The sequence below is a fragment of the Sinohyriopsis cumingii genome, chromosome 5 (genome assembly GCF_028554795.1).
Source record: "Sinohyriopsis cumingii isolate HCF-2022 chromosome 5, ASM2855479v2, whole genome shotgun sequence".
NCBI classification, from domain to species: domain Eukaryota; kingdom Metazoa; phylum Mollusca; class Bivalvia; order Unionida; family Unionidae; genus Sinohyriopsis; species Sinohyriopsis cumingii.
In genome coordinates, this window is record NC_142965.1 from 4,031,357 (window position 1) to 4,103,445 (window position 72,089).

Consider the following 72,089-nt stretch of genomic DNA (forward strand, 5'->3'; position numbering starts at 1 on the left):
AGTACTGGTTGAAGTGGTGATTGCATCTGTACATCATTAACTGTATATGGGTTCTCTGACATCTCAACAGGGACTGGCTTCATTGTGGTTCTCTAACTACCGCATCTGGAATATGACGAGGCATTATTTAAAACAGAGTGGTACAACTTCAGGCCCGAGAGCCAAATATGGCGCCGGTATTTTATAATATATCATGTACAGCTCGGGAACTTTACATTTTTGGTCTATGTGACACACGGTGTTGAAGATGTTGGACCACCCAGAAGAAAACACTGAGAAAACGATTATTAATGTATTTAACTATTTAATGAAAGCAGAAATAAATCAAAGACATATAAAGAAATAGTAAACCTTTCATTTTATAAAATATTTAGCTTATTCTAGTTTAAGTTACAAGGAACATCATTATTTATAAGCTGAAATAAGTTACATATAATTTGCTTCTGGCAGTGGGGTGCTAGACAGATATTTCGTACTTCTGGCCGAGTGAGGGCCTTACACAGTTTGCTTTGTTTTGTTTGCTTAAATTCCAGCCAAACATGGAGGAAACAGTCTGGTTTAACAAACTGATTGATAACTTTACTTATAAATTAGTCTCAGTAATTTAAGTCAGTAACAAAATGTATTTTGACACGATATATTGACAAAACAACATAGATACTAGGGGCGTCAGGCGGCATAGTGACTTAAGCGTTTTTCTCTATTGCGTACTGTCATCTAACCTCTGTCCGCACGGGTTCTAGTGAGAAAGCTTGCAAGAAGACTGGATCATACGACACGGAGAGCAGTCACACTTTGTGTGCGTTCTACACCAAATGGCTGGTAAAAAATGCAAGAAAGTCCACCGGAATGAAGATTTTATAACTGAATGAAAGAGTAACATAATGGAAATGATACTGTAAAAATGTGACATTATTCTACAATTGCAAGGAATATACATTCAAGGAAGAATATTATTAAAACACCTGAAAAGTACTCAGCGGCACGCAGTGCACGAGCAAGATGGCGTTACACAGACAACTCTCTGAACTTGAACAATACTTCCATAACAAGCGAATTAAGACAGAGGATGGCGATTATTTAGAAGATAAATACAAAGCGGGAGCTCAGGATAGTGAAGTCTCCAAAATACCATTAGAGAATAGACGAATCCTAACAGCATTACAACTTTTAACAATGATTTAATAGGACTAATAGACTCACTAAAGGGATAATATGGATGTCACGAAATTGTGTACGAGTTATATCAATATGTATATGTTGTCATAAATGTACTCGGATTTCGTTGCCGCGTACAGTGTCACCCGAGGGTGGTATATTTTTTCGGCTCTAGTTATTTCGATATCCTGAGCGAAACTCGGACCCTTGCACGTGCAAATTGCCGGCAGCGGGAAACCTAAGTACCTAGCTGCGCATATCTGTCACAGCTAGTGTACATATAGAGCAGATTCTCTGTAACTAAATTACATTACGCCGAGTCTTGTCAGGAAGCTTACCACTTTACGGAAGCAAATCTCCAGCTGTAGAGCTGCCTTATGCCATGCCTTTTATATGGTTTGATGTGGAGTCACCAGCTGTAGAGCTGCTTTATATATGCCTGTCATGCCTTATACATGGTTTGATGTGGAGTCACACAACTATGTGGGGTTTCGTGTGACGTATACGCTGTGTTTTGGTGACGTTGCATCGGAAGAGTGGACTGGTTTTCTCGCTGCGAGGGACCAAGGCTTCGCGACCAACGGGTCTGTGATGTGAGGGCTCTCAAGGGATCCTTAAACAGACTGAGAGGAGCGGACCATGCGTGGGTGCTTCTCTGGCCATTGACTAGAGCACGTGGATCCGGAGTTAACATCTTGGTTGTCAAATGGGCGCCACGATAGCTATAGTGTTCCATGTTACTTCCACAATTGCATTTCATACTTTCATTCATTCCTATTGTTATATCGTTATGTGAACGATCGATAGCTTCGTAATTTCATTAATTCTTATTGCTATATCGTTATGTGAACGATCGATAGGTTCGTAATTTCATTCATTCCTATCTTTATATGAACGATCGATAGGTTCATAATTTCATTCATTCCTATTGTTATATCGTTATGTGAACGATCGATAGGTTCGTAATTTCATTTATTCCTATCGCTATATCGTTATATGAACGATCGATAGGTTCATAATTTCATTCATTCCTATCTTTATATGAACGATCGATAGGTTCGTAATTTCATTCATTCCTATTGCTATATCGTTATGTGAACGATCGATAGGTTTGTAATTTCATTCCTTCCTATTGCTATATCGTTATGTGAACGATCGATAGGTTCGTAATTTCATTTATTCCTATCGCTATATCGTTATATGAACGATCGATAGGTTCATAATTTCATTCATTCCTATCTTTATATGAACGATCGATAGGTTCGTAATTTCATTCATTCCTATCGTTATATGAACGAACGATAGGTTCGTAATTTCATTCATTCCTATTGCTATATCGTTATGTGAACGATCGATAGGTTTGTAATTTCATTCCTTCCTATTGCTATATCGTTATGGGAACGATCGATAGGTTCGTAGTTTCATTTATTCCTATCGCTATATCGTTATATGAACGATCGATAGGTTCATAACTTCATTCATTCCTATCGTTATATGAACGATCGATAGGTTCGCAATTTCATTTATTCCTATCGTTATATGACAGATCGATAGGTTCGTAATTTCATTCATTCCTATTGCTACATCGTTATGTGAACGATCGAGAGGTTTGTAATTTACACTGCTTTTCAATATCGTTTTATGAACGATACGTTCAAATTTACCTGCTTTTCTAAATCGTTATTTGAACGATGCATTCAAGACTTTCTTTATATTGGTGTGTAGATCAATTTTTTGTTGATCGGTGATAGGAATTCACGTTTATTTTGAAACTCCATTTGTTAAGTTCATGGTTAGAGTTTTTTCTCGTTGAGTTAATTGTTGTTGATAGTTCCATGTTAGGAACTTTATAATTTTCCTTATCTTTTTGTCTATAGTGGTGTCAAATTTGTTAATATTTAAATTGCGTTTATAAATAAACATCTTGTAAACGCAGTTGTTTTTGGTGTCTTCCCTAATCCAACCCCAACCCGGCTTCATCCTGTGACAATGGATAGTTAGTTAAACCAAAGAGAAAAAAGCCAATTCTTCCCTATGGAGAAATGGAAATCGCAGGAAAAACTGTAATGATAAAAGTACCTGAGCCAATACGAAGGAAAATCAAGAAGAGAACAATAGAGATTCATATATCCGATATTCCAATGGAGATTCCCGTAGAGGCGACAGTCAAGAGGTTTGAGGAAAATCTGAAAATAAAAGTAATACATGCAAAAATGGACATTATTCCCACACGCCCCTAAACAATGGAACGAGGCTTCTAGAAATAGAACAAAATGAAGTAACCAAGATAAAACCATTTTTTATTTCTTCATGGATATCTGGTCAAGTCATGGTATAAAGGGTGTATATACCATCGTAAATGCGAAGGATGTGGAAACACGGGGCATACACCTCACAAACGCCCGAACAAAAATGAAGGAGATACTGAGAAGAACAAGATACAACACCTAAATACACAATAAAATCAACAACCGCAAAGGAAAGTCCAGAAAGAAACAATAATCACAATGATAACTCATGAACGTAGACCAGAAGAAGAGGACGTACAGCCAAACATAGCATTACAATGTTCAACAACAATAGCAACGGAATTACCGGAAGCTACTAAAACAACAACTACGGAATTAAGCGTAATCCCAATATTATCAACTTCACCCACAGCGACACCCACTTGCGAAAGAAGAGTATCCTATACAATACCAGTATTTGAGATGATAGAAAAACCAATTCCAACACCAAGAAGGGAAAGGAAAACCAACAAAGAAGAATTGAAACCACTATAAATGACTATCCAAGCAACAAAAACAAGTACATCAACACAATCTGAAAGAGGGAAAAAGAAAAAACAATGAGCGAAAAAGGGAAAGGAAAAGAAGACAAGATAAGATAAAAACGCCCAAAAGGAGAGAAAAAGGACGCAAGAAGCAGAACTATCTTCTTGAAGATGATGAATACTTAGAATAAATAATTATTAAAACAATATCTTTAAATAAAAATAACACAAAATTATAATAAATAAACAAATACTACTATATTATCAACAGTATGCATATAGCAACACATACAACAACAGCAAAACATGACATTAAGCTTTGACAGCCATACAAGTATGACAAAGGAGACTCCAGACTGGTCTGAGAAGATCAGAAATGGGAGAACTCCCCCCCACACACACACACACACAAAAGCAAGTAGTTTCCCGTGAGTCAGTGGGTCTTTCCAGTGTTTTCCCGGGTTCTTCCTCCGTCAGTCATACTATCAACCATGTATGCTGAAAAATGTCATTATACCCAAAGGGCCTCGTATTGTTGCTTACATTTTATCTGTCATACATGTACTATATAATAACTTAGTACATGTTTAACAGGTAAATTGTAAGCAACTTTATGCTCACATGAACAACAACAAAAAAGATGCGTTGTTGCTATATGTAATCAACAGTTTTTCTTAAAAAGGTCTCATCTGAAGTTGAGCATAACGATTATACGATACTGCGATGCATAATATCGAAAAGTAACAGGTTATCTAAGTCCAGTCACTGACTATTTGCATTCTTTAAATGGAAAACTAATTGTAAAAAAAGTCAATACTTCAAGCCTGCCTTTTGTGGTTGGGGTTCACTTTCAGTCATTTCTGATTGCACCTTCTCGTTGATTACATAAATACGTACTTGATATTCAAGTCTTGACACATTTTATATCTTTTATTTCTGAGAGAGAAAGAGAGAGAGAGAGAGGAGGGGGTAGGGAGGGAGGGAGAGAGGGAGAAGAAGAAGAAGAAGAAGAAGAAATGAGATAAGCCTAAATGTGGAAATACAGGTCTGAATAATGTGCACAAGGGCATTTATTGCTTCCTAGAAGGAAGTAGAAAGTGGTTTGAAATGTGACATCGTGACAGCCACCATAAAAAACTATATTGCCATTGAAGCGATAACGTTTCTCGTACGCTGATTTCTTTCAATATCTCATTATACAATATATAAAAAATAAGTGTTTTGTTCCGATTCGACGGAATGATTAAACGAGTTTGAAACGGAGCCAGAATATGTAGAGTCCGTCAATTTGTGATATCAAACGAGTGCTTTCTCCTTGTCGGAAAAAGCTCTTAAGCGGATTTTTGCATGCATTACAACTCATATTTTGACTCGCACATTCTTTAAATTTTTTGTATTGTATCGTTTGTTTTCAATAAATTGAATTCCGGCCATTAGAAAGTTTATGAGGTCCCATGAAACGTACGTAACTGGGTTAGGTTTAGCTCTATACATTGCAGATATATGATGTTTAGATTTAGATTTTAAACATATATTGTCTGAAATATATGAATTGTTTAAATTCGTTTTTATTATTTCTCAAAATGTAACATACATTTTGGACCAGGAAGTGAACACTTTTTGACACCATACAAACTGAATACACACTCTAAACGTCAAATGGAATTTCGAGAACAGTTTAATTTACTGACAATAAGTAAATACATTCCCCTATTCAGAAAAGGTACTCACTGGCAATACTATCACATTTTATATTTTTTATTTTGTCATTTCGAAGAAATTATGGATGTATTTGATTTAAATATTTCAGGATTTGTTTGAAACTTATGGGTTGAATTTAGTAATAATCATTCGGATGCTATTGTTTTAAAAAAAGCAATACACGATATTGTTATGTGCCACGGGCCTCATACGGTACTATTTCTACCACTGGATAAGGTAGACAATTAAATTTGAATTCGCTCAAAGCCACCAGTTAGCAATGACGACGGTCTAGGTGTAAAACAAAAAACTCAAGGTGAAACGTATAACAATTTAATGAAATATATCAAAAGTATTCAACATTTTCATCGACAAATTTCTCAATCACAATTTCATTCGAACAAATACTATTCACCGTTGTCAACTACTATCATCATATGAAATGAAACTCTTCCTTCCAACACTTCCGGTACTCTCTTCCACGTGTTCTTTCCGGCACTGCGCCTCCCCACAAACTGATTACTTTACAATATACCTCCCATGTGCTCTCCACGTATCTTCCCTCTCTCCTATCCTCTGGTGTCGCGCAATGTGTTAAAGCAGCTGGTATGTGGCAGACCACGAAACATCTGCTTTAGTTCATTCAGAAACAAATTTAATCAACCAAAACGTAAAAGGTCTACTACGTGAATGTATATGACGTGCTTACACTGAGCGTAATATGAAGTGCGTGTGAGTGCAATATCGTAAAATACTGCACGATTCTGACAATGTCATGTTAATGGGGAAAACAAATGAGCATATTCTAAATTCATATACTAAGAAAGCATGTATGAGTTCTAACAGAATCCCCTAATAAATTCAGTTATGCATTACGACGCAAGAAAGTACATTACATTATCTAACAACCTACATGCGTTAATCTTGCATGATAATAATTCGCTATACGCTACGTTATGATATGTTGATAATTTAGCTATACATGGAAGATTACATTTCTCTTAAATTAAAGGTACATAATAACGTATCAATCTTAAAACAGCTACTTATGGAAGTGTGACAAACTCGCGCGAAGATAAGTGAACTCAATAAGCCTTTGTTCGCAATCCAAACTTAGAATTTCACTTGAATTACTTTTTTCTTCTTTTTTTTTTGGTGCACCAGACAGATGCCCACCCCCCCCCCCCACCCCACTTATCCAAAAAACATAAAATGTGTTTTATGTGAAATTGTTACCCCAACAGATATGTTGTTTGTTTTATTGTGAGATCGAATTTAGATCAACAATTTATTTAGATTAAAGTTTTTGACGGGGTATTTGTTTTTAAATCCCTAGTGTTATCTGTAGCGTTGTTCTTCCGAGTGGGTTTCTATCACCTAACTCGAAATGACTTCCCTAGCCCCCAAGTAGACCTTGGCTAAAGGTCGCCTATATCCCGTGTGTGCTATATGAGTATATGCTATATTGTATGTGTGCTATATATATATATATATATATATATATATATATATATATATATATATATATATATATATATATATATATATAGTTTTCGTGTAGGGATAGCAAGTTATTGTCAAATCGTCTGCAGTTGTCTTGCGATCCAGATGATAATTTGATCAAAACTTTACTTTTACATTAATTCATTTTAATTTTGAATTTCGGCGAAGTAACGTTGTAATACTGGTTTGACTGAAGAAAGAAACAAATTTCCCTATTGTTTTATGTGAGTGTTAATCTGTGTCGTTCTTCGCATAATTGATTTATTGATTGAAGTCGGCTGTACTCGAGTTGGGGTCCACACATTCTTTCTCTATTTATTTGTATTTCTCTCAACTCGAGTTAAGCCACCTCTAATCATTTATTGGATTATTGTCAAAGTTCCATGAGGGTTTAATTTTCCCACACAAAGGGGATTAACTTACAGTACGGGAGCTGTACAGTTGAAGGAAAGAAATAGAAGAGAAAAATACACGAGTCTTTGTTTTTATGTTATGCATGTAAGTTTTCCTACCTGGGGTAGTTTTGCAAAACTCTTTCATAGGCCTCTTCACTTCGCGTGGCGCCATGTGACATAGCCCCATGACGTCCTTATCTTTTACTTTCCCCATTAAAGATCCCTGTCCCTCCCTGTTTATATCTTTTAGAGTATTTAAAACTTTCCCTGCAATAACAAGATAGTTTATAAGGTACACACAGTGTATATGTTTCAATTAAATTTTTAATTTAGTTTTAGAATTATTACACGTATTATAATCTTAAACCATATCTAGAGATTCATGTTGCCTCACGGCCCAGAGAGCCTCAGAGTCAGGGAACGAGATCGGGATCTCCGGTCCGTTTCAAGGGGATATCCATAAGGGGTGCCCGCCGAAGCGCCCCCTCCCGTCCCTTCTCCTCACCCAGTCTCTAGGCCGCAAAAATCTTTAAACGAACCTGAATTTAGTTATTATAATTTATTATTTTGTAATTGTTATGACTTGGATTTCCATGAGCTTGGAAATCATGAGATTTCAGCGGCATAGTACTTGGTTTCTCCCTCCCTGTCATATGTGTTGTCACTTTGCACACTGCCTTCAGCTGATAATTCATCGTCAAACGTTCTGTCCAAAATGTTGTTGTTAACCTCAACTAAAATTTCTTAAGGTGGGTAGTGTAAAAACACCTATCAATTCGCTCCTTCCGGTACTCTCCATTACGAGTGCCAGAGTCGACGTTCAACATATACATTGTAGCCCCCCCCCCCCAATGACTGTATATGTAGACACTTTTCTAAATTAGACACAGTAATAAATGATTCACAATATAGGCGAATTATCTTCTGACTATTAATTTAAGTGGTTAAGCAGGTCGAGGCTGGATGTACTTGTATTATGCAGAATTACTAGATATGCGATCCAGAACCAGACTGAATGTTAGTATCCATCAGCGGATATGCCATATAAGCGGATATCTAAAACATAAATTCTGTCTCAGCTTAAAGACAGCATTATCATGTATAATAATGACTCTAATTTAGGTCAATGATTACCTGAAGATCATGCATTTACATGTCGAATTAAATGAATAGTGATAACAAGAGACTGGCGAGAATAACTGCATAATACCAATTGTTGTTTCAGTTTAATTTCTTTAAAAAAAAATTAAATCCACTAACGGATATTTAAACTTTCTATTTTTCAATGCCTAGTTTCCTATTAGTGGAGTTTCCGTCTATGTCATGATTAGTTCTAGACCACGACGCTTTCCCGAAATTTTCAAACTCCTATTTAAGGTGCTTAAAGGAGCTTCAATCGGTAATACAGTTGTTGTAATCATTAGCATGTTGAACCATGTTTATTTCATCTTTCCAGTTCGGTATATGTATTCCTTCTATATTCTTGTTGTCGCTTATCTTGGAGCATAATATTTTAGATACTATTACGAATAACATTATTGAAAATTTGACATCCCTGTCATACCGATCTTTCGATATAAAATGTTTGAGTTAACGCTCTGTGGACCTGTACTCTGGATAATTAATGATCCGTTTACCTGTACTCTGGATAATTAATGATCCGTTTACATGTACTCTGGATAAGATTTTAGTGTACATTATTTGAGTCCACTTTCGTAGTTCTTTTCCGAAGCCAAATTTCTATACAACCTGTCTATATAGTTATGTTCCAATGGGACAAATGCTTTCTCCGAATCAAATAAAACTTATGCTCCTTTGTATATTACATTTAAGTAGTCAGTTGTTATATAAATGGTTAAATTATAATTTAGTATGTCTCGTCCTCCTTCTCCCGCTCCACCCCCATCTTTGATGTTTAGTTATAATTATATTCATCCCTCCTTTAGTATTTTGTGCTAACAGTCGAGTTTGTATCTTGTAGTCTACACTGAGGAGAGATATTGGCCTCCACTTTGCAAGGTCTGATTGCTATAATCCCTTCTCTCATGGACAATGACACGTCTCCTTGCAGGAAATTGCTTTTGTAGAGTGACTCAAGTATTGGCAATAATTTTAAAATAAAAAATCTACGACAGATTGTTTTATTAATTCTGTATGCTCTAATGAAAAATAATAGATTGGATATATTGTTGTAAAATCTAAATGATATTTGTAAACCAGTATCTATATTTTGATCACTTCCCAGAAATGTCATTAAACGATTATATGCAAGCACAAGTCTTACAAGTACAACTGTATCTTTCGCTCAAAATAGAACTTTTCTGACATTTCTACAAAATCCCAAAATATGTTATAACTGAATTGCACATGAAAACATACGATCGCCTTTTAACATTGATTTACGTATAGCAAATCCTAGGTTATAATTTTGGTTGCTTCCAAGAATCACGGGCCTCACAACAGCATTAGCTGTGTCGTCATGTTTCTTGGCAGTCTTATATTATGCAGTGCAGAATCAGGAAAATTGGTGTGATCTTTAGCAACCATCATTGATTGACCAGCTGATGTTGTATAATCATCTGAATATCTAGCCAAATTTAATATCGTTGTGGCAACATCAACGTTGTTTTGCATTATTTAACTTAGTCTTCTATCAATCATGAATGTAGCACTATCAAATAGTGCCATAATTCAATTGTTAACAAAACAAACTATGGCATTAACATCATCAGGTGTATTAGGAAGAACGTCTGGTACAAGTTCTCCTTCTTCTGCGATAAATGCTTCTGCAGGTAAGAAATGTCTACTTGTAACTTGGACTTTTATTTCGATTCGTGCACGCTGATTTGGTATACGTGTTTCATAAGAATAATATTGATAATCGCGAACAGATTCGTCTTTAAGAACTGTTGCGTCCATGCCAAATGCTGGATCTGATATAAATTTAAACATTTTATTATAACTATCTTCATCTAACAAGAAGTCCACTTCTTGAAATAAAACTTGTATTTGCCGGCATAATTTCATTAGTCGATTTTGTAGGAACAACTTCATTAACAGTCAGCTCTGCTAGTTTTTGATTGGCAGCTTGGTTTATTAATTTACTGATATTTGCAAGCATAATTTCAGTGCCGTGTAATATTATTGGCTGTGGTTTTCTTCTTACTAATCGAGCTCATGTTTATTTGATTGTTTAAAATGCTTTACCGGCAAAGTTACTAACAGCTTCAATAGCTGTCATTCCTGATAATTTTGCAATCGCTTTTGCTTTTGGAGCTGTTCTCATAAATATACATTGAACAAGATCACCGAGTCTATCTCCGTAAATCACTTTATACGTTGGTAGTCTAGAATGTACTATTCTGGTCATTTCAGGCGCGTTTAGCATTGTGTGTTATCATTTTTTAAATTACAAGTTGATTAAGTAATTGTTTTTAGTCGCTGTAATAATCATCGACAATGTCATTAATGAAAGAATGATAAACATTACGATCCATAACACTGGCATAAGACTAATAATCTTCGACAAATATCATATATTTCATTAATACTTTATGGAGAATTATTTCCTGCGTGTTTTCCTCCGATCAAAACTTCTAAGCGATCATCATCGGCATCCATACTGTCAGAACAAGTTCGTTGAGTACAAAACCACCTCCATTAGCACCAGGATTTGTGGCAGGTTTTCTTTGTCTTACATCCTTTTTAATTGTTTAAAATTCAGCAATTTTTTTAGTATATATGGAATATATATCTTCAACACAATTATCATTTGTTTTCCAATATTAAATATATTTAGGTTTTGCATATTTTTCTATTTGATTGTATCCCTTAACGGCAATATCTACTGCGTCTGTGTATTCTGACTTTGTGATATTGTTTAAACCACTAGTCTTTTTATTTTTTATTCTTAATATCAGTGGTTGATGTTGTTTTTGAACTTTTTATGTTTTAAATGTTTTTGGCTCAGGTTAGAAATTTTTATCTCAGGCATTTTTAGTTTAGTGGTTTAGGTTGAGATTGTTGTTTTTTGCCTCCGAATAAAACTTATTTATTTCTTCAATTTATTCACTATATTTTGGATCATGATTTCTAGCCTATTTTGTGTTGTAATATATATATATATATATATATATATATATATATATATATATATATATATATATATATATATATATATATATAACATATCCATTTAAGAAATTATCAAGGCTTACATCAGCATATTTAGGTTTTAAAATTTCAGACTTTTTAAGAAAACCTGCAGCTTCAGCTAAATCTTTGTCTTTAACTTCTTCTTTAACTTCTTTAAGTTCACCAATAACACCATTTGTAAGTAAATTAATTAATGCAATATTTTCTTTTCTTACTTCCGATTTTGGTGCATGATCTTATTTGTTATTTCACCAATACGTTCAAGTGTTTCTTCCTCTCAGAGAGGAGGTTATCATTAGCTACTTCAGTGCGAAGATCTCTTAAAACCTTTCTTGTTTGTTTGGTTCTTCGTGCTATATTTTCAGTTTGCTCAGCGCTTTATTTTAACTTTGAGAGACGACCTTAATTAGCTTCTGAAACTCTTTCGGTAACCTTTTAAACAGGTTTAAATACATTTTGGGTATCTTCTCCTACATAGTTAACGTGTGTTTCTTGTCTTTCCTGAAGTTGTTTAAGAACATCAATTGTTTCTAATCTGTCTCTACCTGATACACTAATGTACGATTCCATCATTGATATAATAATAATTTTATTATAGCAGCAGAGAGGGTGCAACCACATATATGTGTCACGTCATGTAAACACAAATTTTGAAAAAATACAAACGACAAAAATAAAGTAACCCAATTAGAAAAACTCTCAGTAAGTTAGAGGCTTTTTCATAAATAGAATTTACAGCATGTGGTCTGTTCACAATCTCTGATGCTTCATGTATAATCAGTCAGTCGATCGTCAACTAAACAATTGAGTTAAACACACTGCAAACCATGCCAAAAAGCGGGAACTCTCTCTCTCTCTCTTGTTATTCAATACCTCCAAAATACCAAACAATTTAACTATTATATATTCTGAGTTGGAATTTGCTTTATTAAAATTGGCCATTATCATCATATAATAAGTAAACGGGGAAAAACGCCTTGGTCATGCATATAATAATGATTAAATTAAAAATGATAACTATAATAACAATGGTTGTGTTTGTGATTTGGATTTTTAACGTAGCTTTAACAGTTTGATTCATATCGCTACGATATATGTACTGTGACATTTTGTAGTGACGTCTTGCACTGGGATATCATGTGGCATCATATCCCATCCAGTCAAATTATCCTGACACCAGGCCGACCAGTCCTAATACTAACCTTTTAATGCTAAGCGCCAAGCGAGGCAGCCAGGCCCGTCCCTAGGGCAAGACGAACGAGGCAACCTATTTGGGCCCCGCGCTTCTCCGCAATGTAGTTTTGTTGTTGCTTTGGGCCCCACGTTCATCGCCTGATGCTTGGGCCCTGCACATTCTAGTGCCGGGCCTGGAGGCGGCTGCTAGTACCAATTGTATAGGTCTTTGGTGTTACTCGGCCGTGTTGGAATACACGGCCTCCGTCATACGAGGCGGATGATCTAACCACTTTAGCCACCGAAGCGGTCCAATAATAATAATAATAATAATAAGAAGAAGAAGAAGAAGATCAAGAAAGAAGAAGAAGAAACAGTTTTCTCTTCTTACTACATTGATATATAGTGTGTTTGTTTTGCATTTTGTGTGTTTTCATTTAGGATCTATTGTTTAATGCGTAAAAATATTCAAAACTACCCGTATTTATTTGTGCATATCTTAAACGCAGATACAACTTCTAATTTGTTACATTTATATTACAATTGTGATAATATCAATGAAAAGTATAATATCTTTTACACTAGTTCAGTGGTTATATTGTTTTTAATTATTTATTTTCATTTATTCAACATACAAATCTGGTCAATTTTCATCCACTCTTCACCGAAGTGCATACAATTTATTTCAATTAAAGCTACGCTTAATTAAACATTAAACTTGCATTGAATTTTAACACCAACTGTTTTGAAAGAAAATTGACATATATTACATGTAAGATACAGTTTAATTTCTATCTCTTTGTTCTGTAATTAGTTTTGTAATATTAAAAATCACTATATAATTTACAGGCAGGATTAAGGAGACTAGCCCAACATCCTCCTTGAGCGAGAACCACACTCTTCATTATCACAAAAACCACGACTTTGGAGGGAAACGTTTCTTTTATGTAACCGGGTATGTTCACGTGGGTGGGAGTATGGAGCTGACAAACGCTGGTCCAGTGAGAAAGTTTGTACTTGACATTTCAATGTCATTTGTCGAGAATTCTTAATTCGCGCGTTAAATCAAGCTGACAGTATTTCATCTGTTGAATTACACAGCGTTGGTTGAAATCTCAATGTCAAATATTGTAATTTTAGTTTGTTATTATCAAATTATACAGCGGTTGCTGAAATGTTAAAACCATTTGTCCAGAATTTCAATTTAACATGTTGATTGTATATGTTGAATTACACAGCGGCGGTTGGACCTAACAGTGTACTTGTCAGAATTGCTATTTTTCTATTGTGAAATGTTTTCTTTGTGTTAAAACCTACGCGATGAGAATACCCCCTTTATCAGTTCAAAAACAATATCGTGTAGTAAGATGTATCATTCGCGCATTCAGTTGCGAGGCGCCATTACCTTTTATGCATTTAAAGTTTAAACGTTTCCATTCACAGGTCCAGAATTACTATGCATTTTCCCGCTAGATGTCGCTCTTGTAAATGGGCGCGTATTATTTTTAAACAATGTTGTTGTCGCTCGTTTCTCTTAACATGATGGGCGTAAATCTCTGCTGAAAGTATTGATCTTACTCTTATTTTGACAAACAACAGCGATGTTTTGCACGACTTAATTCTATTTATTTTTAATGACATTACAATTCTTGCAATTACGCTGATTAGCAAGGAGAGTAAGCTTGATACCTTAGTTCGGTGAAATTCTAACGAATCTATCGGCCGACACGAATGGATTGATTTCAGCTGCTAGCTTGTCAGATGAGGGCTGAAAAGCAGTACAGTCGAGCACCAATATATTATAAAGGTCTCTGCAAGATCTAGAGTCGAGGTACCCACCACATTTGAGGACGAAGCGAGGTATCTCTTTAGCTACATGATACACACACGTGTTGCAACTGAAATTCTGAGGTGCACGCAATGTTCGCTTGAATAATAGTATTCGGATATAATTCGAATATTGTTCAATGTTAATAAAACTGTATTATAATTTAAAATGAAACAAACTTGTTTTGTATTCTTTTGAGTGACACGCCCGTTCCATATTTCACCGTGCCAAGACATCCTGATACGCTGTAAACTCATTTATCTAAATGCAGTTAGCTGTCTGCGAGTTGTTGTCCCTGTTCCTTTCTGATCAGGTCACTAGCAGGCGAAGTTCTACGCATTTTATCTGGACGATTGGCAACCTGGCAGTTTCTCCTATACGCAACCACCAAATCTGACAATGTTGAACAAGCCGAAACTGAAGCAAAATCAACTTATCGAGTCAAGCATCAAACAGATTAGATATATGCTACCAGAAAGCTTGATTTGTATGACACAATATGTATGACACATATGTTTGTTTTGTAACAGCATCTTCCGATACAATGAATTTATTTCAGCTTCCAAACATCATATAAACTCAACGGTAAATCTGCTTGCATAACACAAATGTGGCTGCTGATGACGTCGTTCAAGAGCTATTTATGAGTGCAAGGCAGTGCCGAGTTACCAAATAGGCATATTAGGCACCTGCCTAGGGACCCAGCGACAAAGGATCAAAGTAATGTTGATAAACGTAATAAAAGATAAATTGCGATGGGGCACCAATATTTTGACTGCCCAAAGGCCTAAGGGCCTCCACAGGGTTTAATCCGGTACTGGTGCAAGAGGCAATTTGTATGCACTAATTAAATGTTGCATACACCAGCCCCATAAAAGAATTAATAAACAAATAAAATACACGAGTGAGGTCGAAAAGGTCCATATTTTTGGGATAGGTATAATAAAGCAACACATAAGATTATCATTCACTGCATATATGTTAAAAATGTAGTCCTGCAGCTCACTAGTTACAATGTCTTTAATTAAAAGTAGCAAGATAACTGACATAAGTAGATATTGCATTGTATTTTCGCTCATCAACTTCAATCAACGGGAATCTTCCATATATAAATATGACACGAATCTTTTAGCGAGACCGATCTCTGACGGAGAAATTCCTAGTTATTCTCAAACCATGAATGATAAGCTTCAATCTGTAAATGAATATAATGTAATGTGGCCTTGTAATTGAAATCACAAATGATACAGCTTACCACTCGATATTATTTTGAATTGCTACAGTTATCATTCTAATCGTGCAGTGTAACTATTAAGACCAACAAGTATTTCACTATATAAAAATAGCAAATCTTACAAAGCAAACTAAAACGTCCAACCACCGCTGTACAACTCAGCAGATACGGTCTGTATAGTTCATCAGATAAAATCTAAATACTCGACATATGAATTAGAACTTCCAACCGCAATTGAACAATTAAAGATATAAAATTTAAAATCTCGACCTAGACAACAGTATTGTAAGGAAAAATAGTTTGATTCAACATGTGAAATATTATTTTTCGACATACGACATTGAACCTTCAACTGCAACTTTCTCATTAGACCAGCTTAGACATAATCTTCAAAAATCAGCATTTGGTATCAAAGTATTAACCAACGTTGTGTAATTCAACAGTTGAAATCTAAATACTCGACGTATCATACGGAATTTTTAACACCATTAGTAAGATTCGACATGTGAACGTGGAATTCTAGACATAGGACGCTGAAATTTCAACCACCGCTGCAAAGTTCAACATATAAAATCTTAAATCTTGACCTAGACGATCGAACTTTAAGGATACGCAATTTGATTCAACAGGTAAAACTGGAATTCTCGAAATCTGACTTTAAACATTCAACTGCCATATTTTCGTTGGACCAGATATTGTCCGCTACGGCGCCTCATATGGAAGATTAACCGTGTGATTAGTAAACTCCTCGTCTAGTCGACTTTCACTGTCACTCAGATAAATTTAAACAGTTTGCAAATAGCAAAGAGTCAAGAGATTGTAACGTGTCTCGGTTTCTGTCTTAAAAGCACAGTATAAGATGGTCAGGTGATCACGCATTACAGATACAAATAATCAAATAATTGTATGACTGAGCTGTTTATCCCCAGGGCAAAATACTTAGGCCGCACTAGATGTTAATGTGATTTATTTTGATGATAAATATCACGAGCTGTAATAGTTGAATAAAGATGAAAGAAATGGACAGACGGACGAAGCTTTGATGAAGGAAAATGTAAATGAGGACACTACTAACGATGAAAACGGAGACGACGACGACAAAATGATGATGACGACACAGAAATGGAAGATAAAAATATGAAGACGGACGAAATAACAGACAGCACAATTGTAACATCAAATGAAATAAACGAAGAAAAGGAGTACACATTACAAACATTAAACAGAGAAAACCCACAGTCAAATTTGCGGAATGAATCTAAATGAGATTTTGAAAATAAAGGCCACCCAAAAAGCATATGAAATTTGTGAGTATAAATGCTAATGTCATGAATGAATACAAAATAAAACAAATTGAAGAATAGAAAGAAGGCAGCGACATAATCCTTTTACAAGAAACACACAATATGAAAAAAAGAAATGACAGCCTTGATATAAGAAGTTAAGGCAATAACTTTAATAAATAATAGCAAGAGTGACATTAAAGCTTTCTAGTAATTACCATAACAAATAAAAAAGGGTATGCACAATGAGAAGAAATAGAAGGGGGAGACGTTTTTAAAGGAAGACATCTACACACGAAATTAAACGACTAAGTTTTTCTGGAGCTCTGTATAACAAAGACGAAGGCGATCAAAAGGGGGATTGAAAAAATATATAGAAAAAACAAGAGACAGGAACACAATATATAAAGGGAAGGAGCGAATTTTACAAAAGTAAGGATTATTCTACAAGGAAATGTACACGTACAAAATTTAGGATTATACTACAAGGAACTTGCATGTCACAAGAGATAGACAATGCGAACATTATCGAATATTTGGGAAATACACACGTTGAGAAGGTTACTGCTGAACAAAGATAGGAAAGTGTGAGTTGCAGCGGTATGGAGGGGGATTATAATTTTATATGTATGTATTTTCCAATGTTCCTGGATGATCTATGTAAATGGCCGCTTGCAAGTGCTACTTTCATAATTATATCAATGTATATTGTATTCTTCATCATTGCAAATTGTACGTGGCAGTTTGCAAGTGCTACTTATCTTCCGTATTAATGTCAAAGGCCGCTTGCAAGTGCTACTTTCATAATTATATCAATGTATATTGTATTCTTCATCATTGCAGATTGTACGTGGCAGTTTGCAGGTGCTACTTTTCTTCGGTATTATTGTCAATGGCTGCTTGCAAGTACTACTATCGTAATTATATTCATGATTTTTCTATTCTTCATTGATACAACACCCGATCCCTACATTGTTAAAGCCTTCAGGGCTAAATTTGTTAGCACTGTTAAAGCTCTCAGGCGTTAACAACGTACACTTTTATACTGTACAGTATACGTTATATGCCTTTAAGGCTTAACATTGTCAACTGCCACTGGAACTGTTCTTACGCATGTGCGTCATTTCTATCAAACATCCGGTCAGTGATAAAACTTTGCTATAGGCCTAGATGAATAAACGGGTACGTTCCAAACGATATTGAAACTGTCAGTAAATTTACATTTGTAAATAGGGTTCTAAATACAAGAACAAAATGGGATAGTTTTTAACCAAGTAGGATTAAAACTATTATTCTGTACATCAGTGTGCTGAAGACATCATTATCGTAGTCATCGCTTTTGACGCACTTAAGAACTTTTACTTTTCAGAAATGTAAAGAGTCCATAGTGATACATCTCATTTCCTTTAAAAACATTTATTTATTTTTGCAAACTATGGATAACAAATAACAATGATATATTTTCTAGTACTCTTAATCGCATGCTTTCAACCAAGCGACCCTTTATTCCGTTAAGTTCATGTTGTGCATCTCTTTTTTAGACGCACTTCACGTCCGTTGCTACCAAAAAAAGTTATATTCCAGGGCAACTTCATTAGCACATAGGAAGCACAAGTTTATTGGGAAAATGAAACAAACGTCATTTAGCATTTCAATAATCGTTCATATATAATTATTTTAAGCATAGTTTTTTATTATAACGATTTTGTCCTATAGAAGCTATAAGCATCAACAAAAATAAAAATTGGATACGAATCCTAATGGTATTATAATAAATAGATCACTTGTAAATTAAAAAAATAATTAGATTTATGTCATTTATGCAGAATATGGCATTGAATGTAATTTTTTGGTGCTTCCGAACAGTTGGGCAGCTTGCATAACTTGTTTTTGTAGAAGTGCATATAATCGGTGAGAAAGATATAATATTAAAAGAGATTTTTAAGTACAGGCTGCATACTTACTTATGAAATATACTTTACAGGCACCTTTTTACAAAATATATACAATTTATGTTAAGAAAGAACCACCTAAATAAAGGTGGTAAAGACAGCTCCACATAAAACTTTTAAAATGTAGCACTATTCTAAACAGTGTCCCTCATTTTGTCACCCACTGTGTGTCACATTTTCATAACATGTTCACTAGCTGATTTGCTGTCTAATATTCGAGCTGTTATTAAAGATTTGTATGGGTATATTTTATTTCATTTTGAAAGTATTAATGCAATTTCAAAGACTATTTCAGTCTCAATGATGATTAGTGAAAACATTTTTATGACATTATTTGGTGAACTTTGAGTTGATGACACTGCATCAAAACATACCAGCATCAGAACATGGAACAAAAAATTACTTTAGCCATGGGCTAATCGACTTACAAGATAATTGAGGAGTGGTTGGCTCTGCTGGTCAAAGACCAGAAGGTCTTATGAGATGGTCTGTTCTTCTTTCATCTCTCTTCCAAAATACAGTGTATGTCCATCCATTTGCACAAACATGCCATTGATGCATGTCCTAAAATACATGTCAGATTGCCATAAAACTTTCTACACATGCATCCCATTTTCTAAATGAAAATAGTACTGCTCTGACATCCAATAAGGACACAACTCATGTCAGTAACGAGTTTTCACTAGAAGCTATTTAAATGATGCATAGTTTCTCCTAAATTAAAATGTAAATTTTGCATCCAGTATGGCCACCAAGGCAGCCGTCATTAAAAGTGACTTAATAGTGAATGTGCCAGACTTGAGATCAGAAGAGTACAGGTTCAAACCCTACCATCACATCAGCTTGGGTCAGTTACATGTTGTGTGTCCTTGAAGACACTTTACTTCAGTTGCCTAAGCACTTAATAGCCTACATGTTATGCTGTCAAAACACTCATACCACAAAAACGTGTAATATGATTGGCCATATCGCACATGTTATCATAATTTTTGGACCTTGATGTTTATTCACATAGCTTAAATTCATATTACCACTATTGGGGAATTCAGTTCAAATATTACACATTTTGAAATTGCCATTAGCCTGTAGTATCCTCTATTATAATATGTAAATTTTTTTTATACCCTTGTGGAGTAGTTAAGGAGTTACTTGGTCATTTATCCATCATGTTTGGACTGATTTCTTAAATGTTTTTTCTGGTGGCTTTTAACCACTCTAATTGTAGATTAATTGTTATTAATGTTGTTGCCATTATCATTTTTTTGTAGTATAATGGTTTTGACAAAGGGCAGAAAACCAGCCAAGAGAAGATATATCTCTCTGAGAGGTGGCTCTATGAGGGTCAGATATGAAAGGCTTTCAAATAAATTTGCCAGTGACAACTCAGTTGCAAGTATTTCACATGGTGTGCCTTTAGCAGATAATCATGATGTGCCAGTACAAGCAGGCATGCATACATCATTTGATGTAGGAAATAATGAATTTGAAGGTGAGTTATAATGTTGAAACTGTTTGGCTGCACTGAGTTAATGGAGCTTTTTCTGTCATGGAGGTTTAACATAAGGTACAGGGAAACTTGTTTCTATGTGCTATTCAATGTCATTTGTTCCACAAACATAAATTAAAAGGATATGGCTGTAAAAAAAGGGTGTAAATAGCCATTCATTTGTACATGTAAAAGACAAAAGCAGTTTAATGTCAGAGAGGATGGGTAAGCTTTAAACACAGTTTTTCTTAACCTGTTTGTTTGCACCTGCATGTTTAAATTAATTGTATGCCCTCCCTTTCATAGATTAAGTGCTGGGATATTGTGATATAGACCTTCATGGTTGTACATGTGTTATGTAGTGTAAATTCTCTATATTAGACCCTTCAAGCTGGGTCAATAACAGTTATGTTTTTATTGTATGCACACTTTCTGAAATTTTATTCATCCATGGGCTAATAGTATTTGTGCTTTTAGAAACATTTGACAGTTGGCATGTGTGATCATTGTGATAAAGTGACCAAGGTGTCAGCACATATCATACTAGAACACCTTGGACCTTGGCCATGCATTGTTACCCTGGGGTCAATCTCTATAATCTCCCCACAGCCCTCACCACCAAGACATTAGCCTCAGAGTCATAACTTAATAAATATAATAAAGTAACTTATATGTGTGTGTGTGTGTGTATATGTCTGTAGTAGATACCCTTTCTCACACAGAGTGTGCACTCATTTTTTATTATACTCTGACATGCAGACAGCAACCCGTCCTGCCTAATGGTTTGGGAAATTTATTTTGACTTTAAATGCATATTTCAACATATTTTTCACTTTTTAAGCAATAATTGCAGTTTTGATCTATTTTGGTAGTGTTGTTCACATAGGTTTGTTTTCAAATGTACCCGCAATATGTAACATTGGTTGGATGATGTTTTACACATTTGTCTATCTATCATTGATTGTGGTTTCATGGTAGTATGCTAAGCAAGAATTTATCAACATGTCCACGTTGCTAGTTAACTTACATTCTTTTCTTTATTTTTAGATCCATGTGCCCAGTTGACCACATACCAGAAGCAGAAGTCCAAAAGAGTGGAAAACTGGACTGCAATCCAGGATCAACTTTTGAATATTGGAATGGAAGTGACCTTTATGCCTCCTAGCCACACCTGCATATCATGTGCTCAGACTGTTGACCAAATTTTTCGTTGCATGGATTGTGGTACATCAGCACTATATTGTCAGTCTTGCATAGGTATTTTCCACAGCCTGCCTCATCTTCACACGTTTGAAGCATTTAAGGTATAACGGTAAAGGAAAATAGATTATACAACATACATCTTGCTTAAAAGGTTTATTCTTTGTTTATCAAAAATCTGTTAAAATACTGTAAAGCCTTGATAATAAGCATTTGTGTTTTTTTAAAGTAAAGTTTGTATATGCTTATATAATCTTACCTTTTGAAAATCTTTGGTTAAGAAAATTTATAAGGATGGAGAAGGTATAATCTGAACAATGGTGGTATTGAAATAGTCATGCTGATAACTTAATGAAGAAGAAAACAATCAGTAAAGTACAATTTTGTGTATTTATTGGCAGAAAATTTGCTTTGAAAATACAGTAAGGTCCAGTTCTGCTTGGACCAACTTTGTACTCGATTTCTTAGGCACCTAAACTTCAGGCTGTAAATCTAGTTTTCATCCAAGGTTTTTTCTTTCCTATAACAGAGATTGTGGGAAGGTAATTGAAGCAATTTCACTTTTCAGATTATGTCAACAAAAGAGCTAATTTATTCAACTTTATTGTGCTGACAGGTCATACAACTTGTTTTTATTTTCACTTTCACATTTTCAGATTTGTTTTTCGAATAAGACTGTAATCACTGATTTCTCTTTTCCCAGAATGGTACCTTCATATATGTTCACGTGGATACACCAGTATGGACACGACCAGACAATCATACTTGCGTATCCAGCTATCACCAAGACATTGTTATAATAGATGACAAAGGTAATATGTCATAAGATGTTAATATATAAATAGTTAAATGTTTGAAACCTTTGTGATTTTAGAAAGAAGCCGTCAGTTTCTGCAGTGTGGGGGCAATTGATTCGATATTCACCAGTGAATTTAATCCTAAGATTTTGTTCAGTGCTAACATTTTTTATCATGTTAGGAGGTTAAGTACACATTATACAGACCACCCATACAGCGAGGTATATTGGACTTGAAATATCCTGTATTTGGGCAGTAGCCTTTATAAATAAAATCCTTCAATTTCAATACAGTTCATATTGTTCCTGAAAAGTCATTTAATTGTTTGAAAATATCTGCACAAAACTTGAATCCAGCTGATAGAATGCATATGTTACAACTGAATGAAATAGGTCACTTGTGAAATTAAGAATTCTGATATTTATGCATTCTCTACCCCCTCCCCCGAATACATAATTAAACTGGAATAAAATTTAGTGGATTAAATGATATACAATACTGGTGGATTACAGTGCAAGATATGCAGAAGGTTCACTTTCAGTACACTTCTGCACTGACCATTTTAGCATTAGACTAATGGGTGAGTTGTAGCTTGGTGATGTGGTTGCTTTTTCTTTGTTTTTATATCCCTCTCAATTTTGTATGATAGAAAATTCATTTAAAAAGATGCTGTGAAAATTTTTTACTGTGTGCCCAAGGTGCAAACTATTCTGTAATGATGTCTGTATATATGTTCCCTATATCATTTCACACCAATAACTCTGCTGTGTACCATGTTTTGGCTGGCTTTCACTTTGACTATGGAGGAAGCCTATCATTTTCAGGATCACCATGTCAGTGTTAAAGTTCACTGTGACTGAAAATGAAATAGGGTTCTGCCCATGAAGATCAGTTTGTTAATGACTTACATGTGGTTTAAGGAAGAAATATATTGATTTTTGTTCAAATGTTAACATTGGGAAGACATACAATATATCCTTGATCTCCAAGAAACAATGAATAGGAACAATTGTTCCAATGCATTCTATGAAATGATACAGTTGTCTGTATTACCTGCTATTGTAAGTTGAATTTATCAACAAATGACTGTAAATATGTTCATATCATTGGAACTAAAGACTGAATATTCTACATGCATTTGCTTCCAGGCAGACAACATAAGCGAGTCATGAAATTTTGCAGTTGTGAACTTCCAGCTGAGACCATGCTGAGAAGCTACCTGTGGCCATCATCACCAAAGAAGCCAGTACTTGCTTTCCACATAGGCCTTCTTGAGTGGTTGACAGCACTTATGTTGGAGTGCCAGGTGTCTGCGAAAGGATTTTGTGAAGCTTTGAAAGCTAAGCACTCTAAACATCAGCAAGGCCTGATTGAGTCAGAGGTAGATGCTTACATTTTAAATTTTAAGAGGTAGATTGAAATATTTTCTTAAATGTATATACATTTAGTCAAATGCATGTCATGGAGAAATCTTAAACTCTTGCAGACACTATTTTTAATAAGAAATGCTTAATTGCTGGATTTGAAGTAATGTGTTTAATTCTAATTACGTTGAAGTTTTAATGCTGCAGTGTATCACTGAAGAGTACTAGTTGATATTTGTTTCCACATGTTGTATGGACACAGAGACATTTGGATAAGTGGAGTTTGTTAATTTGCTTTTCAAAACTGTGTATAAGGTTCATTTTATTATTCTATATATTGTTAAGTTGTTTGATGCCGATTTCAAGCTGGTGAGGAGGCTTGCATCTGGATACACCACTTCCAAACCCAAGCATGAAGGAAATTTCTTTTTGGACCAGATGGAAGTGGATAAATTTGTTGAAAATTATTCAAGTGGCTTAACCAAAAATGAAGTAGTAAGTATCATATAAGCAATATAATTGGTTTGATATTTGAAGAACCCAAAAAAATCAGTTCTTAATTTTGTAATGAAGAGAAGAAAAAAAAAAATGGAGAAAAATCTGCAATTTGTCATACAGAAATTTTGGAGAATTTGCTTTGGGAAATTATTCAAGTTTATTTTGCTATAAAGTTGCTTACATGTTGTAAACAATCAAAGTAGAACTAACATGTGCTTTTTCCACTTTAATTTGATTATAATGAGTGGAAGGTCTTGGTATGAATTCTTATGTGCATACATTGATCTTATAAATGCAAGTCCTTACTGTATTGCAGGACTGTAATGAATTTCAAGCAGGAAATGCACTTAGATCTAAAGTCAAGAACAAAAAACTTGACGTTACAGCAGTCTTTGGATCAGCATGCCGCCATGAGTTCCCGTACCTTTTCTTCAACCTTAAACATGGTGAAAGGTAATGTTTGTAAATTTAATGTTTGGCATGAAATGTTTCTTTTTGGGATTTCCTCATATGGAATATAAAAAATATGCATTCTGGGATATCAAGAGTTTTATTTTCATAGAGTAAGGTTGACAGTAACTTAATACTTTATACAGTATTTGAATCACTCAGAAAATAAGAAATGTGCTAATTGAGCACAGAAGTTACTGTAACAACTTTTAATTATCGAGTTTGGGTACATCCATTTAGTATGTACGCAAAAATCTGGCAAAGCTCTACCCTTCCCCCCTCCCTGTACACATGCATACTTTTTTACACCACCACCCTGCATACATACGCTTGACGCCCCATCCCCCTCCTCTCCCCCACCCCCGAATTCTATAGAACGGTCTATATTTCATCCATGCAGAAACTATAAAGGATTAATAATACCTGTTTAATAAAACAGATAATCCAGCGATGTTGAATGTCTGGCTGCATCAAAGAAATAAGCTGCATAACTTTAAACAGTTTGTCTATTGTCTGCTAAAATTCAAATGCCGACTGAATCCAATCGAACAGGTTATGCATTAGATGAATTATTATGAAGGCTTCACACACACACACACCATTATCTATGCGTACATACATTATCAGTAGATACCCCCCCCCCATATGCAAGTGTTTACATTTGGGTCACACACACCCATGCATACATACTAAATGGATGGCCCCTTTCTGTATTAGTTTGAGTGGTCAATAAAGATGTTTTTAATTAGAAAAGCATACTCTGTGCTCATAGAGGAATATCACATGAAAAGCATAGAGATAGGTACATTGTTGCTTTCATGCCATTGTTCTTTTTTCAATAATAATAATAATGGAAAAAAACTATGCTAAAGTTGATAATTATGAATTATTTTGTACATAGATAAACAGGAATTGCACCTGATACTCTATGAAGATCATCTTCAATTTGTCTACATGGATACATTTTTAAGAGTTTCAGTTCCTTTTATTTATACCCTCTTTTCCAAACTTCTTTTTGTTATATGTAATGTTTCAAATTGATGAAATGTCTTTGAAGGAAACATATAGGAGATGAATAATACATTGTGGAGACAAATTTGAAATTCTGCTGACAAGTTAAATCTCAAATCACAATATGGGATCACTATACTAAATATCAATAAATGTTCTAAACTTGTATGGCCTCATTGAACATTTTCTTCTTGACAAGAGCGCTTGAGTGTATTCCACCAACCCTAAATGATTTTCTATTACAATTCGTGACACAGGAGTACTTATGCATATGAACTCATTCTGAGTTACTGATTTTTGGCCCATCTTAAAACCATACCTCATACTTTTTAAATAAAAAACCAGTAGATTTTAGAATCCCAGTATATCTATATTCTTTTATTTACAGAATTGGATACTCTGTTTTCCTTTTGGAAAAGGTAGTAGCAGAAAACAAGAATGTTGATCTACATGTCATGTATGATATAGCTTGTGTGTTAGAAAGCCACCTGAAGGTATTGACCATCCTGTTTCATTAGAATATTTCTCCTATACAACTTTGCTGTTTTATGGATATAAACAATATAACACATTTCCTCATTTATGAGAGTTAATACTTTAAAAACATAAGGTGTATTGCTCATGTTATGATTGCAAAATTGAATTTAAGCTTATGCAATATAAATCTCATTAAAGGGGCAACTATTTTCTTAAATATGGAAATTTGCTAACAATAAACCTTTAATTAAATTGATAATATTGGCTTTATTTCATTGGCTTTTTAAAACATTCAGAGATTCCATAAATTGAAGTCATTTTAAGACATATCTTCAAAGAATAGTCATGTTTCATATCTATATATTTAGACACTCCAAAGCAATAAAGCACAAATTTAGCAGTATCTTTATTTATTTTAGAAATATTAAATCTTGTTTAATATCATGCATACTTATGTAGATGCTTCAGATTTTTTATTTATATGGATTTTGTATTTTACTGCACTGAAACACTTGAAGTTGATATGATGCAGAAGAAGGTAGAGTAAAGCAAATGGACAAAGCAAGTTAGCTGATTCATTTGATCTGATTGTGGGAATCAAACCCGCATCATTAAGAAAATATGCGCTATTGAACCTTTCTTTCATATGCATCTCTAAAAGTGTATTATTCTTATGGCAAAAGTATACAACTCGTTGTTGTCTCTTTGCCACTACTTATGCTAAGAACATTTCAGTTTCTTTATGTCTTTATATATTTGTTTTAGAAAAATCAGCAGATGGATCTTCTAGATGCAGTGAAACTTTCAATTCCAGCATTTCACTGTTATGGTCACAAGATGTCATGTCAGGTTTGCATACTTTCCTTTAGTTTAAATTTCTATTGCATATTATATTTTTATAAATGAATAATAAATTCCTGTATAAAACACTGCATTATAATACCCAAAACTTGTTAACTGAACAATACTTGTGTATTTTTTAATGTTGTTAAACTTGTGAAGCTGGACTGTGTAATACAGAGTTGCCAAAATCAGTTCATCATTTTATTTCAGATTTTGTACAATCCACGAAGAACCACTGGCTTGGGACTGTCCGATGGAGAATGTGTTGAACGTCTCTGGTCATTTTTGGGAAAATTTTCCAACATTTCTAAAGAAATGACTCCAGAAAATAGAATTGACCTCCTTGTGGATGGACTCATTCATTATGGACAGAAAGTGACTCGCAAACAAGGTATTCAAAACATTCTTTCATTGTTTACATAATGAGATATCAAAGTATATCTTAAAGTATTCAACTTTTGTAAGACAATAAAGTAGTGATAGTATCTTTTTGTGGTTCCTCTGATTTATGGAGACTTTTGAATTTTAGATCAACCGTCATGAAACCAAGGTATTATTTTGATCACTATACATGTGACAACTTAAATGGGCAATTTCTACAACAATAATGTTTGTTTTTTCTTCCAGTCATCATAATAATTTGTTTTTTTTCATGAGCTCTTTAGCTATCTTGTTGCAGGTAAAGCACTCTCAGACAAGCTTCACAGAGCAGAAGACTTGAGACGAAAAAGCTCCCAGATGCTGCAGGAAACACTTGGAACAATATCAGGTAATAATATCTTTAGTTTGTGTGTTGATGGTTTACTACCCAGAATGAAAAATTCTAATATGTTAGCATGTTTTTTTATAACATCTTCTTGACTTTTAAAATATTTGTTATATTTTTTAAAAATATTTTTGAATATGACACTCAACAAATAGTTTCTTTATATTTTGTTTCTTCAATATTTAAACATTTCTATAGTCAAGTATGAACTCATTTTTCAATTTTAGGAGTTTCTGCTCATGATGTCAGACAGTGGTCAGCAACAGAGAAACAGCTGCATGCCACTACCAGCACTATTAGAAATGGGAACAAGGTATGCCCATGCAATTCTCTTAATATTTTTTATGGTATTTCCTCATAATAGCTAAGAAGGATCACCAACCATTCAGTATTTTCACTTGTATAGTCTTAAAAAGGCAGATCTGTTATACACTATAATGATTAGTGGGACTACCAATTACTGCTTCATATTCTGATGTTTTTAACAGCAATTTTAACAAAGTTGCAAGACAGTCTAATTCCTTATTGTTACGCTTTTTTCCTGCACACTTATTGTTTACTTATATTATGTCAGTCTCCTTTTGTTATGATAAGTAAACTGTGGTTTAAGTTCATCAGAAAAGAATCATTTTCCTGTATATTATATGTCTTCATAAAACAAAGATTGCATCACTGTTATAATAATAATAATTGAGATCTGTTATTTTGTTCATTGCATCAGCCATAGTGGCAGTGTAAGATTGATGTTGTAGACATCCATTCACTTTGTGCATATGTACTTTGACCCATATAAGGTTTATATTGATTTTGCAGTTCTTAGTTTAAAGAAGTAGAACTTTCATATTTTAAACTAATATGTCCATTACTATGTAAAAAAAACAACAGCTTCAGTATATCAAATATGTTAACTGACTTTACATCTTTGGCCAAAGAAAGTAAATAATTTATATTTGTGTTTTTTAAATCAAGGCATAAGAATACCTTACTGAATATTTTAATAATTTTGTCCTAATTATTTATTTTCAGAATCAGTTCACTCCATCAGAGACCTATGCAGTTAACTTAAAGAAGTACTTCCAATTCAGGTAATATTTATATTTCCTGCCAAGGTCAGCTATGTGAAAAATAATATTAATTTACCCAACAAGTAGCCTTTTGCCACAACTGAGAAAGAACTTGCATTAAAAATTTGTCTCAGATTTTTGCAGAATTCATAAGAAATAGAAGTTTGGTGTAATTTAAATATGGGGGGGTCTTCTCTTTAATTTTACTCATTGTCAGTGTATTTCATTATGCCTCACTGTAATTGTTGAAATTCAGATTATTATCTTGGTGGTATTTTAACATCTTAAATGACTTTTATTACATATATTTACTTTAAATACATTATTTAGATTTACTCAAATGAATTGTGCAGATATGTCTATAAACAGAGTATATTTTGCATAATGCCTCTTTTCAGTCAAGCATTGCTTGCAGTTGTAGACCCAGAGGTGAAGGAAAATATGAAGAAGAAAATATCTAGGTAACTTCTTTTTCTCTTTTGACTGTTTATTATCACCCTTGTCAGTGTACCACATGGATGGAATGCAGTATATTTTTAGAATGAAATTGGTGCATGTACATTAAGTTTTAATAGTGTGGCTTTACAAACATGCAGAAAAGTTAGTTATTTTCACATTTTACTTTCTAATCCTGATTTCTCAGTGTCACAATGGTGACAAAATAATTAGCATTAAACACGACTTTATTAATTTTAATAGATATTAGTTTAGTCCTGATTTTCTTTTCATCACTGACTTTCTTTCCCTCTTTTGAAAATGGATCTTCAAGAAAGATTGTTTCATTCTACCCATGAACACGGGCACAGTAGGACAACTAGGGAAAAAATCCAGAGGCCCAATGTTCAGGAGGCCCACCACCAAAGAAAATTTACAAATAGGGGCCTACTGGATACTTTTTCCTATGGCCCTCAAATCTTGGCCGTAACCAAGATTGTACTCTACATGATTCTGGATAAATTGTGCAAGGATGGTAATGTTTTTAAAGCATTCATTAATGTAACTTCATTTATAGTAGTTGATTTGTTAGTGAACTTTTATTTGAATAAATGACCTATAAATTATCATGATTTTTTGGTTCCACCTAATCTTCAAATGTACTAAATCTTGTGATTATGAAGTTTTGGAATACATTGCCATATCTTACACAATGAATAGTGTAAGTGTGTGTATTCATTTCAGGACAGAACGGGATCTGAAACGGTATGAGACAGCCTTTAAGACACAAAGGTGGTCATTGGAAATAGAAGCCTTCAGAAAAAATATAGAGTCTGCAAAGCAGAAAAAATTGTATACCATGATCGAAAAAATGCAAAAATTGATGGCAGAAAGGTCTTTCTTGTTGGAAATGATGAAGAAATATGCTCGTAAGTATTGGTAAACAAGAAACATTTGGACTAATTTTCATTGAAAACAGGATTGGAATAATTAATTATCATATTGGTTAGCAAATGTGGAATGAACCCCGATTTGGGTAGGATTATATTCTACATGGCTCTACCAAAGGTAAAGCAATAGGCAGGTAATGCCTTTTCAACAAAGACATCATATTTTATCAGATTACATTATGAATTTAGACATTTCAAATTTCAGATCCAGTTGAAAGTTTTGTTACAGAAGATTGACCATTCACAACAGAACTGTCTGTTCAGTTACATTGTATTCCTGATCCCGTTACATCTAATTAAGTATCCAGTTATATCTTGTTGATAGGGGCCCCGAGTAGCTGAGTGGTCTGAAGCACCTCTGTTACGGATCACTGCCATCTCACCTCTGTCTGCGTGGGTTCGAGTCTCGGATTCGGCTAATGTGGGTATGTGAGAAAGCTTGCCAGTAGCTTCTCGTGGGTCGGTGGTTCTTTCCGGGGTTTTCCTCCACCATTAATACTGGCCGCCATGTATAACCTATCGCGTGCTGAAAAATGGTGTTAAACCCTACAACAACAACATATCTTGTTCATAAAACAAGTTGGATTTTTCATAAAGAAATGTGATTCAGCTCTTGTTTTATTTTCTTTCAGGTGGACAAGCTGTGGCAATCAGGGTAGGAAAACTGTTGAAAAAAGTTAATGCCACATTGAAGCGAATGCTTACAGAGTACAATTTGGAGGAGGGACCAAAGGCACCCAACCCAGAGAAATTAGATTTTGATACTTTAAAGCTTAGCACAACAGGTCCAGACATTTCTGATGAAGTTAAAAGAGTTTTGATTGATTTACTTGAAACCATTGATAGGTGTGAGGAAGAGATTGATATGATAAAAACACAGATGAATTGCACAATTAAATATTACCAGAAGCAGCATGAGTCAGTGTTTAATGTATTTCACAATTCTGTAAATAGAGTAGACCAGTCAGTTCTTTTGTCTGAGGGTCTTAATATTGAGAAAAAAATGGCATACCTTAGAGAAATGTTCAAAGGAAAAATTGACATTGAACATATTCCCTTGAACTTCCACACAACTGTTCAACTGACTGAGCCATATTTGGGAGGAGACATTGATGAAATTATTCTTCATTTGGCATCTGATGAAATAAAACTAGAAGAAGCTGATGAGGATGAATTAGAAGAAGCTGATGAGGATGAATTAGAAGAAGCTGATGGGGATGAATTAGAAGAAGCTGATGAGGATGAATTAGAAGATGAAGTTGAAGCTTCAAAAGAAGATGAAGACTAAATTTCAACCACTTATTATGTAATATTTTTATCACTGTTGCATACTCATTCATTAGCAGGGCAAACGTTTCCTTGAATATAATTCAATTTAGTTGTGCAAATTATTTCTGTTTATATAATATCTACTGACATGGTAGGAACCATAAATTTGAAGATTACTGTTCTATTTATTGGTCTTGATTGATTCAGAGACAGATGTTATCATATATAATTGGTTACTGCATCAATAGTTTACCTCAGTGTAAAAGTTTTACATATGATCATTAACCCTGATTCCATTGAAGGATTGTATCATATTTGGTGTTTAGTGTTGGCAACCATGCATTTCATGTACATGTATCTAATCACTTCAATCCCCTCTTCTGTATATATAGTGCAGTTTAAAAATTTTGTTGCCTTGTTTTGATCATACAGTTATTGAAATGTAACCAATTTGGAGGACAGGTGGTCAGTGAAACTGCAAATAAAACTTGTATACACAATTACCTTGAATTAGTAGAAAACACCCTTTGAACTTGGGAATAATGGTAAATAGCACACATCAACTTTGCTTTAAGCAGTGTCTCTGAGTGTTACTGTAATAAATGAAACCATACACAACTAGGCATATGGAAAATGTTCATCCTTCATCGACTTTACTTGCTTTGAGTTCTCTACATTCATGTTGCATATCTAATGTAACACTATCATATTTAACTAACTTGGCCATATTGCATGGAATACATTTTCTGTTTAATCATTGAAATAGGCAAGTCATGTTTGGTTTTATGCTGTTCACAATAAATTGTCAAACATATCTGTGTTTTGTTTTGTATATAACACAAACATATGGTTATGTATTATTTTAAATTACGTGAATTTCTGATGATGTATTGTTTCACTGATTTGAAACCAAATTTTAATTTACATGTCTTATTCCTGAATGACCGAGTGGTCTAAAGTGCTCACCATTACAGATCACTGCCATCTCACCTCTGTCTGCATGGTTTCAAGTCTCGGGTTTGGCCAATGTGTGTATGTGAGAAAGCTTGCCAGTAGCTTTGGGTGGATTTGTGAATCTTTCTTGAGTTTTCCCCAGTTCTTCCTTCACCATTTATAATGACCATCATTTATAGCCTAACTTTTACTGAAAAATGGCATTAAGCCCTATAACAACATTTTATTATGTTCTCACTCTTTCATGACATGCCGTAATAACAATTTCAACAACTTGTATTAAATAATAGTGATCACGTAAAATTCACTCACAAGATTTCATTCACAGGAGTAACATTAAAATTCCTGTAACAAACAAATTCAAAGAATTATCACGTGCAATCTTTCTACTTTACTAAATACTTGTAATTGCAGTAATGTACATTTTCAAATATAGTTGTTTTAAGTTAATAACCATTATGAGTACAACATTTCTGACCCAATTTTGAAACTGATTTGCAAAACTGGAACATAGTTTATAATTACATGTGAACATGGTGCACAATGCGTGTATTTTATTTTTGTCAGAGATGGTATCAAGTAGGTTATTGTATTATTAGGACAAATTGTGTCTGCATTAAACACTCATTAATGTTCACATACACTTACACATAAAGGAGACATTATAAAATACGTGTCTGAAATCCGACATAGCATGGAATAAAACTCATTAATCATACTGAACATTCTTTGGCAAAACATTGTACTGAGTACAGTCTCAAAATAGTCATTTGCTAAAATCACTATTAATGTACATGCGCAATTTACAGTATTCAAATAATGTAAAAAAATTATGTGAAATTAATATGCTCTACACGTACACATACAAAAAGATAATGTTATGTATCAATAAATCCTTGCACTTAATTCAGGAATTGCTATAGATCTGTGAGAAATGAGCCTATGGTGACACGATTTCTCACATTTATTCCTACAACTCATATTTACCTTTGATGAGTGTTTCAAATACAACTCCAAAAAGGTAATAATACTTGTATTTCTGGATTCATGCTGAAGCAGAAGTCATAAACAGGGGCTGATGCTCTACTGGTCACAAGGATTTTAGACCCAGCAAGATAAGACCATTTTTTCATTTCAACCGCTCAGTGTTCCAGTCATCTTGCATATATATTTGATTATTATCCTTTTCATTTATAACCAACCATACATTACAGGAAGCCTTGCAGAGTGCTTTAGACCACTAGGCCACCTTATTGTTATCTAGTTGCTCCTAAATGAAAAGGCACATATAAGATGTAACTGTAAGGGCAAGACTAGGCGGTTCTTTCCTGGGTTTTCCCGGGTTCTTTCTCCACCAGTAATACTGGCACATATAGCCTATCGTGTGCTGAAGAATGGCGTTAAATCCAACAACAACAGATAAAATTAGGAATCTTTTAGTGAAGATCTCATGGCCTCGTATCGTTGTTTATACACTGTACCTGTCATACATATACTAAATCGATACTAGTATATGTATGACAAGTACCGTGTATAAGCAACGATACGAGCCCCTGTAGTGTAAACTCCATGTCGATATGTCATCTTAAGGGTAGTAGTGGTAAGTTTTTCTAACTGAGCAATGTTAAACGTCCAAGACATTTTCATTCAGAACCGCCGGTAACTTTGGATGAACGTGTCTTGTAAGTTTTTCTATGACAATCATCATAGTAGTTTTTTTGGAGGAGTATATACAAGAAGCATGCACTAATAACTGATTAACGAAAGAACATGTGTAAGAGTGTAAGATAGTATGATCTAGTACTAGCAGTCTTGGAACTTAAGTTTCCGGATCGGTATGCCCAGTTACTGAAAATTAATCATAGTTGCATGAGAGAATTTTATTCATTTAAAGAATAAAATAAAACCTAGTTGTTATTACTCAACAAAATGATGCTATGTGAGTGAGCGTTATTTAATCAGTGTGTATATAAATTACATAAATCTTCTTTTGCCTGATTTTATTTGCCTTAAACAAGAACTATGAGCAAAACTATTGTATCATATAATCTATGTTCATTAAACGCTTAAATTTGTTTGGAGAAATAGTAAGCGTCTTAATCTAGCATGATGTCTAATCATGTTACCTTTGGAGGAAATAAATCCGGACTACTTATAGCATTCGGAAAATTAGGAACTTGTTTTTTGATTGTGGGAAGAAAATTGCTTATTGTCAGAAAAAAAAATTATTTGACCTGCACGCCAAAAAAAGAGTAGGTACGGAAACTGAGAAAAAGATATGTTTCTGTTAATTCGAACGAAATGCATTTTGAGACCTCACGATCAGCGAATGATGTTATTTATGTTTATTCTCTATCGTATTCTCTAAAGACTTTGTTTGGTTTTTTAAAAATTAAAAATAGGATATGTATTGTTATATGTTACAATCTTCTTTACCATTAGCAAACTGTGCAAAACTTAATCCATAGCGAAATGCTGGGTAAACACAGTTCCAACATGAGTTTTGTAATTTGTAAACAACTCGTTTGAAAAGTTATTAGTATTAACTAAATCTATCTTATCTTATCTTATCTTATCTTATCTTATCTTATCTTATCGAATCGAATCGATCCATCCATCCATCCATCCATCCATCAGAATAGTAACAAAGATATTTAATTCAAGTGATTTGACTTTGTTATGTTTTTAGAACTAGTAATTTTTCTCTTTAAAATATGTATGATTAAATGTAAGAGGAATCTATCGTATTTAAATTATCCTCTGATATGTTTTACTGTGTGCACATTGTATTAATGGTATGAATACTATCACCTTCAAATCTGTCTTGTTTAATCTTCATCTTAATTCATTCCTTATTTTATATGGCATATATTCACTTGCTATTTTACTTGTGTAAGCAGGAACGGCCTTATCAAACGCGGGGCCAATTTGGATCTGTTTGCCCGGGCCCCCTGTGAGCACGGCATTTGGAAATAAACTTTTAAACAAGTTTTATATGATATCGTACTTAAATTTTCTTCCGTCGCTTTAAAACTACTGTCTCTATAGATATCTCTCTTTCAGATGTGAGAGCGGGTCCTGATTGTGCCTTAACGGTGCAATCCGTCTTAGGCCGGCCCAGTGTGTGTGACTTTGACTGAAAACATATGAAAGTAAAATATGTGTACCTAAAATATTCTTTGTAAGCGAGGAACTATTTCAAAAAGTTCGTGACCTTAACAAGTAAATATATGGTACATGTGAGAGAGGAGCTTTTAACAATGTTGATATCAAGCGGGCTTCAAAAGTACCATTCCATGATAAACTATCAAAAAATAAGTCAAACGCTGACAAATTGAAAAGAGCAGATATAGATGCTAAAGACCTAAGCTGATAAGCTGAGAAATTGTGGTGACTATTATTTTCACATCACTAATGTATGTTCATATGAACATATCTTCTGGGTTGAACTGGTCTCGGTAAGTACGTTATTTAGCGACAACGCTATTATAGTCAAGTACCTTACTCATGGACGTATTAAGAGGGTAGCTGACCCAGACTGTTCAAATGATAGTATTCGAGCACGCGCCCTTTCGGTCTGTATAACTCTTGTAATAAAGGAACATAAGTATGTTAACACCATTGATGGTGCAGAAAGTACGTCCTTATTAACAATAACTTTCTCCTCCCTCTCATACGCAGGCATATGCTTTTTCAAACCCTTCTATGTGTATGTAATTAATGTACGTCCGATAACGAATGAAGTCTACTTAAAAGTAATACGTTTATGAGTTTTTATTTTTACCATGTACATGCATAAATATGAGATTAAAAATTTAATATGCAATTACATTTCTTGATCTTTGGTTCTGTTGTCCTTTATTAACGCGGCTACCATATGTACAATAAGAACCGTGTAATAAATTTTAAAAACTTCTCTTATTATATTCTTCAAGATATTAAACGTTTTCTCATGCGTGTATAAAACACGAACATATGTGATCGCATGTTTCATGTACAATTCTGAGTTCTGCATCATGCTGATATACATGTATATGTATGATATATATTTTTATATGCCTATCATGTTGTATGTAGGTAGGTATGTTAGACGCATGTAGACTAAAATGTTTAGGTATACATTGATATAGTTACGTAATACTGTATTCATTATATATTTATAATTTTTCTGTGGATGTAATCCGTTATGTCTGCAATAAATCTTTATTACCGCTGTAGGACGAGAATGACAATGCGTCACTGAATCTATGGTATGTAAGTATTCGGTGGGAGTGTGGACTGAGGGAAGGGTTTATTCTGGCCAGGTCCTAGGGCAAGGCTAACGACCCAACCGCCTTGGGCCACGTGCTTTCAAGGAATGCAATTTTTTTGCTTGGGGCCCAGCGCTCATTGCTTGCTGCCTGGGGCCCCTCACATCCCATCGCCGGGTCTGGGTTTATTGTTGGTTTTATTGAGGTATAATGCTATTTTTCTACACATGACATGTTATACATTGCGGTCAGTATATCTGGTGGAGGAAGAACCAGAGAAAACTCCGGGAAGAACCGACTACCAACATTAAGTTATTGGCAGGGCCGCTAACAGGGTATGCGGGCCCTATGAAATTTATCCAGTAGGCCCTTATTTGTAAATGTTCTCTTCGGCGGTGGGCCCCCTGAAATTTGTCGAACTTGTCCTGCCGTGTCCACGGCCTTGGCTACTGATAAGTTTTCTCATATACTCATGTTTGTTGATTTGAGACTTGGAACTTACGCGGATAGTGAGATGTGTGAGTGATATGTAAAGGCAAGCACCTTAGACGATTGAACTATCCACGGATGAGTTAGGGGCAGATAAGCAAAATGCCAATAAAACGTCTAGTAAAAAGTCTACTACTAGCCAATTTATAGAATGGGTTAAACAGCCCCATGCTAGAAAAAAGTCACGTAGTGTCGCACATGAACATATCATGTGCAAATTAATGGCTGGCGAAACAATTATTTGTGTATGCTTGTCAGATTGGCTAATGTTTAGAATAGTGTTCGAAAACAAACAAAAATATTTAACATCACGTATTATATGTGTGTGTTTGTAACGTAGTTTTAATAATATGAGCCATAAACATATGATGTCTGCAGTGTGGCAGTTAATAGTAATCACTAGCAATGGTGCATCATGACGTATACATGTGGCATCACGTCACACACATTCACATTATCCGGGGTTTGAACCCGCGACCTCCCACAACTGAGACGGACGCTCTAAGCACTGGGACACTGGAGCGGTCCGGTTGCGTTATATATTAAGTATTGCTTCATGCAATGAATCGGGTAGGTATCACGGGAGTGTGAAAAGCATGTAATTGTAGTTGTTGTAGGGTTTAACGCCATTTTTCAGCACTCGATAGGCTATACATGGCGGCCAGTATTAATGGTGGAGGAAGAACCCGGGAAAACACCGGAAAGAACCACCGACCTTCGAGAAGCTACTGGCAAGCTTTCTCACATACCCACATTGACTGAATCCGAGACTCGAACCTATGCAGACAGAGGTGAGATGGCAGTGATTCGTAACGTAAAGCGCTTTAGACCACTCGGGGCCCCGTGAAAAGCATGTCATGATGACCTATTTTTTAAAACAATAGTGATTTGAGTATCCATCACGATGATGGTATCCATTAGCCTTCTTGACTATAAATCCAACAATGTAGAAGAATGGGACCAAATGCATATACGCTTAAAGAGACTTCATATCAAATATGCTGTTATCTTATGAAGCAAAATTATAAGGATATTATTATCATTATCAATAGAAAAAGAAAAAGCTGGGCTCTAAAAATGGCTACAAACTCAGCCAATCAGATTAAAGATCACCACATTCATAAGTATGACCCTCGATCATTAATTAACTCTTCATTTATGTATGTCTATATTGAAAGCTTAACCAAAATTAGATCAGAAATGTCCACTCCAGAGTTGCATACTCACTTCATTTCAAAGCATGGATTTATTTCATGATAATACTCATTTGATAGCTGAGTGATATAAGCCCATATTACAAGTTTGATCAAGATTGGATCAGAAATCTCTCCTCCAGAATCATAATAATGTTGCAAACTTTATGCATATAATAATGTCCCAAACTTTCAAAACTTTTAACACTTTTGATACTAACAGTGCCATCAGAAAATAATACCCCATGTATTTTGCCAAAACCAGTGAGCAACAAAAGCTGACAAAATAAACTGAAATTTAAGGTTAAACCCTTGTTCAAAAAGTCTGGTGATGTGGAAAATGGTGGTGTAAAATAAACGAAACATATTTAAAATAGATGGATTTTATTGATATATAATCCGTATAAAAATCTTCAAGTAACAATTTCAACATCATTTTTAATAACAAGTGTTGCAATACATGTTCATGGTAAACAAGATTTTATGTACATTTACTGATACAGTTTACTTAATTCTAAACTGTCCATCTAACATATAATTTACTGTCAAAGTGCTTTGTTAAGGACTATACCTTCTTTTTTAACAGTGGAAAAAAATAAGTAAACTGTAAACTCCTAGTGTAATGGCAATTATTTCTAAAATGCTGGTACAATCTTATCTAAAGTACATTATGCCCAAAGACACGTATATATATATATATATATATATATATATATATATATATATATATATATATATATATATATATATGCACTTTATTATAAACTTGCACACACATTAAATATGACCACAAATATTATAAACATTCTAAATTTGTTTACTGTCTAGAACAGGTGAATTTTTATTTAAATTAAGACCTCACAATGTTACATTATAAACACAACTAATACATTAGACTTGCATATTTAATATACATATAAATTTCACGGAAAATTTGCACATCACAAATTTGCTTACTGCCCCCACAAGTAAAGATTTATGAAATTAACATCTCCAATGGTTACACTACAAAATCATCTATAGCAAACACATCTATAAGATACATATAAACTTCACAAAAAACTCACTCTTCAGTACAAATGATCACAAACATATTACAAATACTTAACTTAATGGCTTTGACACAAAACGTTATATCTGGTAATGATGACAACATGTGTAACATATATAAAACACTTAAGAAAGTCAACATCTGTACACATTACATCACTTCCTGGACACCATTAAATTTTTTTATATGATCAACAGTTTGATCATGCAGATGCTTCACATAAGAAATAGGTGCAATTTAAAGGATCTGGGGTGTTGCTACAAAGTTAGTCTGGTTTCCTGACTAATTTTACTAATTCTAAGTTGACACCCGGATCCAAATTAAACATATATGAACCAAATATAGATTTTTTGGAAATGATAATTTTTCCACAGATTTTGCTAGTATGCTTAAGTCTGTATTTAAAGAGTAATTTTCGTAAGACTTACTGCAAAATCGTACGAGTTGGCAGGTCTGGACTAATAACATGTCTGAGATTCATACAAATATTTACTAAAATGATTCAAAACCTGTACAAATAGTTCAATCAATTATGGTTTATCTTTCTTGAAAGTCTGACCAGGAAAGATACGAGAACTGGTGACGTGAAGCAAACATGATCATTCAATTAAATATAGACTAATTATTAGTGTAAACACGACTATACTTAATAAAATCAGTTTTCTGTCACCATTTTCTAAAATAATGACTCAGGAGAAAATGTATGACTCTTTATCTATGTGTTATTTAAAAGACACATCAGACTCTTCTACCTTTATTGTGTTTCCTGATTTTTATTTCATACCAAAAAATTTTGTTGAACACGAGTTGCTGTTTGAAAACAACAGAATAGAAACTGTGTTTAGCAACTTAGACTCCAAATTAGATAAGCCTTGCCCCAGGAGAAAGCGTAAGCAGACTATTATAGCCAAACCTGTCATTCAAATATAATCATGGAGAAATCTTGCTCCCGTATCTTATAAATAAAATTCACTAGTTTACTGTTTATTTTAGCACTGTCATTTTGATAGTCATTCCATTTGTGCCTCAGTATTCAATATGCTTAAAGAAACAGGACTGAAGTTACTGCCACACTCATTCTATTCCTACCTGCAATGCACTCGAAACATTTAGAACTTTTTTTAAACAGTATTATTCAATTCTTTCTTACATTCTTTATCCAGTCTGAGTGTTAATTTACCTTGCACACATGATTCAATTATTTTGAGTGGCAACATTGTGGTTTTGGAAAAAAGTTAAACAAGACCATGAGATATCTATATAAACTGGCATTTTAACTGCTTAGGTGCTGTTCAATTAAAACATACATGGTAACCAGGGAAGGCGCTTTTAAAGTGGAGTACTCACTAATAGATGCAATTTCGAATTTTCTTGTCATTTTAATATGAACTTTGTGAAAATGAACTACCCTGGCCAATATTTTAAAAAAAACCTGCCTTCGCTGGGTATCATGTATGTTTAAATGGAACAGCCCGTAGCAAGCCTTCTATAGCTAAGAAACTAAATTTTTCTCTGGTTCCCATGTTGGTAAGTACTTCTTTTCTTCTGCCCCTTTTCCTTCGCTGCAAAATCTGCTGAACCTCATAGATTTTAGCTACAATAAACAAAATAATGTGTGCATTCAGTAAATAATTGAGTAGACTTAGTAACTGTCAGAGCACAGATATGGGATGTTATTGGTTTAGTAATATTCATAGATATACTCCAATGGATTCCTATAATTACATATATCGAAATCCATTTAGCACACCTGCAGATTTATGAAAGTTATTGCGACTGTCATACATAAATAACACAAAAGTTGTGGATGTAAAAATTATTTTAAGTTGCCCATATTTTGTGTAATAATTTATGCCACTTCTTTACTGAGGTCAATCAATCAGTTACACAGCTAATCACATCTAAAGGCAGATGGTTTTGTGTTGTATGCATGTGAACAGGACACATGTGCATTAAATGAAGAGTCTAATGGCTAAGATTGCACATATTGTGCAAGAACTCAACAGGCTGTTGCATGGGCAGTGTGTTGTGAGCTTAACACAAGCTATTCTGATAATCCATGTGGAAAGCACTGAATGAAGTAATGAATCAATTTTATTGGACAAAGAAATTTATATAATCTTACACGATGAGGGCTCGACTGACACTTCATTGGATTCTGGGAATTCGCTGGATCCAACAGCACCCAACAAAATGTCAACAACATCTGAAATTCAAATTTGTGCCTGTGTTACTTCAAGGTTAATATTCATTTATAAATTCACTTATACCAAGTCCTAGTGAAAGCTTGATTTCAAAATTGCCACACTATGTTTTGTAAACATAGTTCTCTGTTTTAATTGCAATATAAATTATGAGGGTTCAAATACTACTGCATAATTACCATAAAAAGGACAGAGAAACAGTCATACAAAAAGATGTATACTATCTAAGAAGAAAAAATTGCATACATTTTAAAGACGAAAAATGTTAGGCAAGATAAACTTTCAGGAGATGAAGCTGATTACAAATGTTATGGTTAGAGCTTATCAGTGCTGTTACCAAAAAGATGGCTAACAATACATGGTTGCTATAAAAAAATTAAATGAATACAGTGATATGTCAACATTTAACATGCGCTTCTGGGACACATACCAAGTATCAACACAAATCCTGATACTCTAAAGGTTCAACATATTGGCTTTTGGTTTTAAAACATACTCTGTAACGATATCTTATTCCAAAAATAGGAACTATAGAAGCCATTAATACCTTTACTTAATGATGGAATCATGGCTTCATTGTCTGACTGTTGAACTGTTTCAGTAGTCCCACCTGTAATTTTTAAAGTATGTATCAACAAGTTAGCAGAGGGTCAGTCCTGTAACTGTTCAAATAAGCATGTAATATTCAACAAAATGAGTTACAACATGTAATGGATACTATAGCAAGTAATACATCCATACATTATTTTGTAGTAGCATACACATGCCATGGCATTACTCCTGTGTGAAGAAGCTTAAGCATAAATTGTATCTCTTGATCTACAGGCTTTGAAAAAATTAGACTAAATATCACATTTAAAGACCCAATAAAATAATTACATTTGCATTTAATGAATGTTACTGCATAATAAACACACTGGTTTCTGATTTTAAAACATAGTCTGTATTGATATATTGCTGCAGAAACACAAGTCATTAATAAATTTACTTTGTGAAGGAATAATGGCTTCATTTTCCAACTGTTCAGGACCAGCTGTTTCAGTTTCAGTTTCAGATGGCCTACCTGCAATTTTAAAGGTATGTATCACAGTTAGCAGACTGACTTGTAATTGTTCCAAAAATCACTTAATATTTAAATAAATTAGTTATGACGCGTCAAAGCAGAAATTAATGTTTGAATATTAAGACTGCCAAAATGGAATAGACATTATAATGAGGAACACATCCATATATTATTTTGAGGCAACATACATAATACATGGCATTACTCCTGTGTGTAAAGGTTATGGCAAATTTTATGTGTTTATCAACAGGCTGAGACAAAAAGGGACAAAATATCACATTTAAAGACCCCAATAAAAGCATTGCATTTACTGAATGTTACGTCATAATAAATGCTTTAAGTTTTAAAGGTAACAAAACAGTGGAGTCCACACTTACTTTTCTCACTGCTCCTGCCCAGCTGTTGCAACTTAAGTCTGAATGTATGTGGTGCATTACGTACAGATGCAAGACAGTGACTTATACATGCTTATGAAGTTTGCAAGAAGAAAAAAATCACAAGCTCATAATGAAGCATTTGTCCATACAATAAACTTGTTACTGATAAGCATGCAAAAATGTTTAAAATAAATACAATCCATTAAAAATATTAGTGTAATCACATATACATACCTTCATTTCCAAGTGCGGAAGCATTGCTTGGTTGACTATGGAGAAAAATGCAAACTATAGATATACCTTGGTCTTTTGATATATATATATATATATATATATATACATATATATATATATATATATATATATATATATATATATATATATATAATATTGTGGTATACAACTTGTCAAATATTAACATAACCATTTTAAGAACTCTAGCATTACATCATCTACTTTAAAAAGCCATTAATATTACACAAACTGTACTTCAGTCAAAACATATCTGCTTAAATGCATCAAATTTTCTGTTTTAAGCTCGAACAATTAAGTTCTTAATTGTAATATGCAGAAGCACTTCTAAGTGCAACATTTTCTTCCATGTGTTAAAATTTGATCTAGAATGAAGAAAGTAAGATCAGACACCTTAATACAATGATCTCAATATCTTTGACACTCATAATGCTCTTTAGCGTCTTCAATCCCATGCAACTAGGATCCCTGTAATGATAAAAAAAAAAAGTTTCAAGTTGACATTTGTTTATATACTTCTACTATGAAATGAAATATAAAAAATTCTAACAAACATCAAATCATAGGTACAGGTATCACTACAACAGTGATAGTATATAAATTAAGATCTGTATTAAACGAAAAACATTAGCATTGAGCAAATTAATGTTAACTGGACAGAAATTTAAAAAGAAACATTAGCTATGTTTTAAACAAGTTGTCATTTTTTGCAGTTTTAAAGAAGTTGCAGATACAAGTTGACATGAAAGAAGAAAAATGTGGACACAAGGATTATATTTTAGTATTGCTTACAAAATAGTGTGAGGGCCCAGAATGGCCGAGTGGTCTAGCGCTCTCCGTTACAGATTGCTGCCATCTCACCTCTGTTTGCGTGGATTCAAGTCTCGGATTCGGCCAATGTCGGCATGTGAGAAAGCTTGCAAGTAGTTTCTCGAGGACCGGTGGTTCTTTCTGGGGATTTCCCGGATTCTTCCTCCACCATTAATACTGGCCGCCATGTATGGTGTTAAACCCTACAACAACAAATAGTACTCTCTGCTCCAAATTCTCTGATGTGCTTATAATGATGTCTTGTGCATTATGTTATGTGTACAAAAAAATGAGCAAAGACCCCTTCTGGGTAAACCAGTAGCTTTAATAAGTTCCTGATTAAGTAAAGGTAGAATGATCCAGTGGCCTAAGTGGTTAGAGTGTCAACATTGGATGCAGGAAGTTGCAGGTTCAACACCTCCCCCCCCCCCCCCCGAGTCATACCAAAGATTTATAAAAATGGTAATAACAGCTGCTTCATTAGGCACACAGCAGTAACAGGTTAGTGTTAGGACTAGTCAGTCTGGTGTCAAGATAATGTGACTGGGTGAGACATCATGCGACATCATGCTACATGTCTGTGGCATGATACCACTCCGCAGACATCACAGCGATATAGCTTAATTTTTTTAAAAGCTAGGTTAAAAATCTAAACAAAGACACACACACACACACATGTAATGGTCAATGATTCTTGTACCTGAACTTAACACCACTGGGTAGGTTTTTAACTTCCAATCTGTATTTTCCCTCTTTAATTGACATGTAGGGCACTTGATGCTTTCCGGTTGCTTTTTCTGTAGGGAGAATACAAAATAATGAAGAACAAATTCATGGCAAACACAAAGACTGAGATACTGACTGCAGTCAGTAGAGTTTATTAAACTAGTACTAGTGGAAGATAAACAAAATGCAGCATATGGACTAAAGCAATAGGTAATGATATGAATTCACATTTGGGATAGCAGAAGTAACTGACAAATCCAGTGCATGTATATTAAGAAATATAAAAAATTACATTTATGGACAGTTATATTTTCCAAATAATTTTTCTATTTTTATGGGTTTGATTTATATTTTAAAGTATTGATGTACATATGCAGGATACATGGTAAAAATGTCAAATTCTGTCTTTCAGATGGACTGGCATTACATAATAAATTTCATTTTGAGAAATACAACTTTCTCACAACTCTATTTTCAAGCATCATATCTACATATCTAGGCTAATGGTTATCTTAGTGATTTAGTGAGTCACCTTTCATTTAAAATCTGTAATAAGTCTGAAATCAACTGGGTTATTGCAACAAATTGACAGGTGCATTTTGAATATGTATATTTTGAAATGTTCAATATGTGTACATGAATGTCACTTAAGTAAATGAGTCTGCTAAATGCCTTAAAAAGAATTAACCATACCCCAACAGTCATTGAATGTTTTTCTCACCAAACTGACTGCTTTTCTGTGGTCTTGATCTGCTTCACTGTGTAACTTACTTTCAGAGGCTGTAACAGTGAGTAATGATTTAATTGCAAGTGCAATTTTCAAGTGATCATTTTTTAAAAGATTAAAAAACTAAAAACAACGGACAATTTAATTTAGTCCTTACACTGGTCAGAGGTTCCATGGAACACCTATTATGTTATGGCATGGTGTTTATCATACATTGGTGGAAAATGACACATCTCTATAGTCTACATCCAACTGTGTCATGCTGACGAAGGCTTCGGGGCAAGTTTAAATAGCTAATGGCAACAATATCATGGGAAAACTCATCCCTATACCTCCCCTCAGACTTCACAAGAAAAATGATGCTAATGAGATAATAGTAAAATCTTGGTGCACATAAATTAATGTTACACATGTATATGCCAACCATTAAAAACATAATGATGCTTCCTACTGAGTTTGCTATAATAAAAACAAACTCACCCTGAATCTGAGATGCAAAATTTTCCCTGATGCCACTCTGAAGAAAGTAGCCATGGGCCCTGTTACTCCCAAACACACCAGTGCAGCCATCAGTGTCCACAAAGAGCCCACCAACATGAATCTCCAGACTGCCCAGAATATCACACTAAAGATTTAAAACAAAAATCCTTTGTAATATAGACAACTGTTCCTTTCTTCTGTTTGCATTTATATTTGTGATAATCATACTTGAGCCATTAGTCACCTGCAGTACTGAATAACTTTGATACTAACTTTTTGAAGTACATATCAAGTTCTTTAAGAACTAATTAAAACTTGTTCATATTTTTACATAGCAATTAAACATGAGCAGCTGACACAAAATTTGATTCAGAGAAGATAGAAATATATTTTTCTAACAGGTGATATAGACCAGACAATAAACAAAGTTCTTACTACCAAAAATCAAACAACACAGCAGCAGCACTTTAATATCTATAAATGAAGTGGACATTAGCAGACAAATTCATGCAGTATTATTTTTAATATTTTGGCATCAGTTGAATAGAAATCCTCCATTTAGTAAATAGTTGCAACGGGAGGTTGTGGCAAATTAATTCAGAGTTACAAATTAGATAAGGGTCCCAGGGCAAACTAACTGGAGAACTTGACCATTGCAAATATGATCTTGCACTGAACTTGATATTACAAGTAAAATAACAGAAGATCACAAAATATGGGATATTTTAAGCAAATTCGTCTTTTCCCCCCTAGATATGAGCAGACTGATCGCAACGACTACACCAACAATATGTTTATGATATATGAATACTCACAAATGATGGAGCAACACTTATTTAACATTTCCTTAAAAATTATCTTGTCAACTTGAAATGGTGACAGGCATCAAAATATTTGAGAAGCCGACTATGGAGACTAAACACACTTATTTTATCCAATTAATTGTTCGCCAAACAATAAGTATATATCAGACTTATGTAATTATCAGGTAAACATGCAAATGCCACTTGTGTGTGCTACATTATCGTTACATTACCTATGAAACTTTTAATGAAATCATCTTGGTTTATCGTTAGAGGTAAGTGCTGTACTTTTTCAAACACATCTGTCAAAGAAATCACGCAAGTTATATCATAAATAATTAATGCCTACTCACTTTAAAATTGACAATATTCCCGAACAAGGTATTATTTATTGAATTGGGGATTGGGTGCTGGAAAATGGGGTAAAATTAAATTAATAAGATTAAGTGGGTGATAAAATTATTTCTTTCATTCTCACAGACTGGCTTATCAATTTCAGATGATACTTCTTCAGCTTTGTCCTATCTGCAGTTTGTACAACATTGTTTCTACAAGAAACGGCCTCCTCCTGATACTTTTGCTTCTCCTCTTCTTTCATGTTTTTCCATTCTGTTGACCATTGACAAAATGTCCTGCCTGAAGATGAATAGTCTGAAAATTGAGGATAACCTTGATATATACTGATATGAAAATGAATGTGCAGATATATCTTTTAAAAATAGTTACAACTGAAAGGAAATTATGAAATAAAAAAATGATGTCGCTAGTTTCATTCTCTGAGAAGAATCTGCAGATAGCACTTGGAATAAACATTTGTTTTTAATGTTAACTGAGCTAACATCCTAAGCAGATAAAATAAATCAGGAACATGATAAAAATATTAATGTTTTTAAAATTTCAGTTTGAAACTAAGGCCTTTTTGATGAAAAACATGCAATGTTATCTTAACAATTTTAGGTTAAAGGATGGACAGCCATTAACCTACAAGCTAATCAATAGGACCTAACTGACATGAAAATATATTTCAAAATTGTTAACAAGTTTTAAGAATGGTGTAAGTTGCAATTACAAAGTCTGAAAGATTTAGATTTTATTCGTTAACTGATAAGAAGGCACTAATTTAACTAAACCTAAAGAAACTGGATACAATATATATAAAAAATATTAAATGTTCTAAAATTGAACATGTACACTGTATAAACTTATTAGTGACAAAAGTAAAATATTAATACTTACATAATATTACAGCACCAGTGTATGTGTGGGGTGGGTGGGTGGATTTAACTGTACATCAGCTATATAGTACCAACCTTAAGAATCTTAGAAGGCATCAGATGTGTTGTGATGTGATTTGGATTTTTAACGTAGCTTTAACAATTTTTCAATCATATCGCTACGATGTCTGCAATGTGGCAGTTTATAGTGATGTCTAGCACTGGGGCATCATGCCGCAGACATGTAGCATGATGTCCCAACACTAACCTCTTAATGCTGAGCACCAAGCAAGACAGCTGTTAGTACCATTTTTTTGTAAGTCTTTGGTATGACTCGGCTAGGATCGAACCCACGACCTCCCGCATCCGAGGTGGATGCTCTAACCACTAGGCCACCGAAGCGGTGGAAAGGAAGCAGAAAGCAAAGATATAAGATCACATAAAACCTGATCATTCTTGAAAGCTTTCTTGGATGCCAAAAAATAGCTAAAATTTGAAGAAAAAAACTTCATGGGGTGTGTGTGTGTGGATTACAATGTGTTAAGACAGGCAGGCATGATAAAAAAAATTTGTTGCCTTCATCACCTGTTAGTGTGCAACTTTCGGAGAGCAAGTGTCTGCAGGTAATGAAAAGCCATTTTAAACACGATGAAAACATAAACTAAGCAGTTTCTTTCATGCATACCTCATGAGCAACTAGCAGTGATATGCATATACAAAGCAGTAAAGATACTACAGGACAGTAGTGCCATCACCATGTTATCAGAACTCTGCCAATTTAATGCTGTACTATATACATATAAGTGATATGTCTACATAACAGGCATACAACACCATCACCTTGATTTAATAAATGCTTTGATATACAAAGTAAGCAAGACAACAGCATATTCAATGTATATTTACCCACATTTGTTGTACTTTTACCACTGTAAAGAATGATAATTACCAAAATTAGTTAAATATATAATGAGAATACTGAATGTACAATGTAATATCTCTTTACATAATATCTGTGTGATAGATCAAACATCACTCTATAAAGTACCTGGAAATGCAAGGAAGGTAAAATATATTTAAAAACTGAAAGGGGTGAAACCTGAAGCTGTCTGGAAATTATGTTTATTGTCTAAGGGCAGAGATGATTATGGAAGTTGCACTGAAATATTAATGATCTTTAAGAACAAGAAAAATGTGCGAGAGGCAATCGAAAGGATTGAATGCTCTGTATTCATCAAATTTTATTACTGAGGGAGAGAAAATCCATTAATGCATTTTTGGATGAGAAGTTGAATTTTTATATATTTGAACAATTTCCTCATTATCAACTGATTCTGAACAGACCCCCAAAACCGTAAAAAAACATGTCTTTTAACTAGCACATTTTTTACTCACTATTGACATTTTCCTTAAGTACCTTTTTGAGGTTTTTGCACATGAATACATATTTACGTTCCTTTACAACCGAATGGGGCCCTGGGTGTCAAAGTGGACTGAAGTGATCACCAGTACTGATCGCTGCCGTCACAACTCTGTGTGAGTTAATGTCTCGGCTAATGCTGTTATGTGAGAAAGGTGTCAGTAGCTTACTGAGGGTCGGTGGTTCTTGCTGGGATTTTCCAAGGTTCTTCCTCCACTATTTATACAGGCTACAGTTTATAGTCTATCTTAAGCTGATAAATGGCTTTAAAGCCCAAAACAACAATGAAACCAAACACTATTTGATACCAACAAATATATTACTATATGTAAGTATGAGATACATGATGAAATATAAATATCTGACAATAGTTAATAGCAACATACATCAATGTATAAATATTTATTCATAATTAAAGGAATAGATTGTAGATGCAAATACACTCAAACACTCAATTTAACATTGCAATGTGTGCAAAATTGGTGTACTACTCACCAAGACTTTTTCCTTTACAAAATAGGTTGTATGCAGTCGGACCTTTCATCGTTGGGTTTTTTGGAGTACTCAGAGTTTGGGCAACATTGGATAAACGTTTAAGCCTGGCTCGTTTGTTCCCGATCCAATCCTAGAATTCCAAAAACACAAGTTTTAGTATCTTCTCACTGTTAATTATAATATAGAATGTGTGCAAGATGAAAATATCATTCACACTAATGCCATTGTGATTCAATTGAAATATCTTTAATAATTTGGAACCTGAAAAAGAATGATTATACACAAACAGATAGACTTACAGACAAATCAAATTATGCCTCTCTAAATGGTTTTGAGACTGAAAATATATGAAGAAATACACAAATTTAGCATATGCACATACCACTAAATAAAAATGGACCAATTCTTAAATGATTGTGCACATCTAACTTTTCCAAACACATCATCTCTCATAAAGGAAAAAAAAAAAGACCCAACTGTATGTTTAGCAAGTTCTTATGTGCACATAAACGAAACAGACTAAAAAAAATGGATACATGCACAGAGGCGACATATCCACATTGGCTTCATAAAGTATATGGAAAGTGATCTGAAAAGGATAAAAGGCTGATGTTTATCAAGTCTGAATCTGAGCTACAGCAAAAAGTTATTTTCTTAATTAAAAAAAATAAGAAAAATACATCACTTATCAATAATAGAATCTGGATATAAATTTAAATGATTTATGACTTTACTACCTTCACTTGCTGCTCTGTAAGAGCAAGATTGTCAGCAAGAGTGCTGACACTGCCCTTGTCTCTGGTGTTGTAGAGACCACTGTCCCAGGAAGATTCAAGGCCCTTTAACTGACCTTCTGTAAAAAAAGTCCTTGGTCTCTTGTCATTCTGTTCAAAAAGAGAGGAACAAATCCGTACATGCTGGCAGAAATATAAAATGTTGCAATAAAATGGTAGTGACAAAACATAACATAGGTGTTGGCAATCTGTAGCTGTTAATGCTATTTAAAATTAAAAAATAAAAATAAAAATAAAAGCTGGAGTATTCTGGGACTGGCAGTAAATCTAGGTTCAGCTTTGGCACATGAGCAATACAAAAATAATCATAATACCCAATAACTGATCAATTATTGTTTTCATTTTAATAAATATTTTTTAAGAAGTTTAATTTTAGGTCAAACCTCATTTAGAGAAAAATACTGAGACACTGCCATGCTGATTTAAGTCAAGCGAATCTTACTTCATGAAACATTCTCTCCATACTTGCACACATAATGCTGTGTTTTTCACACAGTGGATAAGGATAAGCTAGTGTGACATCACATTTTCCATCTATACATAAACATATATTTTCTTGTGGTCATAATTTACTATTTTTCAATTCATTTTCAAAACGTTTCTGCCTTAAACCATTACTGTAACATTAACTATATATATATATATTCAGAAATTCTTTCCCATAAACGAGACATTGTAAACACATTACATACAATTCATTTGTTGTTTCTATTCAATACAATAGCTTATTTTACCGATTTGTTTTTAAAATATCAGTTTAGTTTGCTTAATATGTCTTGCAATTTAGTGGCATTATGTAGAATTTTGTAAAACCAGCTATAAACCTTAACCAATTACTTGACTGAAATGCTGACAGAAATGGTCCAAAGTTCCATTTCCATAGTCTGATATATAAACATTACATCTTTTCAAAGCTATGCACAGAACAGCCAACATATCGTGAGTCATGAAAACACGGGTGGTATCCTGATGACAGAAACCTTAAGTGTGCATAAAAGTCTGACATCAGTGTATGTATTATTTAAACGTGCAGTGTACACAATGAGTCCATGTGGAGTAGGAGATTGCCCTACATGTAATACCTCGATACTAATATTTATGTTGTGTGCGTCAGGGTCTTACAGCCTAACTAACGACAGTGTAGCATGTTTTGATGTAGACTAACATTGTAACAAAAGTCAAATTTTTGGGAATATCTCACACAAGTGACAACTAAAATAATATCACTTTTCTACAAAGTAAAGTAAAATGTTTATGTCAGACTTTACTTACTCTGTTTTTTCTCTAATATATTCAAATTCTCACAAAAGAAATGGACATGCTTTCAAGTTTTGTTGGTCTATATGTAAGTTGGCTGGAAAGCAATGAAAGCTGGGAATGCCGAAACCAGGTTATGTTGAAATATTATTCTTTAAGGAAACAAATAAAAATATATAGGACTATTGACACTTTAAGCAAAATTTCATTCTGTTCAAGAAATATATCCCCCACATGAACCTACTTTAGCATACATCAACTACCATCGCATTTCAAGAAATTCAAATGTATGTCAACAGAACATGAAAATACGACCATTTGTAAGTGTCAGAGTTTGATTCCACCAGAATGAAAACAGTACAGTGAGTATATTAATTATATATCAATTTGTGGAAGAGTGTTGAAATGAACTACCAAGTGTGTGAGATATTCCTGAAACTTTAACTACGCATTCTGATGTCAACAGACATCGGAACATGCAATACAAGCCCGTTATTTGGGAAGTAAGACAATAGCACTAAAACAAAAGTTACACATGCTGTCTTACATTGTAGGACTAGATTATAGTCCTACATGTAAGACCTGATGCTGATATTAACATATTGGGTGTCAGGGTCTTACAACCTAACTAATAGTGCTGTGTAGTGTGTTTTGATGTCGACTAACATCGTAACGAAAGTTAAATTTTCAGGAATATCTCACACAACTGGCAACTAAAATAACACCGCTTTCCTACAAAGTAAGGTAATAATGTTTTAGTCAGACTTTACTTACTCTGATGTATTTTCTCTAATAAATTCAAATTCTCACAAAAGAAATGGACATGTTTTCAAGTTTCGTTGGCCTACGTTTCAGTTGACTGGAAAGCGACTAAAGCCGGGAATGCCGAAATAAAGTGGAAATATTATTGTTTTTAACAAAACGAATACAAATATAATATTCCTATTGCAACTGTAAAGCAATGTTTCGTTTCATTCAAGAAACATATCAGCCACATGAACCTACTTAAACATACTTCGGCATACCTCGACTACCGTAGCATTGCAACAAATTCAAATGTATGTCAACGGAACATGAAAAGGCGACCATTTGCTAGTGTCATATTTTCATTCTGCCAAGATAAAGACAGCACAGTAAGTATATTAATTACACATAAATTAGTGGAAGAGTGTCAATATATGCTGCCAGATGTGTGAGTACTTCCTGAAACTTTAGACTAATCATTCTGATGTCAATGACATAGGAACACACTATACAAGGCCTTTATTTGGATAGTAAGACATAGCACCTAAACAAAATCAACATGTGCTATGTCTTACATGTAGGACTATAGTCTGATAATACAAACCCGTTTGTTTGTACCCCCTACCAATTTAAATAATGGAAACCTTTAATGTGATAAAAAGTGCAAGGAGCTTAGTCAGTTCATTCATTGATTTATATTTTCTAACCTGACTTAGAGTGGCCCTAACACCGGTCATCTTATGCGCGTTTCGTGCTTAACGAAGTTTTCAGTGTAATAGACGGACATGCTCGGATCCATTTCCAGTTTCTCGACAAGTCCATTTTCAGCAAAGGGGTGCAACACAACAAAAGATGTACATACATGCTTCCGATATTTACAATGTCGAATCAAGCAAAGAAAAATAGTGACAACTACAAATTTGCTCTTCATGTGGATTTAACAAGCGGTTTAATTTCTATGTTCATATATGCAGAAAGATATAATTCCAAACTCTCAGCGTTATATAATTTACGCAATTATTCAGCAGTTGCCGAACAGGATGAACTACGTCATGATGTTGTCTGATCGAAATAAACTAGCCTATAGTGTCACACTATGGCGCCGTGTTAGTATGGAAAGTCCGTTAAGCATGAAATGGTGCAGGGGATGCCAGCATTATTGCCATACTGGTCAGTCAGGTTAGAAATTATAAATCAATGATTCAATTGACTTAGTTCTGTGCACTTTTTATCACATTAAACTTTCTCGTTTTTTAAATCGGTAGGGGGGTACAAACAAACGGGGATGTAGATTCAGACTTTAGACTAGAGTAGGAGATAAACCCAAAAATAGTTATCAGCTTTTTTCCCGACTTTACTGGTGGCTACCCAGTAATGTCAGAAAAAAGGAGAACTAACTGCTAGTCCAGGGTTGGAAGATGTCACCCACCTACCCTTATAAAACAAGATCTACATTTTCTTTCCGTACCTATAGCTACATAAGCAACAAACGAAAATTAAATACATGAACACAAAATAACGGACTAACATATCACACAACATTGATAAATTTACCATTGTTTGATTCTAAATATGGAAAACTTGTATAACTGTCCTATTACTTCCGTCGTTTGACTACGCACCACCCGTTGCTTAATAGTCAACGTATTTAAAGATATATGTATATAAACTATAGAGATAAACAAATGGCGGCTAACTAGAGGATCAATCGGAATACTTCGTGGCTTTTCATCAGAAATGGTTTTGTTTACCGATTATTGACGGAAAGACCCGAACGTGTTCCGAAGGCTCAGGACGTTTTAATAGCCAATTAAATGGGGGGGGGGGGGGTAGAAGAAGTGACACGTTTGTGATTTTTATTTTGTTTTTCAGGCCATAAGAGATTAAAGCCAAATCAAAATAATTCCACATGAAAGAAGTAAATAAATCTAACCAGTGGGATTTTTTGTGGTATAAAGTTTACCTGGAAGATTTTGATTAAGCTGTTTGTATTAATTCGTGTTACAAATGATAGCTTTGGCACTCGACCAACACTCTCCCTACTTACCTTTTACTTTGTTAATTTCCAACAGTAGTTGGCTATTTTTTATATATATATTCTGCTCTGACAAGGCAGTTCACACAAACAATAAGTGGCTTATGCATGATTAAACTTCGCTGTTATTATAAGAAATTACCCCTTAACCATATCTATTTTTATATATTTACATCTGCAACAGCCGCAAATAAACGCGTACACTAAGTTTATTTAAATCAAAGAGTTATGCTTTCGCACTCTTTGAAAGGTAATCACAAAGCCAGTCAATCCTTTTTCATTAGATTTCAAGGAAATGTGAACCAAATTAAAATTTAGTTTATGTTTGAATTTAAAAACCCAAATCTCAAAATGATTATCACAATGCCCTCAATCGTAAAAAATAAATAATTGGGGTGTAATAATACGAAATTATAGAAAAACGTTCGAGGAAATAATAACGCTCATGCGGAAAATATTTACTGAATGTCAGCTGGAGCCCTGCAGTGTATGTTCGATACGATGTCGCCGGATGTTTGATAGAAATGACGCACATGCGTAAGAACAGTTCCAGTGGCAGTTGACAATGTTAAGCCTTAAAGGCATATAACGTATACTGTACAGTATAAAAGTATACGTTGTTAACGCCTGAGAGCTTTAACAGTGCTAACAAATTTAGCCCTGAAGGCTTTAACAATGTAGGGATCGGGTGATACAAGCTGTAAATGGCTGCTTGAAAGTGCCTAGATCTACTTTCCTTCTGCGTCCTTTTATCTTGCAATTTGCCAGCTACTGAACTGATTCTGTAGTTTGTCGTATGTAAAATTCCATTTATAAACTTGCTATATCACAAGTTTCACAAATTGCTCCTTCCAAAATCATGACTATAATGTATCATCAAGCACGTTGGAAATTAGAATCAAGACATTATCATAAAATAATGTCTCATTATGACAAGAGACGAGGCTGTGACACGCCCATTTCTTACAATACAACTACTCCCCTGACCCTAGCAACGAGAGGTTATGCCATTTTTTGGCATGTTTGGGCGTCTTATTCAAAATATCATTCGAATTAAATTTCAACAGCTGATATCTCAGGGTATTAACATTCGGAAGAGAGGTGGCCTGCAAGTAGCACATTCCTTGTTGAGAAGTACAGTCTGTTTTAGCAATGGCGCGAACAAAGCAAACGGATTAGCAGTGTACCAGTGGACAAGATTTATTGTGAGAAGTATTTACATTTATTTACATTGTGATTGTGTTAAGTATTTTTCACAAACTTTTTTGCGTGCTAGCGCCCACTTTGGGGCTAGTAGGTATCCTACAATTTTGTATTTTTCATCTATATGACTTGTTTTGCCTACCTTTAATAGGTGATTTGTTTCAGTAAGTATTCAAAAAAACATATTGACAATCCCCATTGATAGGCATCACCGCCTTCAAAATCTCCAATTACCTATAGATTTGTAGTTATCCACTTAATAGTGGTGTGAGACCCACCTTGGTGAAATTTGTTCACACTACAACTCCAAACAATTGATACAGATACCATGCCGGTAAGGGCAGCACAGAAGGGATCAAAGCTCGGTAGATTCTTCCATACAAGAGTAGAAGAAAATAAGCTCATTGTTAGCCATCCAGTAGGTTGCCAGACTTTAGATTTCGGAATGGCACCCACGGCACCCAAACAGGCGGAAGTACTAACAGCGCTCCATACAATGGGGGTAAATATAGGCAAGATTGACGGAATACAATATGCAGGGATAAATAAGTACGTCATTTCTACTAAGGACCAAATACCCCTATTGGACGTTGGAGAATTGGAAATAAGGGAGTGAAAGCTATAGTGGCGCCCACTGAGCCCTTCATCAGGCAAATGGAGCCAAAACTCACAGAAATTCAAATAATGGGACTACCATTAGAAGTGGACAACGAAGAATTAATACAGAAACTAAAGAGGAAGTTCAGAGTGAAAATAGTGTTACACGCACACGGGTATTTACCTGACCGAGCGGTTGTCAAACCCTGGCGCGATTCTCGCTAGAAGTCATAAGTTTACTCCGACTTTCCAAAGATTTCCATACAACCTCAGTTGTACATTAGAAAGCCCGACGTGTCCATTCTGTACCTATATTTTCCTCTAATTAATGCAAGACCACAGATAAACCAAACTGCCAACTATCTATCAACCGTACATCTGCGTGTTTTGGCTTCATTATGTTTCCGTACCACCAACCGTTCACGCCTTAGAACATATATGAGTACTCCCTAACAATGGGAACTATTTTAACTCCGCCACCTTAGGCCAGTCAATGTATACTTTCCAGGCACATTTCGCCGATCTAACTGCACCATATTCGCCCACATGGCGACATAAACGGTGTCTGCCAAGTCACTTTTTATTTATTCGCTTGTGTAATTTACCGGTTTAATACCGTAAGTACTGTCCTTGCAGTCACGCTACCAATGTATAACACTAGATTTTAATATGCACTATTTTACGACAGGGACATTCATTCGGTTTTGGTCGGAATTCACTACTAGTGAACCAGGACATCATGGAAACACACTAACACTTCACTCCGTGACGTTTGCTCCTATTAATTAGCTCATTAGGTCGGGCCAGGAATATTTCCATGGTGCCGAATTCCAATAATGAAACAAGTAATCACACAAATCTAAGAATTGCTTAAAACGGGGCGCTATAACCAAGTGCACATACTCTAAATTTACTACAATAGTAACCCACAAGATGGCAAATGTGTGGGGTTTTGCCCCAATAAAATCGAGCAACAGAACCATATATGTAAATAGAGAAGACGCAAAAAAAATCCCGATTTTCTTTTATGTATTGGGTTTCAAACTCAAAAGTTGATATAGGGGATCTGAGAACGATAGAAGTTGCCCCAGATGCCAGCAGACCGGACATGGGCCAAGAGACTGTCCGGGCCAGGGATCACCAGCTGAAAACACCAAAGAAAAAGAGAGCTACGCGAGCAAGGCAGCATCAACCAAAAATACTTCAGGAAACACGTCGCAACAACAACAAAAACAACAACAACAACTTTGGGAACATCAGAAAGAAATACTGAATATGAATAAACAAATAAGGAAAGAAACAAAAGGAAACAAAGAAGAAGAAACAGATACAACGCTTCCGGAAATAGACGTGACAGAAATGCAAGATTTACAAACAACCCCAGAATGGCAACACATTTTGAGCCCTAATAGAACTGGGGCAATAGCAACACCAACGAAAGAAGGGATCACAGTTAAAAATAGATTTCAAGGATTAGAACACGAAGAAATTCAGGAAGAAGAGGAAAAAGAATTAACTGGAATATAACCCTTAGCACCATTGACATCTACACCGATACCAAGAAGACACAGACAGAAAAGAAAGGCTGAAAGCGGAATAGAATCGCCCCAGGAAAAAGAAGAAGAAAGAGCAATGGACAGAACAGATATAACATCACACAAAGAAAAAGAAATAAGGAAAAAAAACAGGCACAAAAGAAAAAGAGGGAAACAGCAACTGACGAAAGCGGGACAGAGAATGAAATGGAAAAAAATGAAAACGATGAAGAAGATGAAAGAAATGCACAGACGGAATCCGAATATGAGAGCACGAAGGAGACTACATGTACGATAAGGACCGAGACAACAAACAAAGAGACTGAAATAACGGAAAACACTACAACCCAGACGGAAAATGAGACAATGGAAACGTCGCCAAATGGCACTAACAGCACCATTTGGGGGGGGGGGGGCGCTAGTACCTCCACCTGAAATATTCAAATATAAATAATATAACCAGACCCAAAACAAATTACAAACAAATCAAAATATAAAAACCATAATGCGACACCCTGGAGAAGCGGAAAAATGGAAGAAATGAACTTCCAAGTTTTATCTATAAATGTAAACGGTATAAACAAGGAAAAAATTAACAAATTTAGTCCAATCTTAGAATACGACATTTTGTTTTTTCAAGAAACTCACAATGGGTTTACTGACGAAATAAAAGCATATTGCGAGAGTTACTTCAATGGGATTTTAATTAAAAACGATTATGAAGGTAATGATATAAAAGTGGTGGGGTAGCCATTTTAATCAAAAATAAACCGGGTTAGAGCTGGGAAAGGGTAAATGAGGGGAAAGAATTTAAAGGAAGAATGTTTCATATAAGATTTGGAAAAACACATTTTATTAATGTTTATGTACCCGCAAATAACTATAAAAAAACATAGCTTTATAAAAGCTCTATCTAAATATCTAGAACAATACAACATGGAAAATGTAATACTAGGGGGAGACTACAACTGGGTAGGAGACAATATAGACAGTGAAGTGGAGCTAACCATTAATGACCTGAAATGTAAATTAATAATGAAGGACTTAGTTAATGCACATAAACTTACTGATATATATCGTAAACTAAATATACTAAGGAAAGAATATACTTTTGAATATAAGAATGATAAAGGGAGTAGGATAGATAAATTTATACATACTAACTACAAAGAAAATATTTATAAAGAAGCAAAGATAATAGATTTTAAGATTTCAGATCACAAATTGATATATATTAAATTAACTGTACCAAATGAAAACAAATGGGGAAAACGGACGTGGAAATTAAACAATAAACTACTAGAGGATCCTAATTTTATTTCAGAGATTAAAATATTAATAAATAAAATGATAGAAAATGGAAATATGGACATAATTAAAGAATGGGATGATTTTGAAAATTAAAATAAAAAATATAGCAATCAAATTTGCACAAATAAGGAGCATGAAACTAAAACTAGAACACTATGCCATAGAACTACAACTTAAAAAAGATAATTCAATAGAACTTGAAAATAAACTTAAGAATAGACTTAATAATATAGATGAGGAGAAAATAAAGGGTAGAGAAATAAGAGCTGGAAAGTTTACACAAATATATAAGAAAACGAGAGGGCTATATAAGCGTGAGCAAATTAGAAGTCGGGGGAGAAAGTAATGGATGTCTTAAAAATCAATGGAGATAAAACAACAAATAATAAAAATGAAATTTTAAAGTATATAGAAGATTACTATACCCAACTATACACATCTCAAAGAATAGAAGATAAAGAAATAGACGAGTATCTAAAAGACATTGAATGTGAGAAAATTCCATCAGAACATAAAGACTTATGTGATAGTTTCAGCTCACAAGAAGAAATCATAGAAAGTATCCGGGACCTTATAAAAGGGAAATCTCCAGGAGGAGATGGACTCACCACGGATTTCTACACGAAATTCTGTGGTGAGCTGTCGCCAATTTTAGAATGGTTACATAACAACATATTATTAAGAAATGAGGCTATGACAGAGAGTATGAGGGAGGGAATGATAACATTAATATGCTTAAAAACTGGAGGCCCATCTCCCTCCTAAATACTGACTACAAAATACTTAGTAAAATTCTTGCAAATAGGATAAAAAAAGGAATGGGAAATATAATAAATATAAATCAAACGTGTGGACCAAAAGGCAGGGACATACAACATAATATCTTAAGTATTAAAACTATTATAGAACACATAAACGATACCGGACAAAAAGCTGCCATGGTACTTTTTGATCAAGAAAAAGCTTTTGACAGATTAGAACATAACTATATACAAAAAGTGCTAGAAAAATTTGGTTTCGGAAATAACTTTCAAAGATGGACTAAAATCGTGTATAACAAAATAACTTCAAGAGTACAGGTAAATGGAGCCAAAACAGGTAAATTCGAAATTAAAAGATCAGTGAGGCAGGTATGTCCACTATATATGCTATTATACGTAATAGCCATTGAAATTCTAAATAGAAGTATCCAACTTAACAAAGATATTGAAGGTATTAAAATACCGAACATAAAGGAAGAAGTCAAGATGTTACAACATGCCGATGATTGCACTAACTTTATAAAGGATGCAAATTCCTTTAAGCACCTGACTAAAGAATTTGAAAAGTTTAGTATAGCGTCAGGATCACGGATTAATCATGAAAAAACTGATATACTTAAAATAGGCAACTGGAAAGGAAATCACCCAGGGCTGCCCCCACATCTAATCAAAAAGCAGGTCAAAGCGCTAGGGATATATTTTGGAGAAAATGCGGAGAAGGAAAACTGTAAACAAATAAAGGAAGCAATTGAACAAAATGTGAAAACCTGGGCTCTAACGCCGCAATGCTTAATGGAAAGAACACAAGTAGCGAAAACGTATATGTATGTGCAAATGAATTATATTCTAAAATCTACCGATATAAGTAATGCAATCTTAAATACAATGGATAAAACTATAATAGATTACGTATGGGGCATCAGATTACATTATATAAAAAAGGAAATATTGTACAAGACTAAAGGGGGGGGGGGGGAGGAGTTGCACTACCCAGCCCCATTTTAATGAAAGCAGCAAATATTTTAAATAGATTTAAAAGAATAAGAACAGAACCGAAGAGTCCATGGGAAGGTATTTATATATACCGTTATGGATTCTCCATGAGAAATAGAGACGATATATATTAAAATAATAAATTAATTAAACAGTTAGAAGTCCCAAGGAAATATAGAAATATTAAAGAGCTTATTTTAAAATATTGAGATAAAACGGAACTATGGGAAAAAGAAGAAAATCTAACATATAACTGGATTAGAGAAGAAATTTTAAAAAAATATAAAGAGCACAATAGAAAAAGAAAATATATATGTTAATTGGGATAGGGCATGGGGTAATTGGAAAAAATTAGGATCTTTGAAAATTCAAAGCCTCTGCTTCAAATACATGCATAATGTATGGTTGACAGGAGAGGCTGCAGTGAGACGGCGTATGGTCAGAGTACCCCCAAAATGTCCACTGTGCAAAATAGGACCTTTTGCTAAAAATCATGTTATGTTACAATGTAAAAAAACACGTGAAGACCGTATAAAAATTATAAATGAAATTCAGAAAACTAATGCATATGTGAAACAGAATATTCTATATCTAGATGGTAAATTCACAAAAAAGACATTGTATGAAATTAGTAATTACATTATAAAAACAATGAGGGTTTGCGGTCAGGTGATAGTTATTGGGACTTAAGGCGGAGGAGCGAGTGCAATGAAAACTATCCATAGGATAGTTATCTTAAAAGGACTTGCACTCACACCGGCTGCCCCTACTCCCCCTCCCTCCACCCCCCCCCCTTTTTTTTCTTTGTTCATGTATACGGATACTGCTATAAAATCATATTCTGGAAAACTTTTGACTTTGGAAATAAAGAAATAAAAAGAAGTAACCTATTCGAGAGAGTGAAGTATAACAGATTAAAGAAAATATGGAGCTCTCTCGAATACGGCTAAATTTATACAAAAACCTGCGAAGGGCGACACATATATAGCACACATCAAAACACTAACAGTATTTTTTTTAATAAAATGTAACACACCGCCACTTCGCCTAAATTCCAAAATGTATTAAATTAATTTTTGAATAATTTCATAAGATCCGATTCTGAGGATCATATGACAACTGGGTATGATGCGACATAAGGCTATACCTACACGAAAATATTCATAGCACAAACAAACATATAGCATAAACACCTATAGCAGACACGGGATATAGGGACCTCTAGCCAAGGTCACAAAATAAAAATAGGAGCGGGACTCCGAGTTAGGTGATAGAAACCTACTCGGAAGAATAAACCTATAGAATACACTAGGAAGTTAAAATACCCCGTCAAAAATTCATTAAATTTTTGAACGAAATTCTTTTTATAAAAACACAATGCAACATATCGGGGGAAATCAGTAACACATAAAAACAATTACTCTTTGGCTGGGGGGGGGGGGGCATCTGTCTGGTGCCCTCCACCCCACCCCACCCCCCAAAAAAAGTACCATGTCGCAGTTTTTGTCGTAAAAGCCAGTGGCGTCACTAGGGTTGGTATCACCCAGTGCGGTATCTCATGGTGTCACACCCATGGACCTCCCTCCTGAACAAAACTTCAATTATTTTTAGACAGTCGTGTGCGGTTACTCAGGGTGTCCAATGCCGGATTAAACCCTGTGAAGGCCCTTTGGCCCTTAGGCAGTCGAAATACTGGGGCCCACTTCGCAAATTATCTCCTAATACGTTTTGTCAATATTATTTTGATTCGTTGACGCGGGTCCCTACTCTGCCTATTTGATAATCCGGCACTGACGGTGTCACCCCATGGACTCCTTCCTGCATAAAAAGTTAAATATTATAGACAATCATTTTGGTGTCACTCCCTCTGATGGTGTCACCCCGTGCGGTCCACCCCCCACCCCCGCACACCCACTCCAGTGACACCACTGGTAAACGTGATCTTGCAATAAGGCCGCAATTACCTATATGAGAGATGTTTATTCCCCAGGGCAAAAAATACAGAGCACACTAGATTTTCAGGTGATTTACTGTGGTGATAGATATTACGGGCCGTAACTATTGTACCGTTTAGATCGATATAATTCCATACAAATCTAAATATTATAACCTTTCGTTTACAAAATAGACACCTTTGTCTTCCCTAAAGGGGCAGTGAAGAGTGATTGTATGCATCTAATTAATATCTTTTGAACTGACCAGTATAATTCTTTATGGTCTATTAATGGCACACTCAGTCGAATCTCTAACTAAAATAAATAAAGTACGTATAGAACCAAAATTAGGTCCTTTTATCCACGAGCGTCCTCAATTCCGTTATGTTTGAATCTTATTATGAATACGCCTTCATTCCAGGTTTACAAACTGCTACGCATCAAGTGGTTTCACTTGTTCAAATTTGGTAATGAAATAAATTATCATTTTTTTCCATGGAAAAACAATTTTTTTATGTATTGAGATGCTGAATCGTTCAGGCTTTGCATTTTAGCCTACATGTGATTAAGTTGTGAGTTCATTTTGGTTACTAAATGATCTACTGTGACCACGTGACTTCATATTTATAATTTCGACATACTCGCTAAATCAGGCTTGCTGTCCGGTTGCGGTAGAGGAAAATATTTTATATATGAAGGTCTTATCCTTCATTTTGCATTATAAGTGTCTAATAATAATAATAATAATAATAATAATAATTATTATTATTATTATTATTATTATTATCATTATTATAACAACAACAATAGCATCAGTAACAGCAAAATTAATCTAAATATTGAGTTTTACTTTTCTTTCATGGATGTGGGTAAATGTTCACTACAGTGGTACATTACAATTTTGCACTTTCATTAGGGTTTAATTTTCAAAGTGAAAGAATTTCGCATGTTTTCCTCATAGGTCAAACCTTGGAAATAATGGATATTTGAAACAGCAACATTTATTTCCCTTTTCTTAAATGCACCCATACAAAAAAGACTGCTATCTCCGCTTGCACACTTTCCCATTGTGGACTTCAAAGGTAAATTGTAAAAAGGAGCTAATAAGTTTGTTGTACTTTTGATGTATTTTGTGATTCATTTATGGCTCTTTCAGAAACTGGTGTAGCAAACTCTGGAACAATTATTTTCCCGATTTTAATGCCTGCTAAAATTAGTGTATTTTGAACTAGTTTAGACTGAGTTTTCTAGAACATGGGGGGAGGCGGCAGCCAAATTGATCGGACGTGTACTTAGATCATGCACGATAGCAAGCCATAATAAATTAAATTATTATAGAGGTATGCCAACATTACATCTATTGTGCATGTTGCAAATGCAAACCACGTCGATTTACACCCGTCACTCGGCCAAAAGTATGTTATATCTGTTTAACGCCCTCATTCGGCCATAAGTCGTAAAATCTGTGTAGCAACCCCACTGCAGAAACAAATTATATGTATCTTATTTTAACTTATAAACAATGATGTTGATAGTATCTTAAACTGCTACAAACTAAATATTCCATAAAATGAAAGGTTTGCTATTTCTTCATATGTATTTGAGTTATTTCTGGTTTCAATAAATAGGTAAATACATTAATACTGTTTTTTCTCAGTGTTTTCTTCTGGGTGGTCCAACATCTTCAACACCGTGTGTCACATAGACCAGAAATGTAAAGTTCCTGGGCCATACATGATATATTATAAAATACCGGCGCCATATTTGGTTCTCGGGCCTGAAGTTGGACCACTCTGTTTTAAATAATGCCTCGTCATATTCCAGATGCGGTAGTTGGAGAACCACAATGAAGCCAGTCCCTGTTGAGATGTCAGAGAACCCATGTACAGTTAATGATGTACAGATGCAATCACCACTTCAACCAGTACTAATGTAGCAAGGGCCAAATAGATTTAGAACATTCCTGTTTTGCATAGTTTTAAACCAGAATAAGAAAGCGTAATTAATACAAATGAATTGATTCTTCGGAGTATAGTTTGTTGTTCTGGATGCAAGTGCACAAATTTACTTAAGGGAAAAAATAATGAGATTAGAATCCTTCGGGAAGATAAATTATAGGACAAACCAACATATTAATTTATCCTGGTTGAAATAGATGGTATTGCGCCAGCGAACACCAAATATTAAAATTGTTTGTGGATACACACATTTCTGATCAACAATGCGGATATGTTTAAGCACTGTTTGCTTAGGTACCATTCCCCACTATAGGCTGAGTTTTGAAAAAATGCAATGAACAATTTCATATGAATATAGTACAAATTAAAGGTTTAAGTTGGCAATGCATATACAGATTAGTGTGGCTGCTGTACACGAAGATCATCCCTTTGCTGGTGGTGCCAAATGGCGATATCTGGAAAGTGCTAGGACTTTTAACCTCAGACGTGTATGTGTAGAAAATCCATGTACATATGTCACTGTCAGCATTCACTGAGGTTTAGGTCATCTATCTCGTACCAACACTTATATCAACACTATATTTGAATCCTAGACAAGTACCAACTTATATCAACACTATATTTGAATCCTAGACAAGTACCAACTTATATCAACACTATATTTGAATCCTAGACAAGTACCAACTTATATCAACACTATATTTGAATCCTAGACAAGTACCAACTTATATCAACACTATATTTGAATCCTAGACAAGTACCAACTTATATCAACACTATATTTGAATCCTAGACAAGTACCAACTTATATCAACACTATATTTGAACCTAGACAAGTACCAATTTTTGCCCATACCATCAATTTGACCCTGACCCCTAAAATTGAACTTTTCATTTCACTGAGGTGCCCAACCAAGATCTCAAAGAGGTTTCAAATAAATATTAGCCGACAAGACACAGTTCTTGAAGATCACACATGTAAAGTAATAACTGACGAGTTTATGTCACCTGTGACCTTCAAAAACAGAAAACTACCTAAAATAATTAAATCAATACATCTTTAACATCATGTGACGGGGGACTGGCGCTGGGATTGTTGCTGGAAATGTTCCCACCAATCTGAACATTAAAGTACATGTTCACTAAAGGCTGTATAAACAACTCCAGATTTTCCAACAAAGAGTAATAACGCGTGTACAACAAAGTTTTAAAGTCAACACCTGTCAGTTGTGAAAACCATTACAAAACAACAACATTAACATACTTCACATTTTGACTCTTACATGCTAACATAGATTCGATCCCTTGTTGCTTGACAAATATGGTAATCGTACGATCTGATTCTTGCACAACAATCATTGGACAACATCAGACAACAAACTGGTTAACCGATGTGTTACAGTGACATCGATTTTAATAAGATATAGATTCTGAGAACATGATGTACGCCCAAGTCTGGAAACAGTGATATAAATCAGTGCATTTTTTGGATACTGGCCAACTATCCAAACATTTTCCTGAACTTAACTGGTGGTACAGAACTAGTAACTTATAGTCATGTAGTATATATCAAGATAAAGACATAATAAGTGGCACTACGCAGATAAATATTGAAAACTTCCAACACCGCGATATCATTAGAAGTAAGTTAGATGCCGTCTATTTAGTACGTACACATCTAGGGGGAAGGGGGTAACCCAAATGCATACGCTTGCTTATAGGTGTGGGGTTTACTGATAATGTGCGTACGTATAAGAAACGGGTGCGTGTGTGAAACCTCGATAATAATTTATCTAATAAGTAACCTGTTCGACTGGGTTCAGCCAGCGTTTGAATTTTAGCGGACAATAGACAAACTGTTTAAAGTTAAGCAGCATATTTCTTTGATGCAGTCAGACATTCAACGTCGGTGGACTATCTGTTTTATTAAACACGTTAATATTAATAATTCTTTCTGGTTTCTGTGTGGATTAAATATAAGCCGTATTATTTAGTTGTGGCGGGGGAGGCATCAAGCGTACGTACGTAGGTGTGGGTATAAAAAAAATACGCATGTGTACGGAGGGGAGGGGGTCAAGCTTTGCCAGATTTTTGCTAAATAGATGGCCCCTAAGTGTATCATTGATAGATGCATCTCCTTGGCTTATTCCATATCATGCAGTGTCATCACTGAATGGTTGCTGAAGTAAATCTCATGAAGACACAATGTATCACTATTTGAATGAATGTGTGGTATGTTGGTAGCCCCAATACAAAGGTATATACAAATATCAGGTCTGCGTTTGACGCAGCATATCAGTCATGTAATAGTTTTGTACGTGGAACATGCCTTCAATTGCACTGATCTTTCCTTTAATGTCCTAAACACTGGGATGATTGCATTTTTGGGAACATCACTTAATTGGTATTAGTAAGTTTTGGTTTTCACCAACACATCTGGATTGTTTGCTCGTCCATTATCAAAAGTACGTGTATTGACGCAGTCACTAGGCCAAGAGGGATCCACCTCAGCATGCAAGAATGGTAAGCGTCTGTTTGGTTGCATGGAGTTGGTGGAATGTTATGGAACCGAGTCGGGTCAGAAATTCAGCTCCTATGTCTGTTGATTTTACTACAGATATCATTGTGGTACACCGTGGGTTCAGTAGCATAGGTGAAGCTGCATTATATAGTATATGATCTGAAAAGCACAACTACACATGTCATGAAGGGATCTGTTGTAGTTCATTTAGTAAAGCGTCGGACTCGTAATCCAAGAAACACTGGTTTGAGACCCGCCAAAGACAGCCTGAGTAAGCTGCCTCGGTGTGTCCTATGCAAAGGTGTTTAGACTTCATTTCTTCTGCATGTTTTATATAATAATGCGTTAATTATAATAGTGCCATTAAAAGAAAAAAAAACACTGACAGTAATATTGCATAATATACTTATCAAAGTGTTTCAATATCCCACGAACTAAATATTGGCTATGTGTATATATGCACTTAGGTGTACTGGTGTTATAACCAATAGTTGTGTTGTTAACATGTTGGTAAAAATTGTGATGGTTATATAAATTATTATATAAACTAACCAGAGATACATTAATAAGTTAGTCGTTTCTTCAGGCAGGTATTCATCTGACATCTATGAGCTGAGGATTCTTCCCTGGAATACATGGCGGATTGTACAGCCTTAGCGTAAAAAGCATAAGGATCTTCCCTTAGTTTAATGTTTAATATAAACAGTAGGAATCTCGCTGCAGCGCATTTCTGCGAAATGTTCCCCCGGTTCATATTAAACAGGCTTGCAGCAACAGACTCCATAAGCCTGTCCAGGTCGCCAAACGTAGCGTAACAAATAATAAGTACATACAATATTTACTCGTTTTGTCGGATGGATATACTGCACTCCCAAGGTCGTGCAGTATATTCATCCGGAAAACTCATTTATATTTCCCAATACAAATGCAGTAATGTCTTTACTATATGCTCATTTTCTAATTTTACCTAAGGCTTAATTATATGAACAAAATACACTACAAGAAACAAAGTAACTGAATTTATGCTGTATTCCAAACTAAATACACAAGCGAAGATGCATCAGTGCACAACAACAATATTAATGCCCACATAACTCCGCCCAGAAATATTTGAACTTAGTCGACGTCACATTCGAAAGGAAATTGCATTTCGGTCTACTTACAGTTGAAATTTAGAGTCAGATTGTCAATGAATGCTCATTGCAACAACTTGTCCATTTGGTCTGGAATTACATTATTTCGGTTTTTTTGTTGATTCTACTTAATTTCGTGATTATGGATTGGATTTATCTGTGTCAATTCTACATTAAGTTACATCTGATTTGTGCAGCGAGGGAAAAGCGTCTTGACTTATCTGTAAGTGTGTTTCTGTTCTGTCAGTGAATGTTTGGAATCATAATGTCAGACACATATGAACTCTTACAATAGTTACTATCAAAAGACGCTATGGAATATAATGTTCATTTCATTTTGAGTGTCGCATGGAGGATGTTATTGCACTTGGAATGTGGTCAAAATTACAGTATAATTTCGACATGTGTAATCAAGCTTTCGAACCCATGACTTAGCTCATGTAATTCGTATTTGCAGAACAAAGAAAATATATTTTGAGGCAATTCAAGATGTAAAACTCTGAGTGCATTTTTGCCATCCTTATCACCAACTCAAGAAGACACGTTTATGCCTTGTCACTTACATGCTATTTGTAGGGACCCCAGCTATTGTCTGACCTGTCTGGCGTCTATTGCTAACCTAAATCTGAAACAGTGTATAAACGCGGAATATTGAAAAACAGCTGGTATGAGCAAATACCAATGTTGCAGCGTTAATATCGACTATGGCTGTAATCGCCATACTACGAAGGGTCACGCATACAATCCATTAAAGAGGAAGGAAAGGTAATCGGATAACAGTAGTTTATATATTGTCCATTCTAAGCAAATTGACAGTTTGATCTTTACCTTTAACCTATGACCTAACCTCTGATTTTCACCCTGGGCCACTGGACTTTACATTTGTTCGAGAAACATTGGTCAAATAGGCCACTGGTTAGACATTTTACTTTCTATAACAACAAAAATCGGAAGCTACTGGCCTTAATATGCTACAAGTCCTGAACCAGTTAACCTCTGGCAGATTCTGAGCCACTTAACAACTGATCCTCACCTTAGACCACTGGACGTAACATTTACATGAAAGAAACCTTGGCTAACAATTATTGCTACCTCCAAACACCTGGCCAACAGATGCAGAGGTAGGTGTGTGTGTGTGTGTGTGTGTGTGTGTGTGTGCGGGTGTGTTACATTTTAAAACAAAGCGCAAAAGCGCACCAGAAACATTCTAAAAAGGATCAGCCTTCTAATATATGCTCCACAAAGTCGGATGAAGTAAATTTATTTTCAAGATGCAGTAGATTATCTGATTCACTGTTTCCAGAATAATTATGTAGATTTCCATTGGTTGCGCATGGTCACGTGAATATGCTTAATTCGACGCGAAACCAATAGTGTTTGCTGTCACTTTAAACAGTCACACTGTAGACATCGTAGCGATATGACTGGTATTTGTTAACGCTACATTAAAAATCTAAACCACGCACACACACGTAATAGTGATGTCGTAATTAAATTTAATAATATAGTATTAACACCTGTCATGATATGCGAACAAGATAATTACCACTATCTACAATGCAGCATTTAAAACATTTTGAGTAGTTTTTATGATGCCTGTGAAGAGGATGTTTCATCTTAAAATCAATTCTTCGACGGACACGGGTATTGATGAATTATTTGATATATAGAGGATCTCAAATGTGTAATGATTTAACATTGAATTTATGAAACGAATTGTGGCTAGCAAAAGCTGTACGTTATTCAACGAGATTCGAAAATTGAATAATAAATCATTACCCATTTGAGATTTTTAAAAATCATATAATGTTCATGTCAGTGGAAATTATTTAGATGGAAAGAAGAACGAATAATTTTGCTCATTCTGACAGACGTTGTACTCTTCGTTTGTTGTGCGTAAAGAATAGTCCCAGCAAAAGTTGAACTGGTGTTGACGTATGAAAGTGGAGTATACTTTTCTTACAAACTATAAATCAAAGAATAAGCGTCCTTCCGAATAAACAGAACATTTTACACAGACGAAATCATTTTTCAGCACATAATGTTCGGAGTGACTGATGTCGCATTGTTTGATTCACTACCCGTACCGCTGACGATCCATATTTACACAACCTTAAAGTGTCACTTTCACAACTAAATATTACATTGAAATAGCGATATTCATGTGAAAGAAGGTTTACTGGATGCAGACATTTCCATATTTTCTGTAATGTGTTTGTGACCGGAAATTTGCAGTGTTTGAAATGTATATGGAAAAATGTTAAAGAGGTAATGACTGATAATAAAGACAACGAAGAAAGCATGTGCATTAAGTCATATGATTATAATCTGAAAGTTTTCATAAATCTGGTAAGTCATTATGCAGTGTATAACTAGGATTTACTAATCTTATAAATATACGAAATCAGATACAGTTTGTGGATTTGTGGATCCTAAATGCATTTCTATTTTCCTTTATCAAGTAAACAATTTTTTTTTATGGTAACGGCTCTAACTATATTGCATTGGAGTTCTTACCTAGTAAAGATGGTATTCACCGGGATTGTATATCACAGAGTGGTAACAGATCATATTAGCAATTAAAAAGAGGCAATATATACAAAATCAGCATTAAAGATAAGGATTCGAATGTAATAGTTTTTATTGGAATGTCAGTTTTAAAGATCGCAGAAAAAATGAATTGCTTTTTAGTCATGCTCAAGTAATTCGTGAACTGGAAGCGACATCTTGAAGCTCTGGCAATATTTTGCCGTTAAAATAATCATTGTTTTAAATAAATAATATTTAGTTATCCCAATGTTTATATTATTAGGAAATTCTACTGAATTTAATATTAAATGTTAAGAGAAATTTGAAAAATAAGGCACTGGATACTTCAGTAAATACTGAAACAAATATAGACAACAACCGAATTAGACATTTATTTGAACCTGTAACATTAACCAGTGCATCCACAAGATAGGTGATACAAAGACGTTTTAATAGGCGAATGCGTATGACCTTGAGGTTAAAATAATTAATAACACAAATATCATTATCC

General features: G+C 34.5%; 2 protein-coding genes across 4 annotated transcripts; one reads left to right on the top strand and one right to left on the bottom strand.

The window, feature by feature from the left end:
- Window positions 1-19,899: 19,899 nt before the first annotated feature.
- Window positions 19,900-32,579, top strand: LOC149798551 (uncharacterized). Its single transcript, XM_089957194.1, has 16 exons — window positions 19,900-19,973; window positions 20,424-20,644; window positions 21,689-21,945; window positions 22,545-22,653; window positions 23,787-24,048; window positions 24,377-24,497; window positions 24,817-24,953; window positions 26,350-26,455; window positions 27,204-27,287; window positions 27,492-27,672; window positions 27,961-28,050; window positions 28,275-28,360; window positions 29,074-29,132; window positions 29,510-29,572; window positions 30,291-30,475; window positions 31,129-32,579. Exons 1-16 carry the CDS (start codon window positions 19,900-19,902, stop codon window positions 31,782-31,784), a joined length of 2,691 nt encoding a protein of 896 aa, XP_089813320.1. The 3' UTR covers window positions 31,785-32,579.
- Window positions 32,580-39,062: 6,483 nt separating this feature from the next.
- LOC149798552 (uncharacterized) lies at window positions 39,063-54,764 on the bottom strand. 3 transcript variants are annotated; one of them, XM_089957358.1, is made up of 13 exons: window positions 54,623-54,764; window positions 50,274-50,403; window positions 49,265-49,287; window positions 47,623-47,795; window positions 46,342-46,486; window positions 45,828-45,914; window positions 45,109-45,205; window positions 43,992-44,066; window positions 43,581-43,615; window positions 42,895-42,969; window positions 42,454-42,516; window positions 41,828-41,908; window positions 39,063-41,296 (listed from the first exon to the last, which is right to left on the bottom strand). In XM_089957358.1, the coding sequence occupies exons 4-13, from the start codon at window positions 47,740-47,742 to the stop codon at window positions 41,151-41,153; spliced, it is 924 nt and encodes a 307-aa protein (XP_089813484.1). In that variant the 5' UTR covers window positions 47,743-47,795; window positions 49,265-49,287; window positions 50,274-50,403; window positions 54,623-54,764; the 3' UTR covers window positions 39,063-41,150. The 3 variants fall into 3 exon arrangements, with proteins under 3 accessions (XP_089813484.1, XP_089813487.1, XP_089813485.1); XM_089957361.1 differs by lacking the exon at window positions 42,454-42,516; XM_089957359.1 differs by lacking the exons at window positions 49,265-49,287; window positions 50,274-50,403; window positions 54,623-54,764 and having other exon boundaries at window positions 47,623-49,258.
- Window positions 54,765-72,089: the final 17,325 nt, after the last annotated feature.

What these genes read in the sequence shown, in the direction of transcription:
- LOC149798551 (XM_089957194.1), top strand. Translation starts at nt 19,900, where the DNA reads ATGGCCACCAAGGCAGCCGTCATTAAAAGTGACTTAATAGTGAATGTG. An exon ending in CTATTAGAAATGGGAACAAG is followed by an intron (nt 28,361 to 29,073) that starts GTATGCCCATGC and finishes ATTTATTTTCAG; the next exon opens with AATCAGTTCACTCCATCAGA. An exon ending in AAGAAGTACTTCCAATTCAG is followed by an intron (nt 29,133 to 29,509) that starts GTAATATTTATA and finishes GCCTCTTTTCAG; the next exon opens with TCAAGCATTGCTTGCAGTTG.
- LOC149798552 (XM_089957358.1), bottom strand. Translation starts at nt 47,742, where the DNA reads ATGAAAGAAGAGGAGAAGCAAAAGTATCAGGAGGAGGCCGTTTCTTGT. An exon ending in CCCAGTGGTGTTAAGTTCAG is followed by an intron (nt 44,067 to 45,108) that starts GTACAAGAATCA and finishes TTATCATTACAG; the next exon opens with GGATCCTAGTTGCATGGGAT. An exon ending in AGCCATTATTCCTTCACAAA is followed by an intron (nt 42,517 to 42,894) that starts GTAAATTTATTA and finishes TAAAAATTACAG; the next exon opens with GTGGGACTACTGAAACAGTT.